The 72,089-nt window shown below is 43.9% G+C and overlaps 2 protein-coding genes and 1 pseudogene across 2 annotated transcripts; 1 reads left to right on the top strand and 2 right to left on the bottom strand.

Annotated features, from left to right (window-relative positions):
* The first annotated feature begins 19,385 nt into the window (after positions 1-19,385).
* LOC130359983 (U2 spliceosomal RNA) lies at positions 19,386-19,544 on the top strand (annotated as a pseudogene).
* Positions 19,545-22,258: 2,714 nt separating this feature from the next.
* Positions 22,259-32,094, bottom strand: LOC130355329 (keratin, type II cytoskeletal cochleal-like). Its single transcript, XM_056555356.1, has 9 exons — positions 31,666-32,094; positions 30,223-30,431; positions 30,045-30,105; positions 29,073-29,168; positions 27,420-27,584; positions 25,261-25,386; positions 22,938-23,158; positions 22,762-22,796; positions 22,259-22,459 (listed from the first exon to the last, which is right to left on the bottom strand). Exons 1-9 carry the CDS (start codon positions 32,092-32,094, stop codon positions 22,359-22,361), a joined length of 1,443 nt encoding a protein of 480 aa, XP_056411331.1. The 3' UTR covers positions 22,259-22,358.
* A 9,558-nt stretch (positions 32,095-41,652) lies between these two features.
* LOC130357700 (keratin, type II cytoskeletal cochleal-like) lies at positions 41,653-45,539 on the bottom strand. Its single transcript, XM_056560425.1, has 9 exons — positions 45,084-45,539; positions 44,326-44,534; positions 44,167-44,227; positions 43,982-44,077; positions 43,290-43,454; positions 43,055-43,180; positions 42,251-42,471; positions 42,002-42,036; positions 41,653-41,897 (listed from the first exon to the last, which is right to left on the bottom strand). The coding sequence occupies exons 1-9, from the start codon at positions 45,537-45,539 to the stop codon at positions 41,653-41,655; spliced, it is 1,614 nt and encodes a 537-aa protein (XP_056416400.1).
* Between the last annotated feature and the right edge of the window lie 26,550 nt (positions 45,540-72,089).

Raw genomic sequence — 72,089 nt, 5'->3', positions numbered from 1 at the left:
AACTATATTGCCAACCAAATGTGGGGGAAACTATACTGCCAACCTAAAGTGTGTGTGGGGGGGGGGTGGAGTATACTGCCAACCTAATGTTGGGGAACTATCCTGCCAACCTAATGTGGGGGTACTACAACCTAATGTGGGGGAACTTTACTGCCAATCTACTGTGGGGGGAAACCATGGTGCCGATCCTAATGTGGGGGAAGTATACTGAAAACCTAATGTGGCGGGAACTATACTGGCAGCCTAATGTGGGGGGGAACTATACTGCTAGCCTTGTGTGGGGCGAACTATACTGACAACCTAATGTGGGGGAACCATACTACCCACCTAATGTGGGGAAACTATGCTGACAACCTAATGTGGGGAAACTATGCTGACAACCTAATGTGGGGGGGGGGGGGAACTATTCTGCCAGCCTAATGTTGGGGGAACTATACTGCCAGCCTAATGTGGGGGGAACTATACTGCCAGCCTAATGTGGGGGGAACTATACTGCCAGCCTAATGTGGGGGGAACTATACTGCCAGCCTAATGTGGGGGAAACTATACTGCCAGCCTAATGTGGGGGGAACTATACTGCTAACCTAATGTGGGAGAACTGTACTGCTAACCTAATGTGGGGGAACTATACTGCCAGCCTAATGTGGGGGGAACTATACTGCCAACCTAATGTGGGGGAACTACAACCTCATGTGGGGGAACTATACTGCCAACCTAACGTGGGGGAACTATTCTGCCAGGCTAATGTGGGAGGAACTATACTGCCAAACTAATGTGGGGGAACTGTACTGCTAAGCTAATGTGGGGGAACTATACTGCCATCCTAATGTGGGGGAACTACAAACTAATGTGGGTGAACTATACTGCCAGCGTAATGTGGGAGAAACTATACTGCCAGCTTAATGTGGCGGGAACTATATTGCCAGCCTAATGTGGGGGAATTATACTGCCAGCGTAATGTGGGAGAAACTATACTGCCAACTTAATGTGGTGGGAAATATATTGCCAACCTAATGTGGGGGGGGGAACTATACTGCCAACCTAATGTGGGTGGAACTATGCTGCCAACCTAATGTGGGGGAACTATACTGCTAACCTAATGTGGGGGAACTATACTGCCAGCCTAATATAGGGGGGACTATACTGCCAACCTACTGTGGGGGAACTATACTGCCAGCCAAATATAGGGGGAACCATACTGCCAACCTAATGTGGGGGAACTATACTGTCAACCTAACATGGAGGAACTATACTGCGAGCCTAATGTGGGGGAATTATACTGCCAGCGTAATGTGGGAGAAGCTATACTGCCAACTTAATTTGGCGGGAACAATATTGCCAACCTAATGTGTGGTGAACTATACTGCCAACCTAATGTGGGGGGAACTATACAGCCAACCTAATGTGGGGGAACTATACTGACAACCAAATGAATGTGGGGAACACTATATTGCCAACCTAATGTTGGGGAACTATACTGCCAACCTAATTTGGGGGAAACTATATTGCCAACCAAATGTGGGGGGAACTATACTGCCAACCTAAAGTGTGTGTGTGTGTGGGGGGGGGGGGGAGTATACTGCCAACCTAATGTTGGGGAACTATCCTGCCAACCTAATGTGAGGGTACAACAACCTAATGTGGGGGAACTTTACTGTCAATCTACTGTGGGGGGAAACCATAGTGCCAACCTAATGTGGCGGGAACTATACTGGCAGCCTAATGTGTGGGGAACTATACTGCTAGCCTTGTGTGGGGCGAACTATACTGACAACCTAATGTGGTGGGAACCATACTACCAACCTAATGTGGGGAAACTATGCTGACAACCTAATGTGGGTGGGGGGGGGGACTATTCTGCCAGCCTAATGGTGGGGGGGGAACTATACTGCCAGCCTAATGTTGGGGGAACTAAACTGCCAACCTAATGTTGGGGAACTATACTGCCAACCTAATTTGGGGGAAACTATATTGCCAACCAAATGTGGGGGGAACTATACTGCCAACCTAAAGTGTGTGTGTGTGTGGGGGGGGGGAGTATACTGCCAACCTAATGTGGGGGAACTTTACTGTCAATCTACTGTGGGGGGAAACCATAGTGCCAACCTAATGTGGCGGGAACTATACTGGCAGCCTAATGTGTGGGGAACTATACTGCTAGCCTTGTGTGGGGCGAACTATACTGACAACCTAATGTGGGGGGAACCATACTACCAACCTAATGTGGGGAAACTATGCTGACAACCTAATGTGGGTGGGGGGGGGCTATTCTGCCAGCCTAATGGTGGGGGGAACTATACTGCCAGCCTAATGTTGGGGGAACTAAACTGCCAACCTAATGTTGGGGAACTATACTGACAACCAAATGTGGGGGACACTATATTGCCAACCTAATGTTGGGGAACTATACTGCCAACCTAATTTAGGGGAAACTATATTGCCAACCAAATGTGGGGGAAACTATACTGCCAACCTAAAGTGTGTGTGGGGGGGGGGTGGAGTATACTGCCAACCTAATGTTGGGGAACTATCCTGCCAAACTAATGTGGGGGTACTACAACCTAATGTGGGGGAACTTTACTGCCAATCTACTGTGGGGGGAAACCATGGTGCCGATCCTAATGTGGGGGAAGTATACTGAAAACCTAATGTGGCGGGAACTATACTGGCAGCCTAATGTGGGGGGGAATTATACTGCTAGCCTTGTGTGGGGCGAACTATACTGACAACCTAATGTGGGGGGAACCATACTACCCACCTAATGTGGGGAAACTATGCTGACAACCTAATGTGGGGAAACTATGCTGACAACCTAATGTGGGGGGGGGGAACTATTCTGCCAGCCTAATGTTGGGGGAACTATACTGCCAGCCTAATGTGGGGGGAACTATACTGCCAGCCTAATGTGGGGGGAACTATACTGCCAGCCTAATGTGGGGGGAACTATACTGCCAGCCTAATGTGGGGGAAACTATACTGCCAGCCTAATGTGGGGGGAACTATACTGCTAACCTAATGTGGGAGAACTGTACTGCTAACCTAATGTGGGGGAACTATACTGCCAGCCTAATGTGGGGGGAACTATACTGCCAACCTAATGTGGGGGAACTACAACCTCATGTGGGGGAACTATACTGCCAACCTAACGTGGGGGAACTATTCTGCCAGGCTAATGTGGGAGGAACTATACTGCCAAACTAATGTGGGGGAACTGTACTGCTAAGCTAATGTGGGGGAACTATACTGCCATCCTAATGTGGGGGAACTACAAACTAATGTGGGAGAAACTATACTGCCAGCTTAATGTGGCGGGAACTATATTGCCAGCCTAATGTGGGGGAATTATACTGCCAGCGTAATGTGGGAGAAACTATACTGCCAACTTAATGTGGTGGGAAATATATTGCCAACCTAATGTGGGGGGGGGGGGGGGGGAACTATACTGCCAACCTAATGTGGGTGGAACTATGCTGCCAACCTAATGTGGGGGAACTATACTGCTAACCTAATGTGGGGGAACTATACTGCCAGCCTAATATAGGGGGGACTATACTGCCAACCTACTGTGGGGGAACTATACTGCCAGCCAAATATAGGGGGAACCATACTGCCAACCTAATGTGGGGGAACTATACTGTCAACCTAACATGGAGGAACTATACTGCCAGCCTAATGTGGGGGAATTATACTGCCAGCGTAATGTGGGAGAAGCTATACTGCCAACTTAATGTGGCGGGAACAATATTGCCAACCTAATGTGTGGTGAACTATACTGCCAACCTAATGTGGGGGGAACTATACAGCCAACCTAATGTGGGGGAACTATACTGACAACCAAATGAATGTGGGGAACACTATATTGCCAACTTATGTTGGGGAACTATACTGCCAACCTAATTTGGGGGAAACTATATTGCCAACCAAATGTGGGGGGAACTATACTGCCAACCTAAAGTGTGTGTGTGTGTGTGTGTGTGTGGGGGGGGGAGTATACTGGCAACCTAATGTTGGGGAACTATCCTGCCAACCTAATGTGAGGGTACTACAACCTAATGTGGGGGAACTTTACTGTCAATCTACTGTGGGGGGAAACCATAGTGCCAACCTAATGTGGTGGGAACTATACTGGCAGCCTAATGTGTGGGGAACTATACTGCTAGCCTTGTGTGGGGCGAACTATACTGACAACCTAATGTGGTGGGAACCATACTACCAACCTAATGTGGGGAAACTATGCTGACAACCTAATGTGGGTGGGGGGGGGGGGACTATTCTGCCAGCCTAATGGTGGGGGGAACTATACTGCCAGCCTAATGTTGGGGGAACTAAACTGCCAACCTAATGTGGGGGAACTATACTGACAACCAAATGTGGGGGACACTATATTGCCAACCTAATGTTGGGGAACTTTACTGCCAATCTAATTTGGGGGAAACTATATTGCCAACCAAATGTGGGGGGAACTATACTGCCAACCTAAAGTGTGTGTGTGTGTGTGGGGGGGGGTGGAGTATACTGCCACCCTTATGTTGGGGAACTATCCTAATGTGGGGGTACTACAACCTAATGTGGGGAAACTTTACTGTCAATCTACTGTGGGGGGAAACCATGGTGCCAACCTAAAGTGGGGGAAGTATACTGAAAACCTAATGTGGCGGGAACTATACTGGCAGCCTAATGTGTGGGGAACTATACTTACAACCTAATATGTGGCGAACCATAATACCAACCTAATGTGGGGAAACTATGCTGACAACCTAATGTGGGTGGGGGGGGGACTATTCTGCCAGCCTAATGGTGGGGGGAACTATACTGCCAGCCTAATGTGGGGGGAACTATACTGCCAGACTAATGTGGGGGGAACTATACTGCCAGACTAATGTGGGGGGAACTATACTGCTAACCTAATGTGGGAGAACTGTACTGCTAACCTAATGTGGGTGAACTATACTGACAGCCTAATGTGGGGGGAACTATGCTGCCAACCTCATGTGGGGGAACTACAACCTCATGTGGGGGAACTATACTGCCAACCTAACGTGGGGGAACTATACTGCCAGGCTAATGTGGGGGGAACTATACTGCCAAACTAATGTGGGGGAACTATACTGCTAAGCTAATGTGGGGGAACTATACTGCCAACCTAATGGGGGGGGAACTACAACCTAATGTGGGTGAACTATACTGCCAGCGTAATGTGGGAGAAACTATACTGCCAACTTAATGTGGCGGGAACTATATTGCCAGCCTAATGTAGGGGAATTATACTGCCAACGTAATGTGTGAGAAACTATACTGCCAACTTAATGTGGCGGGAACTATATTGCCAACCTAATGTGGGGGGAACTATACTGCCAACCTAATGTGGGGGGAACTATACTGCCAACCTAATGTGGGGGAACTATACTGACAACTTAATGTGGGGGGAACTATATTGCCAACCTAATGTGGGGGAACTATACTGCTAACCTAATGTGGGGGAACTATACTGCCAGCCTAATATAGGGGGGACTATACTGACAACCTACTGTGGGTGAACTATACTGCCAGCCAAATACAGGGGGAACCATACTGCCAACCTAATGTAGGGGAACTATACTGTCAACCTAACATGGAGAAACTATACTGCCAGCCTGATGTGGGGGGAATTAGACTGCCAGCCTAATGTGAGGGGAACTATACTGGCAACCTAATGTGGAGGGAACAAAGCTGACAACCTAAAGTGGGGGGAACTATGCTGACAACCTAATGTTGGGGGAACCATGCTTCCAACCTAGTGTAGGGGAACTATGCTGCCTGCCTAGTGTGGGGGAACTATGCTGCCCACCTAGTGTAGGGGAACTATGCTGCATACTTAAAGGAGTACTCCACTGCCCCAGCATTCAGAACACTTTGTTCCGAACTCAGGGTGCGGGCTGCGCAAGTTGGGACTAGAGATGAGCAAATCGAAGCTGATGAACCCAAATTCGTTCCGAATTTCATGAAAAGTTCGATTTGCAACAAAGGCAAATATCGCCACAATTCTATTGCCTGAATCGCTTTATTAAACTTCATTTACTGCGATCCAGGCTCCAGGACATCTGAAATGGCAGATCCACCTGTCAGTACATGGGGCAAGGAACGCTGGGAAGGCGGGAAGGCAAGGCTGGTAGGGAAGTAGGCGGGATGACCCTGAATCACATGCAGGATGCAGCCTATCAGCAGCCAGTCACCCCTGTGATGTCACAGCCTTATATATTCGGCAGCCATATCATTCATTACACTGCATACAGATAGGATGTACATCGCTGTGTGTGTGTGTGTGTTACACAGAAAAACTCATTCCAACAGCGTTTCACATAAGCCCCACCCCCAGTGCAGCCATAGCCAATAGCCTGCAGCATCTTGCTGCAGGCATCCAATGAGCTGCTGGCTGCCCTCCCCTTCCTTTCCTATAGAGCTGTAGTCGGCAGGATCGTAATGGAGGACATTCTGTCCCCCCTGAAGGTATTTAAAGAACTGTACAGTACTGTATGCGATGTCACACATCACATACAATACATAGACACACTATACACCCCATACATCAATGTTTCCCTATCAGTGTGCCTCCAGCTGTTGCAAAACTATAACTCCCAGGATGACCAGACAGTCAATGGCTGTACATGCATGCTGGGAGTTGTAGTTTTGCAACAGCTGGAGGCATCCTGGTTTGTTAAACACTCCCCATACACTCCACATACAATGGTCATCCCAGAACCAATTAGCAGTTTCCCATAGAGATATGTATTCAACATACAATGGTTCTGAGGCCCCAGAATTACCATTTTTCCATAGACATATGTACTCGACATATGATGGTTTCAACATATTATGGTTCTCCTGGAACCAATTAATATCATATGTTGAGGGACCACTGTATTACGGAGAGGGGCAGACAGCTGTATGTTGCCTCATACGTTTCATCAAGCTGCCTCAACTTATTAAACCTTAGCAGAGGAGGCAGGAATAATTTTTCAGCGCAATTCTGTGTCTTTGTTCCACAACAAATCATCTGCTGGTTATACTAGTCTGTAGACGGTATAATAACCAGCAGTCCATTCCTAATAGTCTTTGAAAGAGTGAAATTGTGTGTTTGGTACACAGCTTTTTTTGTGCTGCAGCACTGTTGTGTACTGCTGGTGTTGTGCACATTTTTTTTAAGCATACTGTACCACATTTTTCTGCACTCATAAGTGCATGCCACATCTAAGTAGTGCACTATTTTGTACCTGTTAATCTATCAAGGGCCTAGATGCTGTGAAAGTCCAGGCAAAAATAATCACCGGCTGGTGTTTTACTAAAATACATTCTTTTAAGCGTAATGTACCGCTTTTTTCTGCCCTCATAAGTGCATACTACATACCTACTGTTACGCCGAGCGCTCCGGGTTCCCGCTCCTCCCCGGAGCGCTCGCTTCTCCCCCTCCGCTGCAGCGCTCCGGTCACGTCCTCTGACCCGGGGCGCTGCGATCCTGCTGCCAGCCGGGATGCGATTCGCGATGCGGGTAGCGCCCGCTCGCGATGCGCACCCCGGCTCCCCTACCTGACTCGCTCCCCGTCTGTTCTGTCCCGGCGCGCGCGGCCCCGCTCCCTAGGGCGCGCGCGCGCCGGGTCTCTGCGATTTAAAGGGCCACTGCGCCGCTGATTGGCGCAGTGGTTCCAATTAGGGTTATCACCTGTGCACTTCCCTATATTACCTCACTTCCCTTGCACTCCCTTGCCGGATCTTGTTGCCTTAGTGCCAGTGAAAGCGTTCCTTGTGTGTCCCTTGCCAGTGTTTCCAGACCTTCTGCCGTTGCCCCTGACTACGATCCTTGCTGCCTGCCCCGACCTTCTGCTACGTCCGACCTTGCTTCTGCCTACTCCCTTGTACCGCGCCTATCTTCAGCAGCCAGAGAGGTGAGCCGTTGCTAGTGGATACGACCTGGTCACTACCGCCGCAGCAAGACCATCCCGCTTTGCGGCGGGCTCTGGTGAAAACCAGTAGTGGCTTAGAACCGGTCCACTAGCACGGTCCACGCCAATCCCTCTCTGGCACAGAGGGTCCACTACCTGCCAGCCGGCATCGTGACAGTAGATCCGGCCATGGATCCCGCTGAAGTTCCTCTGCCAGTTGTCGCTGACCTCACCACGGTGGTCGCCCAGCAGTCACAACAGATTGCGCAACAAGGCCAACAGCTGTCTCAACTGACCGTTATGCTACAACAGTTGCTACCACAGCTTCAGCAGTCATCTCCTCCGCCAGCTCCTGCACCTCCTCCGCAGCGAGTGGCCGCTCCTGGGATACGCTTATCCTTGCCGGATAAATTTGATGGGGACTCTAAGTTTTGCCGTGGCTTCCTTTCCCAGTGTTCCCTGCATCTGGAGATGATGTCGGACCTGTTTCCCACTGAAAGGTCTAAGGTGGCTTTCGTAGTCAGTCTTCTGTCCGGAAAAGCCCTGTCATGGGCCACACCGCTCTGGGACCGCAATGACCCCGTCACTGCCTCTGTACACTCCTTCTTCTCGGAAATCCGAAGTGTCTTTGAGGAACCTGCCCGAGCCTCTTCTGCTGAGACTGCCCTGTTGAACCTGGTCCAGGGTAATTCTTCCGTTGGCGAGTATGCCGTACAATTCCGTACACTTGCTTCAGAATTGTCCTGGAATAATGAGGCCCTCTGCGCGACCTTCAAAAAAGGCCTATCCAGCAACATTAAAGATGTTCTGGCCGCACGAGAAATTCCTGCTAATCTACATGAACTTATTCACCTAGCCACTCGCATTGACATGCGTTTTTCTGAAAGGCGTCAGGAACTCCGTCAAGATATGGACTCTGTTCGCACGAGGCGTTTCGTCTCCTCGGCTCCTCTCTCCTCTGGTACCCTGCAATCTGTTCCTGTGCCTCCCGCCGTGGAGGCTATGCAGGTCGACCGGTCTCGCCTGACACCTCAAGAGAGGACACGACGCCGTATGGAGAACCTCTGCCTGTACTGTGCTAGTACCGAACACTTCCTGAGGGATTGTCCTATCCGTCCTCCCCGCCTGGAAAGACGTACGCTGACTCCGCACAAAGGTGAGACAGTCCTTGATGTCTACTCTGCTTCTCCACGTCTTACTGTGCCTGTGCGGATGTCTGCCTCTGCCTTCTCCTTCTCTACAGTGGCCTTCTTGGACTCTGGATCTGCAGGAAATTTTATTTTGGCCTCTCTCGTCAACAGGTTCAACATCCCAGTGACCAGTCTCGCCAGACCCCTCTACATCAATTGTGTAAATAATGAAAGATTGGACTGTGCCATACGTTTCCGCACGGAGCCCCTTCTTATGAGCATCGGATCTCATCATGAGAGGATTGAACTTTTGGTCCTCCCCAATTGCACCTCGGAGATTCTCCTTGGACTTCCCTGGCTTCAACTTCATTCCCCAACCCTGGATTGGTCCACTGGGGAGATCAAGAGTTGGGGGTCCTCTTGTTCTAAGAACTGTCTAAAACCGGTTCCCAATAACCCTTGCCGTAACTCTGTGGTTCCTCCAGTAACCGGTCTCCCTAAGGCCTATATGGACTTCGCGGATGTTTTCTGCAAAAAACAAGCTGAGACTCTACCTCCTCACAGGCCTTATGATTGCCCTATCGACCTCCTCCCGGGTACTACTCCACCCCGGGGCAGAATTTATCCTCTCTCTGCCCCAGAGACTCTTGCCATGTCCGAATACGTCCAGGAGAATCTAAAAAAGGGCTTTATCCGTAAATCCTCCTCTCCTGCCGGAGCCGGATTTTTCTTTGTGTCCAAAAAAGATGGCTCCCTACGTCCTTGCATTGACTACCGCGGTCTTAATAAAATCACGGTTAAGAACCGCTACCCCTTACCCCTCATCTCTGAACTCTTTGATCGCCTCCAAGGTGCCCACATCTTCACTAAATTGGACTTAAGAGGCGCCTATAACCTCATCCGCATCAGAGAGGGGGACGAGTGGAAAACGGCATTTAACACCAGAGATGGACACTTTGAGTATCTGGTCATGCCCTTTGGACTGTGCAATGCCCCTGCCGTCTTCCAAGACTTTGTCAATGAAATTTTTCGTGATCTGTTATACTCCTGTGTTGTGGTATATCTGGACGATATCCTAATTTTTTCTGCCAATCTAGAAGAACACCGCCAGCATGTCCGTATGGTTCTTCAGAGACTTCGTGACAACCAACTCTATGCCAAAATTGAGAAATGTCTGTTTGAATGCCAATCTCTTCCTTTTCTAGGATATTTGGTCTCTGGCCAGGGACTACAGATGGATCCCGACAAACTCTCTGCCGTCTTAAATTGGCCACGCCCCTCCGGACTCCGTGCTATCCAACGCTTTTTGGGGTTCGCCAATTATTACAGGCAATTTATTCCACATTTTTCTACCATTGTGGCTCCTATCGTGGCTTTAACCAAGAAAAATGCTGATCCCAAGTCTTGGCCTCCTCAAGCAGAGGACTCCTTTAAACGACTCAAGTCTGCCTTTTCTTCGGCTCCCGTGCTCTCCAGACCTGACCCTTCCAAACCCTTCCTATTGGAGGTTGATGCCTCCTCAGTAGGAGCTGGAGCTGTTCTTCTACAAAAAAATTCTTCCGGGCATGCTGTCACTTGTGGTTTTTTCTCTAGGACCTTCTCTCCAGCGGAGAGGAACTACTCCATCGGGGATCGAGAGCTTCTAGCCATTAAATTAGCACTTGAGGAATGGAGGCACCTGCTGGAGGGATCAAGATTTCCTGTTATTATCTACACCGACCACAAGAACCTCTCCTACCTCCAGTCGGCCCAACGGCTGAATCCTCGCCAGGCCCGGTGGTCTCTGTTCTTTGCCCGATTTAATTTTGAGATTCACTTTCGTCCTGCCGATAAGAACATTAGGGCCGATGCTCTCTCTCGTTCCTCGGATGCCTCAGAAGTTGATCTCCCTCCGCAACACATCATTCCACCTGACTGCCTGATCTCCACTTCTCCTGCCTCCATCAGGCAGACTCCTCCAGGAAAGACCTTTGTTTCTCCACGCCAACGCCTCGGAATCCTCAAATGGGGCCACTCCTCCCATCTCGCAGGTCATGCGGGCATCAAGAAATCTGTGCAACTCATCTCCCGCTTCTATTGGTGGCCGACTCTGGAGACGGATGTTGGGGACTTTGTGCGAGCCTGCACTATCTGTGCCCGGGATAAGACTCCTCGCCAGAAGCCCGCTGGTTTTCTTCATCCTCTGCCTGTCCCCGAACAGCCTTGGTCTCTGATTGGTATGGATTTTATTACGGATTTACCCCCTTCCCGTGGCAACACCGTTATTTGGGTGGTCGTTGATCGATTCTCCAAAATGGCACATTTCATCCCTCTTCCTGGTCTTCCTTCTGCGCCTCAGTTGGCTAAACAATTTTTTGTACACATTTTTCGTCTTCACGGGTTGCCTACGCAGATTGTTTCGGATAGAGGGGTCCAATTCGTGTCTAAATTCTGGAGAGCTCTCTGTAAACAACTCAAGATTAAATTAAATTTTTCCTCTGCATATCATCCCCAGTCCAATGGACAAGTAGAAAGAATTAACCAGATCCTGGGTGATTATTTGCGACATTTTGTTTCCTCCCGCCAGGATGACTGGGCAGATCTCCTTCCATGGGCCGAATTCTCGTATAACTTCAGGGTCTCTGAATCTTCCTCCAAATCCCCATTTTTCGTGGTGTACGGCCGTCACCCTCTTCCCCCCCTCCCTACCCCCTTGCCCTCTGGTCTGCCCGCTGTGGATGAAATTTCTCGTGACCTTTCCATTATATGGAGAGAGACCCAAAATTCTCTCTTACAGGCTTCTTCACGCATGAAGAGATTCGCAGATAAGAAAAGAAGAGCTCCCCCCGTTTTTTCCCCTGGAGACAAGGTATGGCTCTCCGCTAAATATGTCCGCTTCCGTGTCCCTAGCTACAAGTTGGGACCACGCTATCTTGGTCCTTTCAAAATTTTGTGTCAAATTAATCCTGTCTCTTATAAACTTCTTCTTCCTCCTTCTCTTCGTATCCCTAATGCCTTTCACGTCTCTCTTCTCAAACCACTCATCCTCAACCGTTTTTCTCCCAAATCTGTTCCTCCCACTCCTGTTTCCGGCTCCTCGGACGTCTTCTCGGTCAAGGAGATTTTGGCTGCCAAAAAGGTCAGAGGGAAAAATTTTTTTTTAGTAGACTGGGAGGGTTGTGGTCCTGAAGAGAGATCCTGGGAACCTGAGGACAACATCCTTGACAAAAGTCTGCTCCTCAGGTTCTCAGGCTCCAAGAAGAGGGGGAGACCCAAGGGGGGGGGTACTGTTACGCCGAGCGCTCCGGGTTCCCGCTCCTCCCCGGAGCGCTCGCTTCTCCCCCTCCGCTGCAGCGCTCCGGTCACGTCCTCTGACCCGGGGCGCTGCGATCCTGCTGCCAGCCGGGATGCGATTCGCGATGCGGGTAGCGCCCGCTCGCGATGCGCACCCCGGCTCCCCTACCTGACTCGCTCCCCGTCTGTTCTGTCCCGGCGCGCGCGGCCCCGCTCCCTAGGGCGCGCGCGCGCCGGGTCTCTGCGATTTAAAGGGCCACTGCGCCGCTGATTGGCGCAGTGGTTCCAATTAGGGTTATCACCTGTGCACTTCCCTATATTACCTCACTTCCCTTGCACTCCCTTGCCGGATCTTGTTGCCTTAGTGCCAGTGAAAGCGTTCCTTGTGTGTCCCTTGCCAGTGTTTCCAGACCTTCTGCCGTTGCCCCTGACTACGATCCTTGCTGCCTGCCCCGACCTTCTGCTACGTCCGACCTTGCTTCTGCCTACTCCCTTGTACCGCGCCTATCTTCAGCAGCCAGAGAGGTGAGCCGTTGCTAGTGGATACGACCTGGTCACTACCGCCGCAGCAAGACCATCCCGCTTTGCGGCGGGCTCTGGTGAAAACCAGTAGTGGCTTAGAACCGGTCCACTAGCACGGTCCACGCCAATCCCTCTCTGGCACAGAGGGTCCACTACCTGCCAGCCGGCATCGTGACACCTACATCTCTAAGTAGTGTACTATTTTTTACCTTTTCTTCTGTCGTGGGCATAAATACTGTGAAAGTCCAGACAAAAGTAATCACTGGCTGGTGTTTTACAAAAATATGTATTTTAAGCGTACTGTAGCGCATTTTTCTCCCTCATAAGTGCATACCACATACCAACATATCTAAGTAGTGTACAGGGTGGGCCGTTTATATGGATACACCTTAATAAAATGGGAATGGTTGGTGATATTATCTTCCTGTTTGTGGCACATTAGTATATATGAGGAGGGAAACTTTTCAAGATGTGTGGTGACCATGGCGGCCATTTTAAGTCGGCCATTTTGAATCCAACTTTTGTTTTTTCAATAGGAAGAGGGTCATGTGACACATCAAACTTATTGGGAATTTCACAAGAAAAACAATGATGTGCTTGGTTTTAACATAACTTTATTCTTTCATGAGTTATGTACAAGTTTCTCTTTGTTTACAGCCATTGACATGTCGTCGAGGTTAACACGTGAGGAGCGGATAGAAATTGTGTTGATGTCTGGTGAACGCAGTAACCGAGTCATTGCAGCAGATTTCAATGCGAGACACCCTACGAGACCACCCATCTCCCATGCTACAGTTAGCAAACTGCTTGCCAAGTTTCGTGAAACTGGTTCAGTGTTGGATTTGCCAAAATGTGGACGCATGAAATCTGTCACTAATGAAGAAACATCAGTGGCTGTCCTAGCTTCATTCAGCAAGAGCCCACAGCGTAGCACTCGCCGCATGTCAGTGGAGAGTGGCATTAGTCGAACATCCCGGATATTAGCTACTCACAAATGGCACCCTTACAAACTCCAGCTACTGCAGCATCTCAACGAGGATGACCCAGATCGGCGCACTGAATTTGCAAAATGGGCAAAACAAAAATTGGAACAGGACCCTCAGTTTACGCAAAAGATTTTGTTCAGAGATGAGGCAAACTTTTATGTGAATGGTGAAGTTAACAAACAAAACCACCGCTATTGGTCTGACACTAACCCACATTGGATAGATACCTCCAAGACTGTTGGAATACAAAAATTGATGGTATGGTGTGGTATATGGGGTACAAAGATAGTGGGGCCATTCTTCATCAATGGAAACCTCAAGGCCACTGGATATGTTAATTTGCTACATGATGATGTGTTTCCCTCTTTATGCACTGAAGCTGGCACGTTCCTTGAGTTTTTCCAGCAAGATGGTGCACCACCACATTATGGGTGTCAGGTCCGAGCATTCCTAGATGAACAGTTTCCCGGAAAGTGGAATGGTCATCGTGGGCCAGTTGAATGGCCCCCAAGGTCTCCCAATCTGACCCCCTTAGTCTTTTATCTTTGGGGTCATCTGAAGGCAATTGTCTATGCTGTGAAGATACGAGCACCTGAAACTATGGATACTGCAAGCCTTTGCTAGCATTTCTCTTGTGGTGTTGCTATCAGTGTGTGAAGAGTGGGAGAAGAGGGTTGCATTAACAATCCAACACAATGGGCAGCACATTGAACACATTTTATAAGTGGTCAGAAACTTGTAAATAACTCATGAAAGAATACAGTTACATTAGAACCAAGCACATCATTGTTTTTCTTGTGAAATTCACAATAAGTTTGATGTGTCACATGACCCTCTTCCTATTGAAAAAACAAAAGTTGGATTCAAAATGGCCAACTTCAAAATGGCCGCCATGGTCACCACCCATCTTGAAAAGTTTCCCCCCTCACATATACTAATGTGCCACAAACAGGAAGTTAATATCAGCAACCATTCCCATTTTATTAAGGTGTATCCATATAAATGGTCCACCCTGTACTATTTTTTACCTGCTAATCTGTCTTGGGCTTACATACTGTTAAAGTCCTGGCAAAAGTAATCACCGGCTAGTGTTTTACTAAAATAAATTTTTAAAGCGTACTGTAGCACATTTTTCTGCCCTCATAAGTGCATACCACATACCTACATCTAAGTAGTGTACTATTTTGTACCTGTTAATCTGTCAAGGGCCTATATACTGTGAAAGTCCAGGCAAAAGTACTCACCGGCTGGTGTTGTACTCAGATTCTTTTTAAGTGTACTGTAGCACATTTTTCTGCCCTCATAAGTGCATACCACATAGGTACATCTAAGTAGTGTACTATTTTGTACCTGTTAATCTGTTGTGGGCTTACATACTGTGAAGGTGCAGGCAAAAGTAATCACTGGCTGGTGTTTTTCTAAAATACGTTTTTTAAGAGTACTGTACCGCATTTTTCTGCCCTCATAAGTGCATACCTGATACCACAGACCTACATCTAAGTAGTGTACTATTTTGTACCTGTTAATCTGTCAAGGGCCTATATACTGTGAAAGGACAGCTAATAGTGCACACCTACTGTTGTTCTAGACAAATACTGTTTTAAGCCTAGTGAAGTGTATTGTACTCTAATGATATACGTAATAAATATGTCAGGCAGAGTAGTGCCAGGATGTGCACAGTGGAGTGGCAGAAGCCTAAATTCATCAGGCGCAGGCAGAGGTTGCAGCAGAGTACGGGCGTGTGGCAGGAGGAGTCGCAGCGAGAGGTCTGAGCTCCTGGTGTCAGCTAGCAGTCGTGTCTCGACCAGCAACCCAGCAGCCGTGATTGATCGGTTCATTCAATCATCCACTTCATTCCAAGTGACATCCGACACCCCCAGTCAACAGTCAGTGGGTTCTTCAGACTCAACCCTCACTTGGCATGGCCCTCATGCTGCTACTGCCACCTCAAAGCTCTGTCATGGTGCTGCTCTATGGTCTCCTCATTCTAATGCTACCACCTCCAGGCTCTGGCATTGTGCCACCATATGGTCTCCTCATGCTGATGCTACCATCTCCAGGCTCTGTCATTATGCCGCCATATGGTCTCCTCATGCTGATGCTACCACCTCCAGGCATTGTCATTGTGCTGCCATATGGTCTCCTAATGCTGATGTTGCAACCTCCAAGCTCTCTCATTGTGCTGCTCCATGGTCTCTTTATGCTGATGCTACCGCCTCCATGCTCTGTCATTGTGCCACAATATGGTCTCCTCATGCTGATGCTACCACCTCCAGGCACTGTCATTGTGCTGCCATATGGTCTCCTCATGCTGATGTTGCCACCTCCAGGCTCTCTCATTGTGCTGCTCCATGGTCTCTTTATGCTGATGCTGCCGCCTCCATGCTCTGTCATTGTGCCACCATATGGTCTCCTCATGCTGATGCTGCCACCTCCAGGCTCTCCAATTAGGCTGTTCTATTGTCTATTCATGCTGATGGTCTCCTCCTGCTTCAGCCAACTCCAGGCTTTGCCAATTAGGTACTATATGGTCTCTTCATGCTGCCACAAACTCCAGGCAGTCATTCAGCCACTATATGGTCTAATCATTCTGATGCCACCTCCAGGCTCTGTTATTACGCTGCCATGTGACATGTGACTCCTTGTCAAATTTGGTCCTTTGTACCCACACACCGTGGCCCGGGACGCTAAAACTTGGGAGTTAAACTTTCAAAATCCTCAATTTCAATTTCAAAATCTTACATTTAAATTTCAAAATCTTAAATTTCAATGGTTTCCTCATGCTTCTGTCAACTCCAGGCTGTGCCATTCAGACACTATATGGTCTCCTCATGATTCAGCCACCTCCAGGCTGTGTCATTCAGCCAATATATGGTTTACTGATGCTACTGGGCCTAAAAATGTTTTATGGTAGCACTAGCTACCCTAAATCTTCAATTTAAATTTCAAAATTCATCTTTTAATCTTAGGGATTGTGAAGCCCCAGTGTCTACTCATGCTGCTGCCAGCTCCAGGCTGTGTAATTCAGCAACTCTATGGTCTCCTCATGCTTCAGCCACACCCAAGCTGTTTCATTCAGCCACTATATGGTCTATATGGTGTCCTCATGCTGCCAACACCTCCATGCTGTGTCATTCAGCCACTATATGGTCTCCTCATGCTGCCAACACCTCCACGCTGTGTCATTCAGGCACTATATGGTCTCCTCATAGTGATGCCACCTCCAGGCTCAGTTATTGTGTCGCTCTGCAGCAGTGTTTCTAAAAGCGTTGCCTGTAATCTGCATGTCATTCTGAATAACAGTATTATTTCACTACCCCAGCACACCCCATATGCGTGTTAGAACAAAGCAAAGTGTTCTACACCCCTATTGAGGCTCTCTGTAGTCCAGAAATAGCAATTTTTAATATAGATTCACCGCGAATAAATTCGGATTTAACCAAATATTTTCGAAACATTTGTCCGAATTGCATTTTTCAAAAGTTCGCTCATCTCTGGTTAAAATGTCACAGCCACACGCCTTGTGACGTCATGCCACACCCCCTCAATGAAAGTCTATGGGAGGGGGCGTGTCAACCACTGCACGATATTCTGATTGTGCCCCTCCTAAGACTAGACTCTGGATCAGCCCCTGATGCCAAATAGAAAAATGAAGACGACTAGCAGGAATCACACTCACCAAGCCAAATAATCCATGATAGAAAACTTTATTCCAGATGATGGATGGTGCAGCATACATAAAAATGGGAATGGCTTTCAGGGAATGGCTTTCAGTGGTGTGCCCCCGCGTCCTGAGAACGGCTGCTCTCCCTCCCCGCAGTTGGAACTCACGTTTCTCTGTATGCTGCACCATCCATCATCTGGAATAAAGTTTTCTATCATGGATTCTTCGGCTTGGTTAGTATGATTCCTGTTATTCCTTTTCATTTTTTCTATTTGTCTTAAAATTTCTGATGGCAGCCCTGAACTAGTCATCTTTTCCTCTGCACAGGTTTTGATAAATCTCCCCCAGTGTCTCAGAAACAACCCTACTGAATTATAGTTTAAATGCAACAGACAGAAACAGCTATGACAAAGAAGGTGACTCTCATCTGGCTTAGCTAATGTACAGAGCCATACATCCAGCCACCTTCTTTACATCACATGCTGATACAGGGAATCGGAGGGGGACTTTATTTTTAGTGTACATTTACATTAGGACAAGTAGATACAGACAGAGTGGCGTGTTTCGGACCTTAGTCGTACTAACCAACAGTCAATACTGACTATTGGTTAGTACGATTAACATCAGTATCTTTGACTAAAGCTTGTCACTGTGTCTGTATCTACTTGTCCTGATGTGAATATATACTACAAATAAAGTCCCAAGTTTTTAAACATGCAGCTGCACTTGACAACATTCCTTCTTTTGAGGCAAGGGACTACTACTCCCAGCTAGCCTGCACTACAACACCTACCATCCCCTTTAAGGGGTACTCTGCCCCTAGACATCTTATCCCCTATGCAAAGGACAGGGGATAAGATGTCTGATCGCGGGGGTCCCGCCGCTGTGGACCCCCGCGATCTCCCTGTTGCACCCGGCATTCGTTTAGAGCATCGAATGCAGTGTCGGAGGCTCGTGCCCTGCTCGTGATGCCACGCTCCCTCCCATAGACTTGCATTGAGGGGGCATGACCGTGACGTCACGAGCCTCTGCCCCGCATCTCCAGTCATCCAGCACTGAGCGAAATTCACTCTGTGCACTGGATGTCTGGGGTGCCACAGCCGAGACCCTAGTGGAGGGACCCCCGCGATCAGACATCTTATTTCCTATCCTTTGGATAGAGGATAAGATGTCTAGGGGCAGAGTACCCATTTAAGTACCACACCATGTGTGGCAGTTATAAATATATAATATAATCATGAGGATTACATTCAGGGGGCACAGTGTGTGGCAGTATTCGGAGTTAGTATAGAGGGTGAAAACCAAAGATGTCTGGGCAAACTTTTAAGAGTCAAAATATAGCTGAATAATTCATCGTGGTGGTCTGTGCCAAACGGAGAAGATGAGAAAAAATGTCCCCTGTCAGAGAAGACATCACCTGTGAGTCATTAGATGTCATTGTTGTGTGACTACATCTAATCAGTCCTATAGCCACTGTATGATGACGCAATGATGTCTGGCACCTTTCTAGCTTGTGAAACAAGTCTGAGCATTTCTCTACCATTGTTCAGGTCATACTGAGAACTGTAGTTTCACATATAAAAAAAGTATGTTATGCTCTTTATCCTCACTTCATAATCAGCATGAAATCCTGACAGAACATTACTAACAACTAAGTTTACTTCAGAAACACTGAAAGGTTTGGTTCTCACAAGCATAAAGTGCATGTGTGTGACGCACCATGGGCAGGAAAGCCCTGAAGATCTTTGACTTCAATGGGAGCTTTAGCACTGTACCACACTGCAAAGAAGTACAGCGTTAACTGTTTTCCTCCAGCAGGGTTTTGGACAGTGACACAATGCTGGTTTCTTTACTTTACTAACAAGGGGAAAAACTCTGGAACAGCTGTCTACAGAGCACTTCTTGGCCTTTTGGCTAAGATCAAGTGTAGTATCAGTTCTTATGAGGCAGTCCACTGGTAAGGATGGATGCTGCATGGAGAAACAGGTGTACCAGGGCGTTCCGGGGCTGATGTTACATAACCAGCTCAACGGCTGTCTTGATGTGACCTGTTTCCGCATCCGGCTCTGGTCATTGGGCCGGGTGGTGTAGAGCCGAGGTACTTTTGTGCCTCGGGGGAGTGGTGACCCTGAGGTGCCTAAACTCACTCGATGGACACCCCACTGAGTTGAAGCACTGCACCATTAACTGTTCACCTTTGGCACTCACCCTTGGTATCTCAGCCTTCTGGCTAGGATCAGGGACATTTTTATAGATCCGGCCGGATGACCGGGCAGTATATCTGCACTCATCCACTTATTTTCTTTGTTTGTCACTGTGCCACTATGCGTGTTGTTTGTACAGGTGTGTGTGGTCATCAGGTTCCTCACCTCCCTGTAACCCCTCTGGCATCTCGGCTTCGGCTGAGATGCCATCAGTATACGACTCCTTAGCTGATATATTGGATAATTCCTAGGATGATGCCAGGTGTATTTGTGGCCCCTTAGTGGCTTCGGTGAAAAGGGACATCAAGCCTGGACCATTGAAGGTGCCTTTTGGCCCAGAGGTGAAGGGTAGGTTTGTTGAAGAGGGGCTTTGCGATAGACTGCATCCTTTGTGCATTTTGTTTAGTTTGCACTTTTTCTTGCACTTTGGGTGATAGAGAGCATGTACCTCGGCTCTTCAGAAAGACACTCTGCTGTTTTGGATGCGGAAATTGGCAAATTTTTGCCAGTGTGAATGCACCCTAAAGTTTCAAAGCAAAACATATTTTAGAACTAAGCTGTCAGAAATGTTTGGGAGGCTGTCTTCCTTCTCCCATCTCTGCTTGATTGACAGGACTCCCACTACGGAAATAGGAAGAGACCTGTCAATCAAGCTAAGCCAGCAGGGGACATTTCCTGATGCCAAGGCTTGGTTTTAAACTATATTTTTCTCTGAAACGCTGTAGCGTTTTAGAGTAAAAGTTAGATGTTAGTAATAAGGGTGTCTGTCGGGTAATGAGGGAGTCTTTCATGCTGTACCCGGTTCAGGCAGCATAAATCTACTGACATACTACCTTTGACCCCTATAAAAACTCAGCCCATTTTGGCCTTAAGGAATCATAATTTTTTTTTTCACACCATACAATTTACGGTAAAAATGACGTGTTCTTTATTCTTTGGGTCAAGACGATTAAAATGATACCCATGGTTACATACTGTATTACAGTTGTGCTTAAAAAAAAACTGCTAACTTTTTAACCAAATTAAACCACTTTTTACGCCATGATCTGTACTTTTTATTGATAACATATTTGCATTAATGAAACTTTTAATACATTTTTTGTCAATTTTTTTGGAATAAAATGTTATAAAAAAGCAGCAATTTTGGATCTTTTTATTTTTCTGTATCATTAACATTATATTTTAAGAGTTCAGATATTTACGCAAACGGTGATACCAAATATGTTTATTAAATTATTTTTTTTACACTTTTTGGGGAAAATGGGACAATTTAAATTTTTATTGGGGGAGGGGATTTTTCACATTTTTTTAAACTATTTTTTACTTTTATTTTTACACTTTAATAGTCTCCATAGGGGGCTATTTATAGCAATCATTCGATTGCTAATACTGTTCAGTGCTATGCAGAGGGCATAACACTAATCAGTGTTATCGGTCATCTCCTGCTCTGGTCTGCTCGATCTCAGGCCAGAGCAGAAGACCCGTGGAAGGCAGCGGAGGCACATGAGGGGACCTCTGTCTGCCGTTCTGGATGATCGGATCTCCGCGGCACCGCTGGGGGCGATCGGATCATCCATTTTAGTGACCGCACTGCCGCAGATGCTGTGATCTGTATTGATCACAGCATCTGAGGGGTTAATGGTGGACATCTGCATGATCGTATCAGCAGCCGGGACCTACCGCGCATGAACCAAGCAATGCTCCGATGCTCGTGGTTATGTATAGGACGTAAATGTATGTCCTGGTGCGTTAAGTACCACCTCACCAGGACGTACATTTACGTCAAGGGGTTAAATTTGCAATTTCAATATTTTACTGTTGGAAAAAAGATCAAAAGCAGCACTGTCACTATACAAAAAAAGAAAAGTAGATTTCAGTTCCATAGCAACTGAACGTTTATTAATGTCATCCTACTGTATATGGTCTACTAACTGACTTAGGCTGGGTTCACATCACGTTTTATGCAATACAAGGCCGCATATGGCTGGGGAGAGCTAAAGCTGGGTGCTCCCGTACTTCCCACGGTTTTAGGTCCGGTGAGAAAACCGCATATGGGACAAAAATTAGCCGACCGGAGTCAGCGCATCACTCCGGTCGGCTCATTGAAATACATTACATACGGGCCACTTACAACAGGTATATGTTCGCAGCCAGTCTAAAAGAGCCATTGCTGCAGGGGATGCATGTAAACGACAGCATGAACCAACAATAGAACATTATGTGTGTTTCAGACTACCTTATACCACCTGTAATACTATAGATAAGCTGTGGATGTAGATCAGCAAGAGCCAAATAAAAAAATAGTCAATTACCATTTTCAAGCTTACAACTGGACAGGTTTATGGAGCCACTGATGTCAGGTTATGAATTTATTAACTGACAGTATAATGTAAATTATAAAAGGAAGACATGCAAGACAATATTGCTGTTCATCATTTTAATATGGGAGTTGGGTATCAACGTAAATGCATATAGTTTAATACAATAGAGGACAAAACCCAATTTCAAAGACACAAACATAAAATTCGGGAGAACATATCATGTAGAGTTAGCATGGCGAACAGAGAAGTGATTGCATGTAAGCTAGATTTATAAAGCAGGACCAATGGGGTGTTGCTCAATACAGTGCAATATTCGTGAAGGCCGTCAAAGATGATCTAGGCTTAGCAGTGGTGACCATGCTTCCCCTTGGATAAACTGCCAGAGCTGAAGCTTCCTCCATGGTGATGTTGGCCACTATGTCCTGAGGAGTTGCTGACCACGGCTGAAATTTATGAAACACACATTAAGATATATATATATATATCTATATATATATATATATATATATATATATATATATTCACTCAGGTGTATGGAGTACAAGAGTATAACCACAAAACATGTCATCAAATTGTATTTTACTGGCAAGGGTGGTTGAAGCAGGGCAGTAGTATATTGATAAGACAGGCTTTGTGGAGCAAAAAATGTCTCACAGCTTCATAGGTTGCAGAAATAGTATGGAAAAGGGTCTTTATTGTACATTTTAGTCTTGGAAAAGTCGTGAATATCTCCTTCTATACTTACAGATGCTAACTGATCCATGCCCTTCGCCAACAAGTCTGGAAAAAAATAACAATTCTTAGAAACATTTTATAAAACAACCAAAAAAATATAAATATGAATTAATTAATATATTTGTTAAACGTATTGATAACAGACAATGTGCTTTTACATCTATGTATTCATAATAGAAAATTTACCTGCATTCCTCTCCTTCCAACAGTTTCCTATAGGTGGCGATCTCAATATCCAGAGCCAGTTTGACATTCATCAGCTCTTGGTATTCTCTCAGTTGGCGAGCCATGTCCTGCTTGGCCTTCTGCAGAGCAGCCTCCAGTTCTGCCAGTTTATTCTTGGCATCCTTGATAGCAGCTTCACCACGTTCCTCAGCCTCTGTGATGGCAGCTTCCAACTTAGCACGCTATGTTTAACAAAATATCATGGTTAAGTTTTATGATAGGTACATATTCTTAAAAAATGCATTACACTACATAGACAACCAATCAATGTCAATGAGCTCTGTGCAATACTTTATATCTCCTGTGGTGGCGCTGCAGGGAAACTAAACACTTGATGCTGTTACTCTCACTTGTTGGGTGTCTCAACAGTAGGGTCTCGCCTTAAACAGTATAGGTTACCCCTGTTCACAAAAGTGAACAACTTCTTTTATGTTAATCCCATGTATTTATAATGCTGTTTTATTTTAGTTTTTTTGCAAAATGATAAAGCACATAACCTGAAATTATAGAATTACAAGTATATTGATGATATGCTCATAATGCATATTGAAGGGGTACTCCGGCACTAAACATCTTATCTTATCAAAAGGATAGGGGATAAGATGTTAGATTGTGGGGATCCCTCTGCTGGGGACTCCTGTGATATCTCTTGCAGCACCCCGTTTTTCAGCTGCACAGAGCAAGGATCGCTCTGTGGCTGATGACAGGTGGTGCAGAGGATGGAGTATCTTGGCATCACAGCTCCGCCCCACCCCCTCAATGTAACTCTATGGGAGGGGGCAGAGCCATGACGTCATGATACTCCTTCCCCTGCACTGCCCGTCATTAGCCACAAAGTGATCCTCACTCTGTGCAGCTAAAAAACGGGGGTGCTGCAGGGGAAATTGCGGGGGTCCCCAGCGTTGGGATCCCCGCAATCTAACATCTTATTCCCTATCTTTTTGATAAAGGGATAACATGTTTAGAGCCAGAGTACCCCTTTAAAGTTACCAGGTACTGTAAATTGCAAAAAAATTAAGAACATATCAATATATAGAATAACTTTGTAAAACAAAGTACTGAATTTTACTCTTTTGTGAAACGTATACTATATATATATATATATATATATATATATATATATATATATATATATTTTTTTTTTTTTTTTTTGCTTTTTATTTAAATCCTAGATTTTTATTTTACAATAAACTGTTACTGACATATCTGCACACAATAATGTAGTCTTCATATACAAACCCATTGACAGGGAACCCATTTTAGTCATGGTTACTTGCTGTGAGACAATTGTCCATTATGTTATGCAATAGCGTTATAGTATCATCGTTTTATATGAATCATAGGCCTATGCATGACAAGCTAAATCATGGCAACATGGTGACTAATGTCAGTACATCCTCTTCAACAAGTTCTCCCACGCCTCACCTAGAATCTCAACGCCTTTCTCCTATTGCTTATTACTTTTTACATCATCCCAAGTTAAGAAGTTGTCTTACAGATTGACTTAAAATATAGATATGTAGTATTAGGACTGTAAAAACTAGATCAACTTTTTTTTATTAGATTTTTTATGACTGATATTGGGAAAGGATGAGAGACTAGAGAAGTTGTAAGTGCTTATACTAGAGGTCACTGTGTGATCACCAATAAAATTATAGTGGTCAGAAATCTGGTGGCCTGCTTCTAGGAAACCCTTAGATTGGGGTTTCTTGGGCCCACCATAGAAAAAGATTTCATACAAAACATGTTCTGTTTTAATGGCATTGTAAACTTTTGACACCAGTCTAAATGGAAAAGTGCACTGGAGCAAGATGTGCCAAATTTCTCACGAGGTGCAACTTTCTTACTACATGTGCCCCGCACTTTCAAATCTATGTCAGCTATAAACTGGTATAAGTTATGCCAATGTAAAGTATGCTGATGGAATAATTTAGTGACTTTTCTCTAAAGTTTAGAAAGTGATATCCTAATAAAGCAGCACCCAGCCAAAGAAAGAATTGAAAGTCAATAGATTGCTAATAGAAGACACAATCATACAAATGCAACCCATGTAGATCAGCACGTTGATGCTATAAAAGAGGCAGCATCTTAAGAAAATAAAGTAAAATAAAATCTTGATGCTCAAATACATATTCTATTGAATTAAGAACCCTATGAAATCACTATCTTTTAGTCTTATACACCATGACACAGTCTTATCTACTCCAATATTGCATTGACACATAATGAACAGTTGCACTCTTGGCTTAAAAAGCCCTAACTCAATTATTTTCACCTAACTTACCTGTGCCTTCACACTCTCTATTTCACCCTTCAGTCTCTGGATCAGACGAGTCAATTCAGTGATTTCATGCTTAGTGTTTCTCAGGTCATCACAATGTCTTCCAGCTGTTAAGCGCAGCTCCTCAAACTAAACAGGAGAAAGCAAGTTCACAAATCTTAAAAAATATGTTGACTTCCAGTTATAAGTTCCATTATATAGTCAAGTGCACTACTATACCTTGTAGAGTGCAATACAGCAGTTTTTTTCTTGCTAGACATTGTGTTTTTTTGGTGAGAAGTACAAACCCCTGAAGGACACGCGCTGTAAATGTACGGCGCTGCATAGCATTACTTCGCGTACAGCACCGTACAGTTACAGGGCGGCTGTGATGCTCCTGCGCTCGCTTCATTCACGGCGGGTCCCGGCGGCTGTCAGCAACCGCAGACCTACCGGTAATGGCGGACATGAGCGATCGCGCTGATGTCTGCCATTAACCCCTCAGATGCCGTGATCAATACAGATCATGGCATCTGCGGCAGTGTGCCACTTAAAATGGCTGATCTGATCACCTGCAGGACTGCTGCTGGGATCAGATCAGCCAAGATGGCGGATGGAGGTCCCCTCACATATTTCCAGCAGACAGGAGCAGAAGATCACCGATAATATTGATCAGTGCTATGCCCAATGCATAGCACTGAACAGAATTAGCAATCTAATGATTGCTATAAATAGTTCCCTATGGGGACTAAAGAAGTGTAAAATAAATGTAAAAACATTTTTTTTTAAAGTGAAAAAAAAATTGAAAAAGCCCCTCCCCAAGTAAAGTTTTAAATCACCCCTTTTCCCGATATTAATACAAAAAAAGCATTAAAAAATGCTAAATAATAAACATATTTGGTATTGTTGTGTGCATAAAAATGTCTGAACTATAAAAGTATTATATTAATGATCTCCTATGGCGGACGGCGTAAACGTAAAAAAAAATGTCTAAAATGTCAGCTTTTTTGTCACATCAAACTGCAAAAAAATTATATATACAAAAACATGGTACTAAAACAAACTACAGATCATTGATCCAGAGAATAAAGAAAACATGTAATCTTTACCGTAAAGTGCACAATGAAATCCTCCCAAATATGTATACATATGATTTTTGGTAAAACTATTTTTGGGGGTTTACCATACATTTTAGGGTAAAATGAGTGATGTCATTACAAAAGTACAACTGGTCCCGCAAAAAACAAGCCCCATATGGGTCTGTGAGTGGAAATATAAAAGATGGATTTTAGAAGGCGAAGAGGAAAAAACAAACACGCAAAAATAAAATTGGCTGTGTTCTTATGGTCAAAATGTGCTGTGTCCTTAAGGGGTTAAAGGGGTACTCCACTGGCCAGCATTCGGAACTAAATGTTCCAACGCTGTTTTCACTCTTTGGGGGTCGACCACACCCCTTGTAATGTCACAGTGCAAGTCTATGGGGGGGGGGGTGATGACCGTCACACCCCCTCCAATATACTTGCATTTAGGTGGCGCGGCCATGACGTCACGAGGGGCGTGGCTGACCCCCACAGCACAAAAACAGCGTTGGAACATTTAGCTCCAAATGCTGGCCCCCTTTAAGGAGACTGTCCCAGTACTACTGTAGATTAAAATATTAAAGGGTACTAGTTCTTGTGCATAGGATGTCTCAATTATTGCAGCTCAAGTAACCTGACCTTAGCTGCAGGCCACAGTCCTTGACAATGAGTGATACTGTTTCTATAAAAAAAAAAAAAAAATTTAGAGCCTTTTTTCTAATCTTAGAAAGCCCCCTAAGGACACTTCTGTAGATTATGTATTAATAAACCTTTACTAAACACTGTGGCACGCTTACTTATTCACCCAGTGTTTGACTTTTAGATACCTAACATGTTGGTCAAGGCTCCATAGTTTTAGAGAACACTGCATATTCTGTTATAAACCAAACCCTATAATACAGATAATTCATGAGAATCAGTATAATTGTTTTATATGGCAAGCATATTTGGAGGAGTAGGTATGGGTAGATTAAATTGTGGTTACTAAAACAAATACCTTTACATTGCTAAACCCTGTTAACATATTTTGTGGATTAGAAGGGATTTCTCAGAGCTCCACCAATAATTCAGAAATGAGTAACGAAGTCTATTAGTTTTACTCACCCTTGACTGGTACATGGCCTCAGCCTCAGCTCTGCTCCTGTTAGCAATCTCTTCATATTGAGCCTTCACCTCAGCAATGATACTGTCCATGTCTAAATCTCGGCTGTTGTCCATGGAGACAATGACAGAGACGTCTGAGATTTGAGCCTGGAGCTGAGCGATCTCCTAAGAAAAGGATAAGAAAATTGCATTGTTAACCATAAGTGTATGAATGGAAGTGAAGTATTCATGATGGTCAGAGGCATTGATTAGACATGTATCTATCTACCTAAAAGGAGAAAAGGCCGCAGCACACAAAAAATCTTCAGTGCAAAAAACTGGTGTTAATTCCAGAAATACAAAGAAGTTCAAATACAAAAAAGGTGGTGTGAGACTACCGAAACATTGCACTTTTTAGAATTTCTTGCTGAAAATGGAATAAACACCAGTTTTTTGCACTGAAGATTTTTTTTTTTTGTGTGCTGCGGTCTTTTCTCCTTTTATTGAAGTTGGGGTCCTTAACCAAGTCTCCTATGACTGCGTGCACCTTAATACTATTTAATGTGAACTGGCGGATGTGCTGCTTTTTTGGATTTCTGTCTATCTATCATCTATTTACCTATCTATCTATAGATATCATATCTTTCTATATATCCATCTATCTCATATCTATCTATCTATCATCTATTTATCTATCATCTATCTATCAATATATCATCTATTTATCTATCTTCTATCTATCTATCTATCTATCTATCATCTATCTATCTTTCTATCTATCTAGTATCTACCTACATTCTATCTATCTAATAGATAGAAGCGGTGGCACTCCTAATTAGTGAAAAAAAAGGGTCTTTATTGACCCCAATGTACAGCGATGTTTTGATGGTCTCACACCATAATTTTTTTCAAACGATGGTGTGAGACCATCGAAACGTCGCTGCACATTGGGGTGATTAAAGACCCTTTTTTCACTAATTTGAAGTGCCACGGCTTATTTCTATTGGACTGTTTGATGCAGATCTTGGACTTGAACCTGGGCAGGTGGGCACCCGTGGATTAACAGATTATGAGTGCTGCTTTCCTTTTTTGTATATCTATCTCCAAATACATATCTCCCTATCATTACTCTTCTATAAAATGAAAATGTATTAAGCTAAACAAAGTGAACATGGACTACAATCAAAGGGTACAGAAAGTACTACGTTAAGAGTAAAACCATGTGCTTTTTCCATGCTAGTGTTCTGTAAAGCAATGCTAGCTATCAAATAAATCTATACATATAGAAGGTTGATCTAGCACCACTTGGCTATTAATAATTCATCCACTTTAAGTGTTCATGCACAGCCCTGTATGGTTTGGCCTACTTGAACAGCTGTATAGTTCCCTAGAAGAAATGCTTTTTGCACGGAAAATACCTCCATTACAAAATCTTTTCACTTGCATGAAGCCCCACTTGTCTGAGATGAAGCTATGCTGAGGGTCCAGAGGCTGCAGTTACCCCTGGTGCCTGAGGATAGCCTAAATGCCTCTTTATCACAAATACCACCATGCCATGCATTTAGTAAAAAAAATACATGTAATGTCCATAGACTTAACTATTTAACTGCTTGGTAAGTAACAGATAAATCAAAATGCTTTCTGGTTGGTGGAGACCTAAAAACAGTCACTTACTGCATCAAAGAGGGCGCGCAGGAAGTTGATCTCATCAGTCAGTGAGTCCACTTTAGCTTGTAGTTCAGATTTATTGATGAAAGCGGCATCAACATCCTGTAAGGTAAATAACATTAATTTACTAACATATTTAAAGGGGTACTCCACAGGAAAAAAAAATTTCTAAATCAACTGGTGCCAGAAAGTTAAAGAGATTTGTAAGTTATTTCTATTTAAAATTCTTAATCCTTCCAATACTTATCAGCTTCTGTATGCTCCACGGAAATTATTTTCTTTTTAAATCTCTTTTCTGTCTGACCATAGTGCTCTCTGCTGACACCTCTGTCCATTTTGGAAACTGTCCAGAGCAGGATAGGTTTGCTATGGGGATTTGCATCTACTTGGGATAGTTCCTAAAATGGACAGAGATGTCAGCAGAGAGTACTGTAATCAGACAGAAAGGACATTTCAAAAGAAAATAACTTCCTGTGGAGCATACAGAAGCTTATAAGTACTGGATTCGTCTCACACAACAATGACACTGGAATAAAACTCAGGAAATGTCCAGCATGATGCGTTTCAAGTCATTTGACCCTTCATCAGATGCATTATGGGTAGTGGGGAGGTGGAAAAGTACATGGGGCTGAATGGAACAGGTGTGATGACCAAAACTAAGGGTTGAACCCCATAAGTTCCGAGTCCCAAATACCTCGCCACTACAAATCATGATATCAACCATGACATATAGTTTTCGAACAAAATCGAACAATACAAATTGTACTTGTGACAAAACCTTCATATATAATGCAAGAAAAAAAAAAAAAACATTTAATAATGCAAAATAACATCAGACCTTAAATTAAGACCATATGGCTATAACTTTGCTGTTTAACTTTCTGGCACAAGTTGATTTAGAAAAAAAATGTTCCCAGTGGAATACCCCTTTAATACCCAATACAAGAGCATAATCCCTTCTTAATGTTCAGTACATACTCTCTTAAGTCCTACAAATTCATTCTCTGCCGCAGTACGCCTGTTGATCTCATCCTCATACCTGTTGGGTTACACATGAAATGATTATTTGTAGGACATTAATGCAATACCCACTATGCATGATATAATTTGCATTTAGCAATTTTTTGGTTTGGAAACCATGCATTGTTTAATTTACTTTTTCTTGAATTCCTCAACTGCATCTTCCATATTCCTTCTTTCTGCCTCCAGACGAACTTTTTCAGCCCCAAGGCTTTCCAGCTGTTTCCTGAGGTTGCTGATGTAGGCCTCAAAGAGAGGTTCAATGTGGCTCTTTGCAGGCTTTTTCTCTTGCAGAAGAGACCATTTTGTTTCTAGCATCTTGTTCTGTTGCTCCAGAAATCTCACCTACAATAAATGTGAGGAAATTAGAATTGCAAGTGAAACAGAGGAATGAGAACATTGGGATTATATTGCGATGTTAAAAATATCCTTAAAAAGTATTTATAGCAATCAACTTTAAAAGGACTTTAAAAGGACATGTAAGTGAATGTATTACTTATATTTTTTTACTTATTAGAGTCAGAACTGAAACATGTTTTTTTTGTTATTTAATCTGTTTCTTTTTTTTTTCTTTTTTTAATTTCATTGTATTTAATTCAAACAGTATTTAGATATATACTTTACATCAAGCCCCATGGACATAAGCCCAGAAGACTAGAGGGGACCCTATTAAATTCTATGATAGAGTTTTTAGGCATGGTCTGTGACCTCTACGGAGATTTATATGCAGAAGGGGGGGAGGGGGTGCTCTGAGAATGGACAAGAAGTGTCAGCTTAATATAATGCTTAGTGGTCAGAAGAAAAACTGCAAGATTTTAGGATTATTTCAAAACATATATGGGGAGTTTCAACAAAACTGTAATGAAAAGTTGACCAGTTGCCCATAGCAACCAATCAGATTGCTTCTTTAATTTTTCTGAGGCCTTTCAAAAAAGAAAGAAGCAGTCTGATTGGTTGCAATGAACAACTGGTCAACTTTTCCTCTGCACAAGTTTTGCTAAATCTCCCTCATAGAGTCAAATGAAAAAGTAGACAGCTTTGATCACAGACAAATCATGTGGAATGATCATGACCAGGTTACTATATAGAATGGTGTCTGGCCATGTGTTGAGTATACACAAGTGCTGTCACTTTATTGAAAGCTTTTAAATAAGGTTTAAACACACTAGACCAATTCATCCTATAGCTTCAAAATTCTGCTGTTCTGTTCTGATGTTTTATGGCCTGATATGTTAAGTTCTGCTGTAGATGGGAACCATACATGTTGTCTATAAATATGTTACTAGGCCTAAACTGGACCAATTAGATCAATAATAATTTATACACAAAGGCCTCTTTAAAAATGAAGGAAGTTATCTGATTGGTTGCTTTGGGCAATTCAGCAACTTTTCCTCTAGACAGGTTTTGGTAAATCTGCCCCGTGTGTAAAAAAGGAATGCCCAGTCATTTTGCCATGATGGATGTTGTATGGAGAGTTCTTTTTGGACTATAGTTGTCAGTTGTTTGACCATTATACATGGTCTATTGTCCATTAGTTTTTTGTATCACAGTCCTGATGAGATGTATAACTTTTACATACCTTGTCTATGAAGGAGGCAAACTTGTTGTTCAGACCTTTAATCTGGTCCTTTTCATCAGTTCTGACTCTCTGGATATTGGGGTCAATCTCCAAATTCAGAGGAGCCAGGAGACTTTGGTTAACGGTGACATGGGTAATACCAGGAGAGCAAAATGATCCACCAAATCCATACCCAGCATGACTCAATCCATGTCCAATTCCAGACAAACTATAGGCATGTCCACTCTTCAATCCACTTGATATCTTATGTCCAGACCCAACACTGTAGACACTTTTGCTGCTAAATGATGGGTGCACTTTGTGGCCAATGGATATCTTCTTGGAAGTGATGGAACCAATGGAGCTATGTTTGTTTATAGATGGTAAGCATGCTGAGGATGAGCTGAAGCTCTTGAATCCATGGCTGCTATGGGTAGACTGGTGAGACATCTTTGTGAAATGTCTTGAAATCTGTGGTGCTTGGATCGGAATATGCTTCAGATGGATGCCTCTGAACCCAGTGCTAAAATTTGTCCCTTTTATATATCTGGAGTAGTGGGCTTGGTGACTTTAAAGAGCACTAACACCTTGTAATTTAATCTTGTGAGCTTCCTCTTTGACATTTTTACATCCCCATCATCCTAGTTTAATGAAATTTAATAGAACAGTTAAATAAAACCCATAGTGGAAACACACCTAGAATATTAGTAAAGATGAAAAGCACTTAATGCTCATGACTTTTCCCAGTCAGCAAGCACACCTCATCTAGTGCACATTATGCTTATGAGTGTTACTTTGGTAAATAGGGTCAGCTTGTAAAGTGCTCTTCATTACACTTTATAGTACTCACTTTGTCATACAATGTCACATAAACTCAGATTTATTCCTGTTTAGTAGGATTTTTTTAATTTTATATCTTATAAAATGTTAGAGTGATAGACAGACTATTAAGGGCAAATTAATTGGACATTAACTTAACATGATCCCCTTCTCAAACAGCCTGTAATAACCATGCTAATAAATTCTAAGATACCGTATTTTTCGCCATATAAGACGCTCCGGCATATAAGACCAAATTTTAAAGGATGAAAATCTAGAAAAAAAAGATTCTGAACTTAGCCGTTGGCTATCCGGGCATGCCAGGAGTTGTAGTTTTGCAACATCTGGAGGTCCGCAGGTTGAAGACCACTGGTATAGGAGGTAATACTCACGTGTCCCTGCCGCTCCGGACCCGTCACCGCTGCCCTGGATGTCGCCCTCCATCGCTGTCGCCGCGTCCCCGCGGTGTCCCCGTCGCTTCGGAACGTCTCTGCTGCCAGGTATCCTCGCTCTCCGTCGCCACCATCACCTCGCTACGTATGCCGCTCCTATTGGATGACGGGACGGCGTGCGCAACAACGTGATGCAGGGGATCTCAGCAAGGAGGCAGGTAAGGTCCCTCCCGGTGTCCTGTACGCTGTTCGGGACGCCACAATTTCACCGCAGCGGTCCCGAACAGCCCGACTGAGCAGCCGGGTTAGTGTCACTTTCGCTTCAGACGCGGCGGTAAGCTTTGATCACCGCGTCGGAAGGGTTAATACAGGGCATCACCGTGATCGGTGATGTCCTCTATTAGCCGCGAGTCCCGGCCGTTGATGGCCGCAGGGACCGCAGGGACCTCATCTAGTGCACATTATGCTTATGAGTGTTACTTTGGTAAATAGGGTCAGCTTGTAAAGTGCTCTTCATTACACTTTATAGTACTCACTTTGTCATACAGTGTCACATAAACTCAGATTTATTCCTGTTTAGTAGGATTTTTTAATTTTATATCTTATAAAATGTTAGGGAGATAGACAGACTATTAAGGGCAAATTAATTGGACATTAACTTAACATGATCCCCTTCTAAAACAGCCTGTAATAACCATGCTAATAAATTCTAAGATACCGTATCTTTCGCCATATAAAAGGCTCCGGCATATAAGACCCCATTTTAAAGGATGAAAATCTAGAAAAAAAAGATTCTGAACTTTCAACCTGCGGACCTCCAGATGTTACAAAACTACAACTCCCAGCATGCCCGGACAGCCGTTGGCTATCCGGGCATGCCAGGAGTTGTAGTTTTGCAACATCTGGAGGTCCGCAGGTTGAAGACCACTGGTATAGGAGGTAATACTCACGTATCCCTGCCGCTCCGGACCCGTCACCGCTGCCCTGGATGTCGCCCTCCATCGCTGTCGCCGCGTCCCCGGGTTGTCCCCGTCGCTCCGGAACGTCTCTGCTGCCAGGTATTCTCGCTCTCCGTCGCCACCATCACGTCGCTACGTATGCTGCTCCTATTGGATGATGGGACAGCGTGCGCGACAACGTGATGCAGGGGATCCCGGCAAGGAGGCAGGTAAGGTCCCTCCCGGTGTCCTGTACACTGTTCGGGACGCCACACTTTCACCGCAGCGGTCCCGAACAGCCCCACTGAGCAGCCGGGTTAGTGTCACTTTCGCTTCAGACGCGGCGGTCAGATTTGATCACCGCGTCTGAAGGGTTAATACAGGGCATCACCGTGATCGGTGATGTCCTCTATTAGCCGCGAGTCCCGGCCGTTGATGGCCGCAGGGACCGCAGGGACCTCATCTAGTGCACATTATGCTTATGAGCGTTACTTTGGTAAATAGGGTCAGCTTGTAAAGTGCTCTTCATTACACTTTATAGTACTCACTTTGTCATACAGTGTCACATAAACTCAGATTTATTCCTGTTTAGTAGGATTTTTTAATTTTATATCTTATAAAATGTTAGGGAGATAGACAGACTATTAAGGGCAAATTAATTGGACATTAACTTAACATGATCCCCTTCTAAAACAGCCTGTAATAACCATGCTAATAAATTCTAAGATACCGTATCTTTCGCCATATAAAAGGCTCCGGCATATAAGACCCAATTTTAAAGGATGAAAATCTAGAAAAAAAAGATTCTGAACTTTCAACCTGCGGACCTCCAGATGTTACAAAACTACAACTCCCAGCATGCCCGGACAGCCGTTGGCTATCCAGGCATGCCAGGAGTTGTAGTTTTGCAACATCTGGAGGTCCGCAGGTTGAAGACCACTGGTATAGGAGGTAATACTCACGTATCCCTGCCGCTCCGGACCCGTCACCGCTGCCCTGGATGTCGCCCTCCATCGCTGTCGCCGCGTCCCCGGGTTGTCCCCGTCGCTCCGGAACGTCTCTGCTGCCAGGTATCCTCGCTCTCCGTCGCCACCATCACGTCGCTACGTATGCCGCTCCTATTGGATGACGGGACAGCGTGCGCGACAACGTGATGCAGGGGATCCCGGCAAGGAGGCAGGTAAGGTCCCTCCCGGTGTCCTGTACACTGTTCGGGACGCCACACTTTCACCGCAGCGGTCCCGAACAGCCCGACTGAGCAGCCGGGTTAGTGTCACTTTCGCTTCAGACGCGGCGGTCAGATTTGATCACCGCGTCTGAAGGGTTAATACAGGGCATCACCGTGATCGGTGATGTCCTCTATTAGCCGCGAGTCCCGCCCGTTGATGGCCGCAGGGACCGCCGCGAAAGGACAGGTTTTAATGTATATTTGCCGTATAAGACTCACCAACTTTTCCCCAACAGTTTTAGGGAAGAAAAAGTGCGTCTCATACGGTAAAAAATACGGTAATTGTTTTATTTTATTAAAGTCTAGCTAAACATTCACATGACTTCCAACATGTCATAGACACATGCCAGAAGATGTGATCGATTGCTAGAACAAAGTGACAGATGTTCCCCTGATTTATGTGTGCCTTCGGTTCTGCTCCGCTTCCCTTAAAAAGCCAAGCCTAAAAGTGCAGACCCAGAAAAGGTCACATAGAATGAGCAGAGAGGTGAGTATATTTTTTCATTTGTTCTGACATTGCCCACCCGGGATAAATTTTGTCAAAAAACAAAACTTTAAAGAAAATATATCATTTCATAAACAGTCAATGTGAACTAAGGCCAAACATTCTGAAACACTCCTGAAGGAAAGCTGGGCAAATTGTGAACTGTAAAGTGTAGAAACTGAGCAAGTACGAGAAATCGCAAGAAGCCATGTTATGGCCACTTTTGGATTCATTTTCTACATGATTGGATCTAAGAGTTGATTGATTTAGAGCTCCAGAAATTTGGAAGTTTGCTCCTTATTGATTAAAGCAATATTATATATTGTATTTCTCATTTACATTACATAGGCCAAGCTCTACCTTTGGAGAAAATGATATAACCAGTGGTGTACCTTCAACGGATGCAGGACATGCAATGTGGACTAGGAGCTCTTCCCATCTCATCAGTTGCCCAATATCCACTGCAATTTTCAACTGGATTTGTGTTATTAGGACACAGGTTCACCTGAAAGCTGTGTCAGAGCAAAAAAACATTAGTTTTTTCCTCCATCACTAGCACTAGTAGGCCACAGGCTAATTTATGCCACTTCCTGGCGTAAGTGCAATGCAATGACAGAGCAAAACACCTCTCTACAGAAAGAGGACCCAACATTTGTTGTAGGAGTGGGGAAAAGGTGGGTTACACATTACATATTACTTAGTAGATGTTACGCCGAGCGCTCCAGGTCCCCCTCCTCCTCGGGAGCGCTTGCGGCGTCTTCTACCCTGCAGCGCTCCGGTCCGCGGATCGCATCCTGTCCCACTCACCTGTCCCGGTCACCTGCTGGGTCCCGGTGCTCGCGGCCGCGCTCTCTAGGGCGCGCGCGCCGAGGCACTCAGATTTAAAGGGCCAGTGCACCGCTAATTGGTGCCTGGCCCAATCACTCTAATCAGCTTCCATCTGTTCCATGTGCATAAAAGTCTGCTTCCCCTTCCGTTCCCTGCCGGATCTTGTTGCCTTGTGCCCTGAGAAAGCGTTATTGTGTGTTCCCAAGCCTGTGTACCCAGACCTTCTGCTGTTGCCCCTGACTACGAACCTCGCTGCCTGCCCTGACCTTCTGCTACGTCTGACCTTGCCTCTGTCTAGTCCTTGTGTACCGTGCCTGTCTCAGCTGTCAGTGAGGTTGAGTCGCTATCGGGTGGAACGACCTGGGGGTTACCTGCCGCTGCAAGTCCATCCCGCTTTGCGGCGGGCTCTGGTGAAAACCAGTAACCCCTTAGATTCCGTTCCCCTGGTACGGCCCACGCCATCACCTCACTGACTCAGAGGATTCACCACCAGTGTCCTCTCCACATACCAGTCCGGATCCTGACAGTAGAAGCACATGGAGGGCCCATGCTACTAAGTGATGGTACAAAGTGGAAACCCAGGGGGAACAAAGGAGGACATATTACTGAATGGGGCAAAAAAAGGGGCATAATACTGTGTTGGGGCACAAATGAGGCCTCATTACTGAGTAGGGGCATAAAGGGAAATGGGGGGGGGGGGCACAAAAATAGCACTAATAATGTAGGGGGAGGGGTGTGCAGCATGATAATGGAAGCACTATTACTGTGTAGGACACCCAGGGGGAGATATCTTTTGAGATAATACTAGGGGTGGGAAATGGATGCTGAAAAACAAGGAAACTACAATCTGTGTCTGGCATTATGGAGAAATGAGTCATGGCTGAAAGAAGTCATCATTGTGGCGAAAAACAGAGGAAAAGGGAAGGAGAAGGACTCCAAGAAGATGTCACCCACTTATTAATGATATTAAATATTTTGGGGGAAAATGTCTTTCTATATATCATGGTAGCAATGCTGTAATGGGCAAAGACCAACATCCAAGACTTTCCTTGGGGCTCATGGGACTCAAATTACTCACCTGGATATAAAAAGTATATATATATATATATATATATATATATATATATATATATATATATATATATATATATATAAAATCCAAATAGAAGCAGCACATCAAGTAGTATTGGCTAATAATAGATGCGGGGTGCTCGCATACTTGGAGCCTGGGTCCACCGGTTCCTTAATCCAGAAATACAAAATAGGATGCAGCACACCACGGATGCAATCAAAGTTGATGGTTTATTCCATAACGTGCAAAAGACAACGTTTCGCCAGCCTCACACTGGCTTTCTCAAGTGAGAAAGCCAGTGTGAGGCTGGCGAAACGTTGTCTTTTGCACGTTATGGAATAAACCATCAACTTTGATTGCATCCGTGGTGTGCTGCATCCTATTTTGCATATATGTATATATAAAGGATATAAACAGGATATAAAAATATCTTCATCAATATTCTGCAGTATAATTAAATTTATCCTAGCTCAGCTGCATCCATACATATGTGTAAGCAGTAATAAGGGAAGTGCCTAAAACTAACATTTATTGATATGCATTAAAATACACCAAAATAAATGGTGTACATTATAACTTGTCCAATTTACCACGTTTAGCATAGGATTATGCAGAACTTATATAGCTAAATGCTATCATGCAATATATATGTTTTACATACGGTCATGTAGAACCTATATAACTGGATTCTATCATACAGTGATATCTCATGCCAACATCAATTATTGTCAGTATACCCTGCAGTATGAAGATATAACACTACGGCAATATTAACTATTTCATTCCCAACGTACGTTTCTGTCCACCTGCACAAGACTTGCACCAAGGGGACGTCCTCAGGGCATCTTGTAACATTAGAAGACAGGTGTCTAGGGGTGGAGTACAAACACTATGCATGGGTAAACTGATAAAGTGCTGTCATAATGAAATGAGATGTTAGTGTCAATCTATAATGCACAAACAGCAGCTGTAATATAACAGTATAGACTGTAAATTGAAAAAAAAAATTATTCCGCTTTGTTAATCTGTCATTACCATTATACAGATTTTTCCCAATTTGAAAAAAGATTAAAGATGTGAAATACAAGAGAATTGGTTAACCCCCTAAGGACCAAGCCCATTTTGGCCTTAAAGGGATACTCTACCCCTAGACATCTTATCCCCTTTCCAAAGCATAGGGGATAAGATGTCGGATTGAGGGGGTCCTGCCGCTGGGAACCCCGTGATATTTCCTGCAGCACCCCATGTCATCTGCTCCACAGAGTGAACTTCGCTCTGTGTCTGATGACGGGCGATACAGGGGTAGGAGTATCGTGACATCACCGCCCCAATAATTATTTCATATACAGGGCGGTATGAGGGCTAATTTTTTGTACCATTATCTGTAGTTTTTATCGGTACCACTTTTGCTTATATTTAACTTTTGAATCACTTTTTATAAAAAAAAAATATATACAAAAATTTGGAATAAAATGTGACAAAAAAGTAGCAATTTTGGACTTTTTTTTACATTTATGCTGTTCACGATACGGAATAAAGAACATTATATTTTGATTACACTTTTATAGTCCCCTTAGGGGACTATTTATAGTAATCATTGGATTGCATATACTGAACAGTGCTATACATATGCATAGCACTGATCAGTATTATCAACGATCTTCTGCTCACGTTTGTTCAATCTCAGACCAGAGCAGAAGACCCCTGGAGACGGCCGGAGGCAGGTAGGGCAACCTGCGGCTGCCATGTTGAATGATTGGATCCGATCATCCATTTAAATGCTCGCATTGCTACAGATGCTGTGATCTGTATTGATCACAGCATCTGAGGGGTTAATGGCAGACATCAGTGAGATCACTGATGTCCGCCATTACCGGTGGGTCCCTGGCTGCTGACATGCATGATGACCTGCCATGCATGATGCGAGCACCAGTCCGGTGCTCATGTCATGCGCATGACATAAATGTATGTCATGGTGCATTAAGTCCCAACGCATCATGATGTACATTTACATCCATTGTCGTTAAGGATTTAACCCCTTAAGGACACATGACGTACTGGAACGTCATGTGTCCACTCCCGATCTATAACGCGGGGCCACGGCGTGGCCCCGCGTCATAGCGGTTCGGGCCCGGCCTCTAACAACGGCCGGGACCCGTGGCTAATAGCGCGCGGCATTGATCGCAGTGCCGCGCGCTATTAACCCTTTAGACGCGGCGTTCAAAGTTGAACGCCGCGTCTAAAGTGAAACCGAAAGCATGCCGGCTAGCTCAGTGGGCTGTTCGGGATAGCCGTGGTGAAATCGCGGCATCCCGAACAGCTGACAGGACAGCGGAAGGGCCCCTACCTGCCTCCTCGCTGTCCGATCGCCGAATGACTGCTCAGTGCCTGAGATCCAGGCATGAGCAGTCATGCGGCAGAATCATCGATCACTGGTTTCTTATGAGAAACCAGTGATCAATGTAAAAGATCAGTGTGTGCAGTGTGATAGGTCCCTATGGGACCTATAACATTGCAAAAAAAAAGTGCAAAAAAAAAGTGAATAAACATCATTTAACCCCTTCCCTATTAAAAGTTTGAATCACCCCCCTTTTCCCATAAAAGAAAAAACACAGTGTAAATAAAAATAAAAATAAACATAAATGGTATCGCCGCGTGCGGAAATGTCCGAATTATAAAAATATATCATTAATTAAACCGCACGGTCAATGGCGTGCGCGCAAAAAAATTCCAAAGTCCAAAATAGTGCATTTTTGGTCACTTTTTATATCATGAAAAAATGAATAAAAAGCGATCAATAAGTCCTATCAATGCAAAAATGATACCGTTAAAAACTTCAGATCACGGCGCAAAAAATGAGCCCTCATACCGTCCCATACACGGAAAAATAAAAAAGTTATAGGGGTCAGAAGATGACAATTTTAAACGTATACATTTTTCTGCATAAAGTTATGATTTTTTCCAGAAGTGCGACAAATTCAAACCTGTATAAGTAGGGTATCATTTTAATCATATGGACCTACAGAATAAAGGTAAGGTGTCATTTTTACCGAAAAATGTACTACGTAGAAACGGAAGCCCCCAAAAGTTACAAAATGGCGTTTTTTTTTTCAATTTTGTCTCACAATGATTTTTTTTCCCGTTTCACCGTAGATTTTTGGGCACAATGACTGACGTCATTACAAAGTAAAATTGGTGGTGCAAAAAATAAGCCATCATATGGATTTTTAGGTGCAAAATTGAAAGAGTTATGATTTTTTAAAGGCAAGGAGCAAAAAACGAAAATGCAAAAACGGAAAAACCCCCGGTCCTTAAGGGGTTAAAAAACATTTACTTTACATGGGCCAGTATTAAAAAAAAAAAAACTAGGTCTTAGCATTGATGTTAAAAATTATCTTAAATAACAAGTCTGACTTGAGAGAGAGGTGTGAATGTTCATGTTTTATGTATAAACCATTAAATATGCCTTGAAATATCAGCTTTTTCCAATTTTTTGGAAAACATACTTGATAATTGGTAACAACTCACATGTCTAAAAACTGCAATATACTATGAGTTATCCACTTTGTTAGAAGAATTCTCTGATAATAAAATTACCCAAATGGATCAAATGTAATATTTGGAAGTGTCCAGTTTTCCTGCAGCACACCAACAGGAGAAAATAAGCATTACACTGTTCTAAATAAAGCTAACAGTAATGCACACACATAAGAGGCAATTCACAATATAGGTAGCCATACAATTTCAAAAACTGTCAGTGCACTAAATGCACTTACCTCAAACCACACACGTGAACCCCTTTCAGGAAATACTGTAATCTCTCTTTGAACGCAAATTATGACAATTCAAGGAATATATTCATTAAGTGAAGTTTATTTAACTGAGATAGGTAAGGAAAATTGTACAGAAAGTAGAAAGTAATTGTTAAAGCAAAAAACAATGTCACATAAAAATGTATAGCAGGGACAAGATATTAGATATTTTTTAATATACTTTACATTTTTACATAGTGTCCCTAACCAATGCATTTTTTATGTGTACAGAATCAACACGTGGCAAAATGAACATATAAATGTAGATTGTCATCAACCATTGACTGTTATGCTTGCAATATGCATTATTTAGTCATGCCATGTACTGATTATGCTAAAACAGGCAGGCAGGCAAAAGGTAGCAAGATATGCGAAAAAGCCAGTGTAAGCCGGTCAGAAATACTTTTCATTCAATCATCAGAAGACAACATAGGGTTACATTTTTCTGGTAGTTGATGAGGTTGTTCTAGTTGTGGTCATAGTTGAGTTGCTGTTATATCCTGACCCAGAGCTGTATCCTCTGCTGGTATTTCCACTGACAGAACTAGCAGTATTTCCGCCACTGTAGCGGCCGCCACTCATTCCTCCACTGATGCTGGCTCCACCACTAGAGCTCATTCCTCCTTCATGGTGCATGCCACCTGCACTGGCTGAACTTCCAATGGTAGATGAAACAACAGCTGTATAAAAAAGAAAATGGAGACGTTTAACATATCAAGCATTGATGATGACAGCGATAATGCCTATTGTAGCCATAAAAATGGCAAATCATGATAATACTCACATATTTTAACAGGGCCAGCACATTCTCCAGAAATCCTACAAAATAAAATTGGTTTAGTGTATTTGCCATACACAAACAATGATTATCATCAAAAACTTGCTTCCTACAATTTTCTGCCAGCTATCTTGAAATAATATGTAGAATTTAAATTAAATGTTTTCATTTTCTAAAAGGAAGAAGGGCAGGTTAAGAAATGTTGAGATATTGATTTTTTAGATCTTCTTAAACTTATATTAGTTATATAGTTACCAGCACTCTTCTCCTTCCAACAGTTTCCTGTAGGTGGCGATCTCAAGATCCAGAGCCAGTTTAACATTCATCAGTTCTTGGTACTCTCTTAGTTGACGGGCCATATCCTGCTTGGCCTTCTGTAGAGCATCCTCAAGTTCGGAGAGTTTTTCTTTGGCATCCTTGACAGCCATCTCTCCACGCTCCTCAGCCTCAGCTATGGCAGCCTCAAGTTTGGCTTTCTGAAGACATAAATGTAAATGTTGCTGTTAAATCATAAACATATTTCTGTGTCTTTTGGCATCATTGCATTTAAATGCAGTATTTTCTATAAGAGTATTTGTGCTTTGCCATGACCATATTTATTGCTCAAGCCACAGAGCTCTAAAAAGCATATAGATCATCTGAATATAAATTGCTAAATTTTTGAAATATAACAATTGTAGAAATAATCTTAACTAAATGTATTTTATTTGTTGTGTAAGATCAACCTTTTTTGGCCCGAGTACCCCTTGGCAGCCCATTTCTAAATTTTGTACCCTCTTCATGTAATTAATATAGTTTCTGTTGTTTCAAATATGCTTTTCTTTATGCTTCTCCACTGCTGTCCTCCCGCCCTGCTCCTGGGGGTAGGAATCTCAGCTAGTACCAGCAACCACTACTCACTTCTTCTCTGCTGTTGAAGCAATAACCAGTGGCTGCAGCCACCATTACAGATTTTTTTCCGAGTACACCCAGGAAAGCTGCTAAGTACCCCTGGGGGTACATGTACCCCAGGTTGGGAACCACTGTGTTAGATGAACAAGCTATATCATATTAATTTACCTGAGCCTTTGCATTTTCGATCTCTCCTTTGAGTCTGTTAATAAGTCTGTTGAGATCGGCAATTTCGTTTTTGGTGTTTCTCAGATCATCTCCATGCTTTCCTGCTGCATTCTTTAGCTCTTCATACTAAAGAAAATAAAAAGATATAGCAAGATGTCATAGGCTCTAATTATGCCAGCTATATACTTTGTACAGTCTCATAGATTGAGATGGTAGATTTTTAGCTTGCACTTACTTTTGATTGATACCAGGATTCAGCCTCAGCTCTGCTGTTCTTGGCAATCTCTTCATATTGGGCCTTGACTTCATTGATGATACAATCCATATCAAGGTCTCTGCTGTTATCCATCGACACAATAACTGAAGTGTCAGATATTTGAGATTCCAGTTGGCAAATTTCCTAAAATTTTTAAAGAAAACAAAGCCAAATGTAAAAGTAGTACTGCAGTAATATTCAGTCGAAGCTCTTCAAGATGACTTCCTAAAGTAGCATTGAAACATGGCCTTCAAGGGGTGGTTGAAAGGAAATTTAATCTAGATAAACAACTAGTTTTCTCAAAGATGTGGTATATGGAGTGGTCTCACTGTGAAAAACCTATGTAAAAATGCACTTTTGTTGTGAAACATTGTCTTAAAGAATGTATATTAAAGTATATTTACAACATCTGGTCTAGAAATAGCCATAGCCACAAGTCAGTGGTCTTTTAGAGTGGTTTCATGGTTGATGTTGAAAATTATTGTAGTATAATGTTGAATCCCTTATAAGGCTACAAAAAAACAATGTGTCAAGCCAAGTCATGTTCCAAATAACCTTTTTTAAATCCACAAACATAATGACATGATATGAGTGGTTTACACAAGTGACTAGAGCTCTGTATACAAAAACAGTCAATATGTAGTTTGGTTTCAGCTCAGATCACAACTTACCATCTCATAAATGGCCCTTGTGAAGTTGATCTCATCAGTCAAGGAATCAACCTTTGATTGTAAGTCAGTTTTGCTCATAAATGCTGCATCAACATCCTGTGAACAAACATAAGATAAGCTTTTTTTTTAAACCCAAGCTAAGAATTAGCCGTTTGTTGCTTGCAGAAATAATGCATATCCATTACCCGTTTCAGTACTACAAATTGATTTTCTGCTGTTGTACGCTTGTTGAGTTCATCTTCGTACCTATGGAAAAAGTGACAATAATTTATTGGGAATAAGTTACTTGATTAATACAATATGCTAATATCTACTGCGTAATTTTTTTAAAAATATAATCATACTTTCTCTTGAAATCTTCAACTAACTCTTCCATAGTCCTCTTTTCTCCTTCAAGTCGTGACTTCTCACATACGAAAGAATCCAACTGGCGTCTGAGGTTGGTTATGTAGTTCTCAAAAAGTGGTTCAATATTGCTTTTCACATTTTTGTGCTCTTGTAGGAAAGCCCATTTTGTCTCCAACATCTTATTCTGCTGTTCTAAAAATCGCACCTATAAAATCAAATTTGTATAAAGATGTTATGCAATATATTGTAGGAAAATTCATAACATTGGTACTTTACAAAAGATAACTGGATTGTAAGAATACGGGTCATTCATATTAGTACTAGATTTCTTTGCAAACTAATATATTTATAAGAAACTTTGTAAGAAAAAAGAACAATAATTAAGTATAGAAAAACATTAGTGAAAAATGTAAGTGAAAAAAGGATGCCCAGCAACAAGATGTACACAGTTAAAGAACTCATGAGCATATCATTGAGAATCATGTAGACCCAAACATCATAGGACATTCTAGAGAAGCACTATTCTTAGTTGCTAGAATGCATATTTGACTTGATAGCATATTTGATAATCTACAAAATAAGTTTGCTTTACTGCTAGCTCAAACTGAGTAGGTATAGGTCTAGGTTAGCAATTTCTAATTCCACATATTAACAGTTCTACAATTTAGCTGTTCCTAAATAAATAGTAACAATGATAATAATAATAATACTTCTCAATCCTGTCATGGTTGTTTCCATTTGTTATAAGTCATACCTTGTCAATAAAAGAAGCAAATTTGTTGTTCAGTGACTTGATCTGTTCCTTCTCCTCTTTCCGTACTTTCTGGATATTTGGATCAATCTCCAAATTCAAGGGGGTCAGAAGACTTTGGTTGACAGTTACGTTTGTAATGGTTCCATATCCACTTGGTCCAAAGGAAGATCCACCAAAACCAGCACCTCCAAAAACAGATCTGCCCAAGCCAGAACCCATACCACTACCATATCCACCACCCATACCAGCTCCCCCATATGCACTCATTCCTGTATTACAACCTGCAACAGAAATTTTTCTTGTTCCTCCAACATTATAGGCACTTCTGCTGCTGTACTGGGCCTGCATCCTTGAGCCACTGTGGCTTCTTGAAGAGCCCACAGTAGGCCTACACACATTCCTTGGCATAGAGGAAGAACTAAAATTTTTGAAGCTAGAACTACTGCGGTGAGCCATAGCAAGAAAAGAAAGAGGAGGCTAACTGCAGTGAAAGCTTGGGTGAGCAGTTCTGAAGTGAAGACAGCATCTCCTTTTATATATGGTAAGTGGGTTTGGCAGCATTCTAGAATGCAAAAAAAAAAACCTATAATTGCATTTTTATTGGTATAAAGTGCTGGCATGGCATTCCATGGTTCTGCCATTTGCAGAAAAGGAAATTACACACCTTCTGAATTACAAAAAAATAACAGCTGGTTTTTCTCCTACCAATAAACAAGATTTTATTTCTTTGCAGGTTACAAGAACGATTAAACCATAATAATAAGATGGTGTCTTTTAACAGTGTCATAAATATTGCTATGTGTTGAGCTACTATGTTATTCTCATGTTTCCTGTTTGTCTCACATAACTCATGTTAAATATCTTCCAAAAGTCTATTTTTAGAATTTTATTTTAGAATAGATTTAATGGTCAGTGCTGTGCTTGATTCCGGAGTGTAATCATTCACTTCAGCCCTCATGTACTTTTACGTTGGCTCAGGTGCCTAAAGAAAGAAACTTAAGGTTATATTCACATATATTGTGTTCAGATTTGATGCTGCAGATTTGATTAGCACAGCCTTAAATCTGCGTCATATTCACAGCATCAAATCCAGACCCAACATAGTACATATGAATGTACCCTGGAGATAGAAAAGTTACAAGGTTTGAGATTCACAGCATTACAGAATTTACAATTATATTACATATTTTTTGTTTACATCTGGCAGTTGGAGACTCCACTGATCTAAACAATGGACTAGTCATGGTCATCAGTGTACCCGCTACTAAGAAATGAAGACTAGAAATATTGGAAATCTGTTTCTTGTTAAGATTTATAATACATACATATATATATATATATATATATATATATATATATATATATATATATAAATATACAGACCAAAAGTTTGGACACACCTTCTCATTCAGAGTTTTCTTTATTTTCATGACTATGAAAATTGTAGATTCACACTGAAGGCATCAAAACTATGAATTAACACATGTGGAATTATATACATAAAAAAAAAAGTGTGAAAATATGTAATATTCTAGGTTCTAGCCTCCTTTTGCTTTGATTGCTGCATTGCACACTCTTGGCATTCTCTTGATGAGCTTCAAGAGGTAGTCACCTGAAATGGTCTTCCAACAGTCTTGAAGGAGTTTCCAGAGATGCTTAGCACTTGTTGGCCCTTTTTGCCTTCACTCTGCGGTCCAGCTCATCCCAAACCATCTCGATTGGGTTCAGGTCCGGTGACTGTGGAGGCCAGGGCATCTGGTGCAGCACCTCATCACTCTCCTTCTTGGTCAAATAGCCCTTACACAGCCTGGAGGTGTCTTTGGGGTCATTGTCCTGTTAAAAAATAAATGATGGTCCAATTAAACGCAAACCGGATGGAAAAGCATGCCGCTGCAAGATGCTGTGGTAGCCATGCTGGTTCAGTATGCCTTCAATTTTGAATAAATCCCCAACAGTGTCCCCAGCAAAGCACCCCCACACCATCACACCTCCTCCTCCACACCAGCACACCCGTGACGTGAAAACCATTTCAGGTGGCCTGCAAAATCCTGTTAATTAATTTGATCATCTGTATGTCTGCAACCTAAAAACAGCAAAAAAAAAAAAAAAAAAAGAAGAAAGAATCCTGAACAACAACAAAAATGAGAATGAAAAATTGGTTTGCAAGACAGAAACAAAAATGTATTGTATTTGAGCGGTATTGCCATATGCAAGTGTGAAAGAGCCCCTTGCTTATTTGTACAAAATACATGCACTTGTTACAGAAACAACTCCATTTAGATATATGAATGGGATTACCAGTCGGGACCCCCAACCAATCGCAAAACAGGGGTTGTGTCCCCCAGACCATCAGCACACATGTTCAGCCACCATTCCATTCAATTGTTATGGGACTTCCGAACAATGCTGAACTCACTTATGTTCAAAAGTGAATGGAGCTGTGGCTGAACATGCACAATGCCACTTCACTTGGGGGACATTTGACCTCTGTCCACATGATTGGTGGAAATCCCAATGGAAGGACCACCAACGATCAGCTAATTTACCCCGATTTTGTAGATAGGGGATAAATTTGAATCTTTGGACTACCCCTTTAAGCTTTAATTTATGACAACTGTAGCACCTTATATTTTGTGAGCATAATGAATATAAGGTATAAATAGGAAGACCACCTGGTACATGTTACTCCGATACAGTTTGGAATCTTCCATCCATTACTCATACATTTACTGAATTGGAAAATTGCCACATAGTGTGTGTAAAACATAACCTATGTAATCAAGTAGTAGTTTGTTGGGTTGGGCATAGACATTTTACTGACATACAGTAATAGTTATATCATCATGATAAAAAGCTTGCTATACTTTACTCACAAATAATGAATATAATTATTCTACTGAAAAAAAATTGGCTCTTATAAATCACACATAAAAGGACTGGCAAGGCCAGAAGGAGTTCATTACCATCTGGACCAGTCTCGATATTACTAGTCATAGTCTATATATACGAACAGATGCATAAATAAGATGGTACTTACATAAATTCGAACAGTTATATTAAAATAAGAAAAGCTAAGAAAAAGGCACTTTTCTATTCTAGTTCTTGAATATAATGTTTTAAATAAACTCTGGTGCCTTAGGATTACTCTAAGTGCATTTTAACCTCTTAGGCGTCCATAGCAACTTTTCAGAGGCCTGTTTAAAAATTAAAGATGCAATCTAATTGGTTGCTATGGGCAACTGGTCAACTTTTCCTCTGCACAGTAAATTTCCCCCTTAGTGATACAAATAATGTTATCTCTAATGACTAATAAATGTTTTTCTTCTGCGGTCTTCTAACAATCATAACTTTAAATTGTTTTCTTCCATAGTAATATAGTTCATAAGGTTGAAAAAAAGACCAGAGTCCATCAAGTTCAACCTATAATCCTAATGAGTCCCTACTGAGTTGATCCAGAGAAAGACAAAAAAAAAAAAAAAAAACATAAAATTTCCTTTCCGACTCCAAATATGGCAGTCAGAATAAATCCCTGGATCAACGTTCTGTCCCAATAAATCTAGTATACATAACCATCAATGTTATTATTCTCCAAAAATGGATCCAGACCCTTTTTGAAGTGTTTTACAGAGTTCACCATGACCAACTACTCAGGCAGAGAATTCCATAGTCTCACTGCTCTTACAGTAAAGAACCCCTGTCTGTGCTGGTGTAGAAACATTCTTTCCTCTAAACATAGAGGATGCCCCCTTGTTATAGATACAGTTCTTAGTATAAATAGATCATGGGAGAGATCTCTGTACTGTCCCCTGATATATTTATACATAGTTATTAGGTCTCCCCTAAGCTTTCTTTTTTTTTCAAACTTAATGACCACAATTCTGATAACCTTTCTGGGTACTGTGGGCCTCCCATTCCCCAAATTACCCTGGTTGCCCGCCTTTGAACCCTCTCCAGCTCCACTATATCTTTCTTGTACACTGGTGCCCAGTACTGTACACAGTATTCTATGTGTGGTCTGACTAGAGATTTGTACAGCGGTAGAATTATTTCCATGTCGTGGACATCTATGCCCCTATTGATGCACCCCATGATTTTATTTGCCTTGGCAGCAGCTGCCCGACACTGGTCACTACAGCTAAATTTACTGTTATCTAAGACTCCCAAGTCCTTTTCCACGTCAGTCGTCCAAGTGGGCTCCAATTTAATACATAATCCCAGCCTAGATTTTTCTTCCCCATGTGCATTACCTTACATTTATCAGTGTTGAACCTCATGTGCCACTTCTCAGCCCAAATCTCCAACCTATCCAGATCCATTTGTAACAGTGCACTGTCCTCTATAGTGTTTACCACTTTACAGAGTTTAGTATCATCTGCAAAGATTGTTACTTTACTATTCAACCCCTCAACAAGGTCATTAATGAATATATTAAATAGGACAGGACCCAAGACGGATCCCTGTGGTACCCCACTAATAACAGTCACCCAAGCAGAATAAGTACCATTAATAACCACCCTCTGTTTCCTATCACTGAGCCAGTTACTTACCCACTTACACACATTCTCCCCCAGCCCAATCCTACTCATTTTATGCACCAACCTTTTATGTGGAACCATATCAAATGCTTTGGAAAAATCCAGATATACGACATCCAGCGATTTCCCCTGGTCCAGTCTGGAGCTCACCTCCTCATAAAAGCTGATCAGGTTAGTTTGACAGGACCGAACCCTCATAAAGCCATGCCGATATGGAGTCATACATTTATTTTTTATCAAGATACTCCAAAATAGCATCTCTTAGAAAACCCTCAAACAATTTACATACAACAGAGGTTAACCTAACAGGCCTATAATTCCCAGGGTCACCTGTTGATCCCTTTTTAAATATTGGCACCACATTTGCCATGCGCCAGTCCTGGGGAACAATCCCTGTTACTGTAGAGTCCATGAATATAAAAAATAAGGGTCTGTCTATTACATTACTTATTTCCTTTAGAACACGGCGGTGAATGCCATCTGGACCTGGTGATTTGTCCATTTTGATTTTTTGTAGGCGTCACAGTACTTCTTCCTGGGTTAGACAGGAGACCTGTACTGGGGAATTTACCTTATCTCACTGTATTTCACCTGGCATTTCATTTTTCACGTTGAATACAGTGGAGAAGAATTTGTTTAATATATTTGCTTTTTCCTGATCCCCGTTTATAATTTCTTCCTCATAATTTTTTAAAGGGCCTACACTTTCATTTATGACATTTTTGCTATTTATATAGTTAAATAACATTTTGGGGTTAGTTTTACTCTCTTTGGCAATGAGCCTTTCTGTCTATTTTTGTGGCTTTTATCAGTTTTTTTTACATATTTTACATTTTTCTCTATAGCTTTTTTAATGCTTCTTAACTGCCATCCTGTTTTAGTAGTAAAATGCTTTATTTTTGTCATTTATTGCCCCCTTAACGTTCTTATTCATCCATATTGGTTTTCTTTTATTTCTGACCCTTTTATTCACATAAAGTATATACATCTTACAGTGAGAATTTAAGATATTTTTAAAAGTCTCCCATTTAGTAGTGATGTTGCAAACATAAAATTTTCAGTTTGCGAACCGCGAACGCGAACTTCCGCAGAGATGTCAGCAGAGAGTACCAGAAAAATTAGGCATGGACACATGCCTGAAAAATTTGGTATTGTTGCAGCCGCTTCTGTAGCAGCGGCCAGAAAAATTGCAGCACCATAACAAGTGCAGCAGCAGAGGCCAGAAAAATTAGGCATGTACACATGGATGAAAAATTTGGTATTGTCGCAGCCGCATCTGTAGCAGCAGCCAGAAAAATTGCAGCACCAGAAAAAGTGAAGCAGCAGAGGCCAGAAAAATTAGGCATGTACACCTTGCTGGAAAATTTGGTATTGTCGCAGCTGTAGCAGCGGCCATAAAAATTGCAGCACCATAACAGGTGCAGCAGCAGAGGCCAGAAAAATTAGGCATGTACACATGGATGAAAAATTGGGTATTGTCGCAGCCGCAGCTGTAGCAGCGGCCACAAAAATTGCAGCACCATAACCAGTGCAGCAGCAGTTGAGAGGGCAGATAAGTCACACAAGTTATACGGCATTCAGAGTTCCAATACAGCAGCGTGTGGACCATTTTTAGCCCAAGGCAGCTCATCTGATCAGGCCTTGTTCAGTCAAATGTATCGCCCAGTGTCAGTCCCTTCGGTATCCATCCCTCATTCATCTTAAGAAAGGTGAGGTAATCCAGACTTTTTTGACCAAGGCGACTCCTCTTCTCAGTGACAATACCTCCTGCTGTACTGAAGGTCCTTTCTGACAGGACACTTGAAGCGGGGCAGGCCAGAAGTTTGAGCGCAAATTGGGATAGCTCAGGCCACAGGTTAAGCCGGCACACCCAGTAGTCAAGTGGTTCATCGCTCCTCAGAGTGTCGATATCTGCGGTTAAGGCCAGGTAGTCTGCTACATGTCGGTCAAGTCGTTCTCTGATGGTGGACCCCGAAGGACTGTGGCAATGCGTAGGACTTAAAAAGCTCTGCATGTCCTCCATCAACAGCATGTCTGTACAGCATCCTGTCCTTGCCGGCCTGTTCGTGGGAGGAGGAGGAGGAGGAGGATTACTTTCACCTCTTCCCCTGTTAGATCCCTGTTGTGCTGTGACATGACCCTTATACGCTGTGTACAGCATACTTCTTAATTTATTTTGGACCTGCTGAATCCTTTCCACCTTGCTGTAATGCGGTAATATGTCAGGCACTTTATGTTTATACCGGGGGTCTAGTAGCGTGGACACCCAGTACAGGTCGTTCTCCTTCATCCTTTTTATACGAGGGTCCCTCAACAGGCACGACAGCATGAAAGACCCCATTTGCACAAGGACGGATGCCGAGCTACTCATGTCCTGTTCCTCGTCCTCAGTGATGTCAGGGAAGGTATAATCTTCTTCCCCCCAGCCACGTACAACACCACGGGAACCAGATAGGTGACAAGGAGCACCCTGGGATGCCTGCTGTGGTTGGTCTTCCTCCTCCTCTTCAAAGCCACATACCTCCTCTGACTCCTCTTCCTCACAATCCTCTTCCAGCATTGCCGCAGGTCCAGCAGGCGATGCTGATAAGGCTGTTTCTGGTGGTGATTGTGTCCACAATTCTTCCTCTTCACGCTCATCTATTGCCTGATCCAGCACTCTTCTCGGGGCACAGCTTTTTCTTGTTGGAGCAGGCGGTCGAACATTAGGAGTGTTGAATTCCAATGTGTCGGGCTGTCGCAAATCAAGCACCTCACTGGCATGTTGTTTCGCCGCTGGATATCTGACAAGTGTGCCATGGCCGTGTAGGAACACCTGAAATGGCCACACACCTTCCTGGACTGCTTCAGGACATCCTGTAAGCGTGGGTACTTGAGCACAAAGCGTTGTACAATCAGATTACACACAAGTGCAATGAACGGCACATATGTCAACTTGCCCAACCTCAATGCCGCCAACAAATTAGTTCCGTTGTCACAAACAACCTTGCTGAACTCCAGTTGGTGCGGAGTCAGCCACTGGTCCACCTGTGCGTTCAGGGCCGACAGGAGCGCTGGTGCGGTGTGACTCTCCGCTTTGAGGCAAGTCAACCCCAAGATGGCGTGACACTGCCGTATCCGGGATGTGGTATAGCACTTAGGGAGCTGGGGGGGGGGCGGGGTGCCGGTGATGTGGAGCAAGACGCAGCAGTGGAAGAGGACTCGGCCGAGGATGTTATGGAAGAGGATGGAGTAGGAGGAGTAGAGGAGGTGGCAGCAGGCCTGCCTGCAAGTCGTGGCGGTGTCACCAACTCCTCTGCAGAGCCACGCATTGCATGCTTGACAGCCGTCACCAGGTTTACCCAATGCGCAGTGTAGGTGATATACCTGCCCTGACCATGCTTTGCGGACCAGGTATCAGTGGTCAGATGGACCCTTGCCCCTACACTGTGTGCCAGACATGCCATAATTTCCTTTTGCACAATGGAGTAAAGGTTGGGGATTGCCTTTTGTGCAAAAAAATTTCAGCCGGGTACCTTCCACTGCGGTGTCCCAATGGCTACAATTTTAAAGTCCTCAGACTCCACCAGCTTGTATGGTAAAAGCTGGCGTGCTAGCAGTTCCGACAAGCAAGCTGTCAGACGACGGGCTAGGGGGTGACTTTGAGACATTGTCTTCTTGCACTCAAACATCTCCTTGACAGACACCTGACTGTGGGCAGATGAGCAGGAACTGCTCAAGGCGAGAGACGGAGAGGCGGATGGTTGAGAGGGGGCAAGGAGGGCAGCAGTGGTTGACCTGGCTGAAGATGCTGGACCAGGAGGAAGATGGCGGCTTTGACTTTGTGTGCTGCTTGTACTGACGTGTTGATCCCATAGGCGTTTGTGATGTGACATCATGTGCCTTCGCAAAGCAGTTGTGCCTAGGTGGGTGCTGGACTTCCCACGACTCAGTTTCTTCTGGCACAGGTTGCAAATGGCCTCACTGTTGTCAGAGGCAGACACACAAAAACAATGCCACACTGCTGAGCTTTGCGATGATGGCATTCTGGTGGTGGCAACAGCATGCATTGATTGGCGTCCCGTCTGGCTGACCCCAGGTGCCGATGCATGTTGTCTGACTGTGCCACTAGCTCCTTGCAATGACCTCCCCCTGCTTCCAACTCGTCTCCTCCTCCTCTCTGTCTCTCCATCTGAACTTTCCCCCTCTTCTTCTCTTCTAGCGGGCACCCACGTGGCATCCACAGACACATCGTCATCATCAACACCTTCACCGCTATCTGACACCTCAAGAAAGGAAGCAGCAGCGGGTACAACATCATCATCACACCGTACGTCCATGTGTGTAATGCTGCCTGACTGAGACATATCCTTGTTAACTACATCCTCTGGCAATAATGGTTGCGCATCACTCATGTCTTCAAACTGATGTGTAAATAACTTCACTGACGGATCAAGTAAAGCTGCTGTGGTACTAGTGTTGGTGGTGGCGGCAGGCGGGCAAGTGGTAGCATGAGAGGTTCCCAAAGCTAAGCTAGAGGAGGAGGACGGTGCGTCAAGGTTCCGAGCGGAAGCGGAAGTAGATTGGGTGTCTTGTGATAGACAGTCAACTAAGTCCTCAGAACTTCGGGGGTTCAGGGTACGTGGCCTCTGAACACTGGCCATTCTAGGGCCAAAGGGAATCCCAACACCACGACGGCCCCTGCGGGGTGGTCTTCCTCTGCCAGTCATTTTTTTGGTTAAATTTGCACAAGTGTCACACCAAATGTGATTTGCACTAGGGTGACACAATTTGCCCTGCAGGCAAAAAAAATGGCAACTGTGACGTGAACTGACAGTGACGACTGATTTTATTTAACAGCCCAAAAAGTTTTTTGTTTTTTTTAATTTGCACAAATGTCACACCTAATGTGATTTGCACTAGGGTGATAAAATTTGCCCTGCAGGAGAAAAAAATTGCAACTGTGACGTGAACTGACAGTGACAACTGATTTTATTTAGCAGCCAAAAAAGGTATTTTTTTTTATTTGCACAACTGTCACACCAATTGGGATTTGCACTAGTGTGAGAATGAGCAAAAAAACTTGCCAGCGGAGTTCCCCTTTTAAGCAGTGGTCCCCAACCAGGGTGCCTCCAGCTGTTACAAAACACACGGACTAATGCATTTCAGCCCTTTGAATACTGTAGTAGTTAGTTGCTTTAAAGAAAAAAAGCTTGCAAGCGGAGTTCCCCTTTAAGCAGTGGTCCCCAACCAGGGTGCCTCCAGCTGTTGCAAAACACACGGACTGATATCTTTCCGCCCTTTGAATACTGTAGTAATTAGTTGCTTGAAGGAACTTAAATTTGATTCTGGAGTACCCCTTTTAACCAACGGTTCCCTCCCAACCAGGGTGCCTCCAGCTGTTGCAAGACTCCCAGACTGATATCTTTTAGCCCTTTGAATACTGTAGTAGTTAGTTGCTTGAAGGAACTTAAGTTTGATTCTGGAGTACCCCTTTTAACCAGCGGTTCCCTCCCAACCAGGGTGCCTCCAGCTGTTGCAAGACACACGGACTGATATTTTCAGCCCTAAAAAGGGCTTTTTTGGGTGCTGTCCTGAAAGCAGATGTTACACTAGTGCTTTAGAAGTAAACTGGACCCTGAATACACCACCTAGCAGCAACCTAGCTATAGCTTTCCCTATACAGCAGGAGCAGCTTCTCTGACCCTCCACTTCCTAGGCATGCAGCATGCTGAATGAGGGTAAAATAGCGTCCGTGCAAGAGGTAGGAGGGTCTGGAAGGGAGGGACTGCTGCTGATTTGCTGTAATTTGTCTGTTGACTCTGACTCACAGGGTCAAAGTTTACTGCAATGTTTAACCCCTTCCCGCAGAATGTCATATATAAACGCCGGGTTGTGCAGTGCGTTCGCGCATCCCGGCGTTTATAAATGACATTCAGTTAACCCGGCGATGCGCAGCATCGCACGGGTTAACTGGCAGAAGTCCCGCTGTTTCCAGCAGGGGACAACTTCTGCTTCACCCCCAGGACCATCCATTGATGGTCCTGGTCAGCGATCACTGTGATTGGTCCCTGTGGACCAATCACAGTGATCTGGGGTGAAAGTTCAGATCCCCCGCACTGCCCGCCCCTGGAAGTCGGGCAGAACGGGGGACGAAGGCTGCAGGGGCTCGCGGGGACCTGCGGCATTCGGGGGGAACACGTGGGGACCGGCGGACTTACCTGACCCAGCGGCGGGACCGAGGAGCAGCGCGGGACCGGCCACGTGGACGAGCAGCGACGGGTAAGTATGTAGTCCTCAGAGGCAGCAGTGAAGATCTTCACTGCTGCTTCTAGGAGTCTGAAAACTACAACTCCCAGCATGCCTAGACAGCCTTTGGCTGCCTGGGCATGCTGGGAGTTGTAGTTTTGCAACATCTGGAGGGCCCCCGTTTGGAGACCATTGTATAATGGTCTCCAATCTGTGCTCTTCAGCTGTTGCAAAACTACAACTCCCAGCATGCACTGACTGTCCAGGCATGCTGGGAGTTTTAGTTCAGCAACATCTGGCCCTTCAGATGTTGCCGAACTACAACTCCCAGCATGCCCTTCAGCTGTCTGGGCATGCTGGGAGTTGTAGTTTTGCAACAACTGGAGACCCACTGGTTGGGAAACATTGTTTCTAACTCAGTGTTTCCTAACCTGTGTGCCTCCAGCTGTTGCAAAACTATAACTCCCAGCATGCACTAACAGACCATGCATGCTGAGAGTTGTAGTTTTGCAACATCTGGAGGGCCCCAGTTTGGAGACCATTGTATAATGGTCTCCAATCTGTGCTCTTCCAGCTGTTGCAAAACTACAACTCCCAGCATGCACCGACTGTCCAGGCATGCTGGGAGTTTTAGTTCAGCAACATCTGGCCCTTCAGATGTTGCCGAACTACAACTCCCAGCATGCCCTTCAGCTGTCTGGGCATGCTGGGAGTTGTAGTTTTGCAACAACTGGAGACACACTGGTTGGGAAACATTGTCTGTTTCTAACTCAGTGTTTCCTTACCTGTGTGCCTCCAGCTGTTGCAAAACTATAACTCCAAGCATGCACTAACAGACCATGCATGCTGGGAGTTGTGGTTTTGCAACAGCTGGTGCACCCCCCCCCCCCCACCCCCTGTGAATGTACAGGGTACATTCACATGGGCGAGGCTTTTACAGTGGGTTTCTCGCATCTTGAGATGCAGCAAATTTTGCGCTGGGAAACTCGCTGTAATCCCCCGCCCATGTGACTGTACCCTAAAAACACTACACTACACTAACACAAAATAAAATAAAAAGTTAAAAACACTACATATACACATACCCCTACACAGCCCCCCTCCCCCAATAAGAACGTCCGGTACACCACTGTTTCCAAAGCAGAGCCTCCAGCTGTTGAAAAACAACAACTCCCAGTATTGCCGGACAGCCGTTGACTGTCCACGCATGCTGGGAGTTTTGCAACAGCTGGAGGCACCCTGTTTGGGAATCACTGGCGTAGAATACCCCTATGTCCACCCCTATGCAAATCCCTAATTTAGGCCTCAAATGCGCACGGCGCTCTCACTTTGGAGCCCTGTCGTATTTCAAGGCAACAGTTTAGGGCGACATATGGGGTATCGCCGTACTCGGGAGAAATTGCGTTACAAGGTTTGGGGGGCTTTTTCTTCTTTAACCCTTCATGAAAAGGAAATGTTGGGGTCTACACCAGAATGTAATTAAATTTTTTACACTAACATGCTGATGTTGCCCTATACTTTACATTTTCACAAGAGGTAAAAGGGAAAAAAGCCCCCCAAAATTTGTAACGCAATTTCTCCCGACTACGGAGATACCCCATATGTGAGCGCAAAGTGCTCTGGGGGCGCACAACAAGGCCCAGAAGGGAGAGTGCGCCATGTACATTTGAGGTGATTTGCACAGGGGTGGCTGATTGTTACAGCGGTTTTGACAAACGCAAAAAAAACAAAACCCCACATGTGACCCCATTTCGGAAACGACACCCCTCACAGAATGTAATGAGGGGTGCAGTGAGAATTTACCCCCCACAGGTGTCTGACGGATCTTTGGAACAGTGGTCCGTGAAAATGAAAACTTGTACAGCCCACTGTTCCAAAGATCTGTCAGACACCAGTGGGGGGCAAATGCTCACTGTATCCCTTGTTACGTTCCTCAAGGGGTCTCGTTTCCAAAATGGTATGCCATGTGGGTTTTTTTTGCTGTTCTGGCACCATAGGGGCTTCCTAAATGCGATATGCCCCCCGAGCAAAATTTGCTCTCAAAAAGCCAAATATGACTCCTTCTCTTCTGAGCATTGTAGTTCGCCCATAGTGCACTTCAGGTCCACTTATGGGGTACCTTCATACTCAGAAGAGAAGGGGTTACAAATATTGGGGAGTATTTCCTGCTATTAACCCTTGCAAAAATGTGAAATTTGGGGGGAAACACACATTTTAGTGGAAATTTTTTATTTTTTTTTACATATGCAAAAGTCGTGAAACACCTGTGGGGTAATAAGGCTCACTTTATTCCTTGTTACATTCCTCAAGGGGTCTAGTTTCCAAAATGGTATGCCATGTGTTTTTTTTTTTGCTGTTCTGGCACCATAGGGGCTTCCTAAATGCGACATGCCCCCCGAGCAAAATTTGCTCTCAAAAAGCCAAATATGACTCCTTCTCTTCTGAGCATTGTAGTTCGCCCATAGTGCACTTCAGGTCAACTTATGGGGTACCTCCATACTCAGAAGAGAAGGGGTTACAAATATTGGGGGGTATTTCCTGCTATTAACCCTTGGAAAAATGTGAAATTTGGGGGGAAACACACATTTTAGTGAAAAAAAATAAAAAAATTTTTTACATATGCCAAAGTCGTGAAACACCTGTAGGGTATTAAGGCTCACTTTATTCCTTGTTATGTTCCTCAAGGGGTCTAGTTTCCAAAATGGTATGCCATGTGAGGGGTTTTTGCTGTTCTGGCACCATAGGGGCTTCCTAAATGCAACATGCCCCCCAAAAACCATTTCAGAAAAACGTACTCTCCAAAATCCCCTTGTCGCTCTTTCCCTTCTGAGCCCTCTACTGCGCCCGCCGAACAATTTACATAGACATATGAGGTATGTGCTTACTCGAGAGAAATTGGGCTACAAATATAAGTATACATTTTCTCCTTTTACCCCTTGTAAAAATTCAAAAATTGGGTCTACAAGAACATGCGCGTGTAAAAAATGAAGATTGTGAATTTTCTCCTTCACTTTGCTTCTATTCCTGTGAAACACCTAAAGGGTTAAAATGATGACTGAATGTCATTTTGAATACTTTGGGGGGTGCAGTTTTTATAATGGGGTCTTTTGTGGGGTATTTCTAATATGAAGACCCTTCAAATCCACTTCAAACCTGAACTGGTCCCTGAAAAATAGTGAGTTTGAAAATTTTGTGAAAAATTGGAAAATTGCTGCTGAACTTTGAAGCCCTCTGGTGTCTTCCAAAAGTAAAAACTCGTCAATTTTATGATGCAGACATAAAGTAGACATATTGTATATGTGAATAAAAATTTTTTTTATTTGTAATATACATTTTCCTTACAAGCAGAGAGCTTCAAAGTTAGAAAAATGCAAAATTTTCTAATTTTTCATCAAATTTTAGGATTTTTCACAAGGAAAGGATGCAAGTTACCACAAAAATTTACCACCATGTTAAAGTAGAATATGTCACGAAAAAACATTCTCGGAATCAGAATGATAACTAAAAGCATTCCAGAGTTATTAATGTTTAAAGTGACAGTGGTCAGATGTGCAAAAAACGCTCTGGTCCTTAAGGCCAAAATGGGCTTGGTCCTGAAGGGGTTAAGTATAGGGGGCGGATCGAACTGCACATATGTTCGCCCGGCGATGCGAACGCGAACATGCTAAATTCGCCGGGAACTGTTCGCTGGTGAACAATTCGCGACATCTCTACCATTTAGTGTCAGTATTCTATTTTTTGAGGACATTATCCCATTTTATATTGTTAAAGGGGCATTCCAGGAAAAAGGTTGTTCTTTTCTTTCTAAGTGCTCTCTGATGACACCTGTCTCGGGAACCGCCCAGTTTAGAAGAGGTTTTCTATGGGGATTTGCTTCTAAACTGGGTGTTTCCCGAGACAGGTGTCATCAGAGAGGACTTAGACAGAAAAGAACAACCTTAACTTCAGAAACTCATAAGTACTGAAAGGATTACGATTTTTTAATAGACGTAATTTACAAATCTGTTTAACTTTCTGGAGCCAGTTGATATATAAAAAAAAGTTTTTTTTACTGGATAACCCCTTTAAGGGCTTCTCTGACTATGCCTTCCTAAAGTTCATTGTTTTTGTGGCCCCTCGAGAGATTCCCTTATTGAAAAACAAGTTATAATGTATTATATTATGATCACTATTTCCTAGGTGTCCTTCTACTTGCACATTAGTTACTCTGTCAGGTCTGTGCACTGCATAAGCTGACAATAAAGTTGTATTGGATCCATGATGTTTGCCGCAGACACTTTATTCTTACACCTGTGTTATTGGAATTGTTCTGCTAATCTGCTCTGCTCACCGTCCGGACCCCTGGAGCGATCACCCGTGAGTCTGCTCACTCCATATAATACTGTCAATATTACGGTAGTGCCAGCTACTTTTTCTACATGCACGTGCAAATTTATTTATATATATATATATTTGTTTGACATTATTCACAATAAAAACACTGCATTTCAATGCTTAAAGGGGTACTCCACTGCCCAGCTTTCAGATCATTTTGTTCGAAACGCTGGGTGCCAGTGTGAGGTGCAAAATGGCGCCCCGTACAATTTAGCATCAGCCCCTCCCCTCAGCTGTCTGGAGATTTCCAAACAAACAAAGAGGGGAGGGGGAAGGTAGAGCTGTGCAGGACGCAATTCTGCCCCTCACTCTCCCGCTCCTGGATGTAGATTTTGATGGCTGTGAAAATCTATGTCCAGGGGGCTGTCTGAGGGGCTGTGTGAGAGGAATTCTCACAGCCCCGCACCTGGACATAAATTTTCATGCACCTCCCTCAGGAGGAGAGGGATTCCCACAGCTTCCTGGATGTAGATTTTCACAACTATCAAAATCTAAGTCCAGGAGCAGGGCAGTGGGAATCTACGTCCCTCCTCTCTTCCTGAGTGAGGGGTGAGGAGGGAACTGTGTACAGGGCTGGGGGAGGTGCAGAACTGTGTCCCCTCCCCTCACTGTAGGTTCGGAAATTTCTGGACATCTGAAGGGTGGGGCCGACGCAAAATTGCATGGGGCGCAGTTTTGCACCTCACAACGGCTGCAGGGGTCAAGACATCACGGCCATGCCCCTTGTGACATCACGTCACACACCCTCAATGCAAGTTTATGGGAGTGGGCGTGGTGGATGCTAGACATATTGTATGATAACATGGCCGCTGGCACCCCCCTGCAATCTACGGGCCACCATCCAGGCGTTCTGAACATTTATGTTCAGAAATCCAGCTTGAGGACTTCCGTGTTTGTGATGGCATGCCACAGCCATCATGCCCCCTTCATTTATGTCTATGGAAGGCGCGTGACGGCTATTAGCCGCCACAGACACACCGGTAATGGCGGACATCTGCAATGTCTGCCATTAATTCCTCAGATGCCGTGATTAATACAGATCACGGCACCTGCAGCAGTGCGGCACTTTAACCCCTTAACCCCTTAAGGACGCAGCCCTTTTTCACCTTAAGGACTGAGCCCTTTTTCGCAATTCTGACCACCGTCACTTTACAAATTAATAACTCTGGGATGCTTTTACCGAATATTCTGATTCTGAGATTGTTTTTTCGTGACATATTCTACTTTATTTTGGTGGTAAAATTTTCGGCGTTACTTGCATCCTTTTTTGGTGAAAAATCCCCAAATTTCATGAAAATTTTGAAAATTTTGCATTTTTCTAACTTTGAAGCTCTCTAGTTGTAAGGAAAATGGATATTCCAAATAAATTTTATTTTTCTTCACAAACACAATATGTCCACTTTATGTTGGCATCATAAAATGGACATATTTTTGCTTTTTGAAAAAATTAGAGGGCTTCAAAGTAGAGCAGCAATTTTCAAAAATTTCATGAAAATTGCTAAATCTGAAGGGACAGATGTTACAGAACTACAACTCCCAGCATGCCTGGGCAGTCGAGGCATGCTGAGAGTTGTAGTTTGGCAACATCTGGAGGGCTACTGTTTGGGCACCACTGTAACAGTGGTCTCCAAACTGTGACCCTCCAGATGTTGCAAAACTACAACTCCCAGCATGCCCAGACAGCCTTTGGCTCTCTGGGCATGCTGGGAGTTGCAGTTTGGCCCCCCTAGTGGTTGCCACAGTAAAGATCGATTTACTTTCACTTTCAATTCCCCCCCCCACTGTCGATTCCCTACCTGATCAGGATCCTGCAGGCTCCAGCGAAGATCCCAGGTCCCCAGGCATCTTCTCCTGCAGGTACAGCCTCCATCTTCTTCCCAGAGCCCCTCGACATCCAGGGGCGGGCAGAACGGGGGGTTGCCATGGCAACCCCCTGTCCTGCGCTGCCATTGGTCAGAACTCCGTTCTGAGTAATGGCAGGGGATAGGAGTAGATCGCAGCTTTGCGATCTCACTCCAATCCTTTAGGCTGATCGGGGTTGTTGCTGACAGCTCCGATCAGCCCTATTTTCCGGGTGATCGGGTCACCAGAGACCCGATCAGCCCGGAATTGGAGAAAATCGCATGTCTGAATTGACATGCGATTTTCTCCGATCGCCAACATGGGGGGGTCTCAGGACCCCCTTGAGCGATGTGCCAGGGTGCCTGCTAAATGATTTCAGCAGGCATCCGGCTCCGGTCCCCAACCGGCTAGCGGTGGGGACCGGAATTCCCACGGGCGTATGGATACGCCCTGCGTCCTTAAGGACTCGGAATGCAGGGCGTATCCATACACCCTGCGTCCTTAAGAGGTTAAGGACCAGGCCATTTTACACCTTAAGGACCAGAGCATGTTTTGCAATTCTGATCACTGTCACTTTAAACATTAATAACTATGGAATGCTTTTACTTATCATTCTGATTCTGAGAATATTTTTTCATGATATATTCTACTTTAACATAGTGGTAAATTTTTGCGGTACCTTGCATCCTTTCTTGGTGAAAAATCCCTAAATTTGATGACAAAAATGAAAATTTTGCCTTTTTCTAACTTTGAAGCTCTCTGCTTGTAAGGAAAATGGATATTCAAAATACATTATTTTTGGTCCACATATACAATATGTCTACTTTATGTTTGCATCATAAAATTGATGAGTTTTTACTTTTGGAAGACACCAGAGGGCTTCAAAGTTCTGCAGCAATTTTTACATTTTTCACAAAATTTTCAAACTCACTATTTTTCAGTGACCAGTTCAGTTTTGAAGTGGATTTGAAGGGTCTTCATCTTAGAAATACCCCACAAATGACCCAATTATAAAAACTGCACCCCCGAAAGTATTCAAAATGACATTCAGTAAGTGTTTTAACCCTTTAGGTGTTTCACAGGAATAGCAGCAAAGTGAAGGAGAAAATTCAAAATCTTCATTTTTTACACTCGCATGTTCTTGTAGACCCAATCTTTGAATTTTTACAAGGGGTAAAAAGTAGAAAATTTTTACTTGTATTTTAAACCCAATTTCTCTCGAGTAAGGACATACCTCATATGTCTATGTAAATTGTTCGGCGGGCGCAGTAGAGGGCTCAGAAGGGAAGAAGCGACAAATTGTTTTTGGGGGGTATGTCACCTTTAGGAAGCCCCTATGGTGCCAGAACAGCAAAAAAAAAAAAAACATATGGCATACCATTTTGGAAACTAGACCCCTCGGGGAACATAACAAGGGGTAATGTGAACCTTAATAACCCACAGGTGTTTCACGACTTTAGCATATGTAAAAAATAAATAAAAAATAGCAGAAAATACCCCCCAAAATTTGAAGCCCAATTTCTGCCGATTCAGAAAACACCCCATATGGGGGTGAAAAGTGCTCTGCTGGTGCACTACAGGTCTCAGAAGAGAAGGAGTCACATTTGGCTTTTTGAAAGCAAATTTTGCTCTGGGGGCATGCCGCATTTAGGAAGCCCCTATGGTGCCAGAACAGCAAAAAAAAAAAAAAAAAATGGCATACCATTTAAAAAAATATATATAAAATATAAAAAAATATGAAAAAGCTCCTCCCCCAATGAAAATTTAAATAACCCTTTTCCCCATTTTAATCAAGAAAGTGAAAAAAATGATAAATAATAAACATATGGGGTATCAACACGTGCGTAAATGTCCACAGTATAAAAATATAATGTTAATGATCCTGTGCATTGAACAGCGTAAATGCTAAAAAAAAAAAAAAAGTAGAAAATTTCTGCTTTTTGGTCACATCACATTGCAAACAAAATTAATAAAAAGCAATCAAAAAGTCACATATACGCAAAAATTTAAAAAAATAAAAAAAATTACAGATCATGGAACACATCCCAATATACGTAAAAATGAGAAAGTTAGAGGTAGTTAAAATAGGGCAATTTTAAATGTACTGATTTTGTAAAAAAAAGTTTGCGATTTTTTAACAGCAGTACAATAATAGAAAAGTTTGTAACAATGGGTATAATTTTTCTTGCATTGACCCACAAAATAAAGAAAACACATAATTTGTACCGTAAAGTGTACAGCTTGAAAACAAATTCCCCCCCCCCCTCAATTTAGCAAAATGGTGATTTTTGTTTACATTTCCTTACACAAATTTGGGTTTACCATACATTTTAGAGTGATGTCATTACAAATTACAACGAGTAAAGAGATTCAGAAGATTTCACTCACCACTGTAGCTCAAGTCCTTTATTGGGGCATGTGGAGCAGGTACAGAAGATACAGATGCGGGGGCGCCTCCATGGGACGGTCTCCGTTTCATGCACTTCGTCAAGCCAACGCTCACTGAATGAGCAAGGATGCGGAAGTTATCAACACATCACCACAGGTGTTGCAATTTGCATGGTCTCACCTTAGTGGAGGAAAGAGGTTAGTAAAGCATAAAAATAGCAAAAAGCATACAAAACTTTATAAGAATGAGCTGTAATCATTCCTATCATTTAGTTCAAGTGGTCCCAGTGCTTCTAGTTTGGTTATCCACTTTGCTTCGCACTGTAAAAGATTCCTTTGTCTGTCACCTCTGTTCCTGGGAGGGTTAACCACTAGAAGTCCAGCAAACTTCATGGTACTGCAATCATTGTTGTGTTTTTCTTGTATATGACTTATTAATCACGATTTATTAACCACGATTAATAAGGCATATACAGGAAAAACACAACAATGATTGCAGTACCATAAAGTTTGCTGGACTTCAAGTGCTTAACCCTCCCCGGAACGGAGGTGACAGACAAAGGAATCTTTTACAGTGTGAAAGTGGATAACCAAACTAGAAGCACTGGGACCACTTGGACTAAATGATAGGAATGATTTCAGCTCATTCTTATAAAGTTTTGTATGCTTTTTGCTATTTTTATGTTTTACTAACCTCTTTCCTCAACTAAGGTGAGACCATGCTAATTGCAACACCTGTGATAGTGTGTTGATAACTTTCTGCCCTCATAAGTGCATACCACATACCTACATATAATTGGTGTACTATTTTGTACCTGCTAAACTCTCAAGGGCCTAGAAACTGTGAAAGGATGGGTAAAAGTACTCACCGGTACTGGTGTTGTACTCAAATACTTTTTTTTAAGCGTACTGTAGCACATTTTTATCCCCTCATAAGTGCATACCTACATCTAAGTAGTGTACTATTTTGTACTTGTTAAACTCTCAAGGGCCTAGATACTGTGAAAGGACAGCCAAAAGTACACACCTGCTGCTGTTCTAGGCAAATACTGTTAAGCGTAGTGGAGCGCATTCTACTGCCCTCATAAGTGCATACCACGTACACACATCTAAGTGTTGTACCATTTTGTTCCTGAAAAAGTCTCAAGGGCATAGTTACTGTAAAGGGCCATCCAAAAGTACACACCTGCTGCTGTTCTAGACAAATACTGTTTTAAGTGTAGTGAAGCGTATTGTACTCCTCTCATATACACACTAAGTATGTCAGGCAGAGAAGTGCCAGGACGTGCACAGAGGAGTGGCAGAGGCCTAAATTCATCAGGCAAAGGTAGAGGTCGCAGCAGACTAGGGGCGAGTGGCAGCAGGAGTCGCAGCGAGAGGCCTGATCTCCTGGTATCAGCTAGCGGTCGTGTCTCGACCAGCAACCCATCTGCCATCATCGATTGGTTAACTTCATCACAAGTGACATCTGATACCCCCAGTCAACAGTCGGTGGGTACCTCAGACACAACCCTCAGTTGGCATTGCCCGGGAGCAGTCCCAGTCCTCCCATTGCCTGTGTTCTATGCTGTTCCCTCCCCTACAGAAGTATCTTATGCTGTGGGTTCAGCTCCACTATTCAGTGAGGACGATCTAATTGAGGACAGTCAGCAGCTACTGCCCGCCAAGAAGTGGAGGAGACATCCGCAGCTTCCTCCGCTAGGTGGGTAAGTAGTGAAGAGGAGAGTGACATGGGAGGTGGTGTTGCCAGCGTTCAGGGTCCTGAAGCAGACACTGTTGAGGAACCTGAGGAGGACATCAGTGAAGTGCAGACACTTGTTAATGATGATGAAGCTGATTGCAATTGGGAGCCAGGTGCAGAAGGGGCTTCATCATCATCAGGAGAAGAGGGTTGCAGGTTGCCCGTGAGGCAGCAGCTGAGCCAGCAAAGTGGTAGCATGGTTGGTAGTCAGCTTGGTGGCAAAGCTGTTGGTGGGAAAATAAGCTACTCGGCGGTGTGGCAGTTCTTAATCAAGCATCCGGAGGAAGTTAACATAGCCACATGCAAGATATGTCGGCAGAAGGTGAAGAGTGGCCAGGGTCCCAATGTTTTCACCACGGCCCTGCGTCAACATATGCTGCTCCACCATAAAGAGAGAGAACAGTGGCCCCGATGTAGTGATCCAGCTTGCTGTATCACCCAGTGGCACGCCGCTCCCTGTTTTAGTCAGCCAAGGCTCCACCACCTCAGCCGAAGGAAGCTGTGGGTCACACCCTCCTTCTGTCGCTCCAGATGCTCCTGCTCCTCCTACTTTGAGTCAGTTATTCCGCCAGTAATCCATCAGCGAAGCCATGTCTAAGAGAGAACAGTATGCGCCCACTCATCCAACGGCGCAAAAGCTGAATGTGCTCCTGTTGAAGTTGCTGGTGCTACAGTCCCTCCCTTTTCAAGTAGTGGTGTCAGCACCAACAGGGTTAACAGGTGCTGACAAGGTGTTGTTGCCGGGTTACGCCCTGCTGTCTGAGTGGCTAGCTACTGATTGACCACATGTGCATCTCCCTATATTACCAGGCATCAGACACTGGGAAGATGCCTGTGAAACTGGTCATTACCTGAGTAGCTAGCATTTCCTTATTCCCTTGTATACCCGGAAACTTGACTTCTGGCTTCCTATCTGACACGCTTATCTATCTGACACTGTTATAGCGATTCGGCACCTCTTCCCACTCCTGGCTAGACTCGGTTTGACTGACATTGACTTTATGTGTGTATGTTTAGTTTATCTTTGTTAGTTGCTTGTTTCCCTGTTGCTCCTGACAACTGACAGGATTGTATTTTATTGTGTTGTAATTTGAGTCCCCTCACTTATTTGGGAAGGGATTGTCGACCAGTTACCGGCCTATCATTTAGGATAGGCGGACAAGTAGGCAGGGACAGGGGCGCGGGTGAGCTTAGTGAGCACTCCTTTCCTGCCCATACGGGACATTTTCATAGGCCCAAACTACTACCTCCATCTGCTATGATGGAAGCAATGACTGCTTTAGTAGAGCAAATGCAGGGATTAACCCAGTTAGTGCATTCTCTTGCTGAGAGGGTTCAGGCTCAGGAGACAGCTAATGGTCAGTCAGTGGTCTGTCCTCCAGCTGTTTCACGTGACCCTAAAATTAATCTTCCTGACCGTTTTTCAGGTGACCGAAAGAAATTTTTTGTCTTCAGAGAGAGCTGTAAGCTACATTTTTGCATGAGACCACAGTCTACTAGCACGGAGGATCAGAGAGTAGGACTTATATTGTCTTTATTGCAAGGAGACCCTCAAGAGTGGGCTTTCTCCTTACCTTCCTCAGCTCCTGAATTAAGTTCAGTGGAGGCTTTCTTTTCTGCTTTGGGCCTTCTTTATGATGAGCCAGACCGTGCAGCCTTTGCAGAATCGCAGCTAGTCAATCTTAAGCAGGGAAAGAGAACAGCAGAGGAGTACTGTGAGAATTTTCGGAAGTGGTGCACGGCTTCAGGTTGGAATGATCCTACCCTTAGGTGTCAGTTCAGACTAGGATTATCTGACGCTATTAAGGATGCTTTTGTAATTTATCCATCACCTGACTCATTAGAACAAGCCATGACATTAGCTATACGACTTGACAGACATATGAAAGAAAGAAATCGAGAGCGGACTTTTAATTCTGTTCCTCACCCTCCTTCTTCCATGTCCCTCATGTCTCTGCCGAGGAACCTATGCAGATAGGGAAATTTTCCCCTCAGCAGAGAAAATCCATTCGGAAGAAAAGCACATGTTTCTTTTGTGGAGACGAAGGACATGGGTTCCAGAATTGCGTCAAACGTCAGCGCCTAAATGACAATCAGGTAGGTCATTTAGGCGCACAGGTACCTCCGAATTTATCTTCAAAAATTTTGTTACCAGTGCAAATATGTTTTCAAAAGAAAAAAATATTTGGTAAAGCTTTTGTTGATTCTGGTTCTGCTGCTAATTTTTTGAACTAAAATTTATTAAGTCTTTAAATTTACCTTTGAGACGGTTGGAGGACCCAATTCCCATTTCTGGAGTGGATTATATACCCTTGTCAGGGGGATGTGTCTGTTTTTCTACTCCCGAAGTGGGATTATTGGTCGGTTCTATGCATTTTGAAAAAAATCACCTTTTTTGTTCTTAAAAATTTGTCTGTAGATGTGATTCTGGGTTTACCCTGGTTAAGAAATCATAACCCTGTTTTTGATTGGACCTCAGGGGAACTTGTCAAGAGCGGATCTGAGTGTTCTAACAAATGCATTACCGACTCTATTGCTACTCTTGGTGTGGGTAAAAGTATTCAACCCGAATTTATTTCAGATTTTTGTGACGTTTTTTCTGAGGAGGCCTCCTCTGCTTTGCCCCCACACCGAGATTATGTATGTGCTATTGAACTTTTACCTGATGCCTTGTCTCGAAGTTTCAGCGATTCTCAGCCTATAGACTCTAATCCTGAGACTATTCTTCCAAAAGGTGTGGTTATCTCTGCAGTATCTGCCGATTTAACATCGGAAATTTTGAGTAATCAAGGTTTGGTTCCTCCAGAGATTCCTAGAGGCAAAATCTTTGTACCTAATCAGTTTTGCCTCTGTATAATCGAGAAATCGCATTGTTTGCCATTAGCAGGTCATCCTGGTATCCATGATACAAGGAGATTGCTTCAAAAGAGATTTTGGTGGTCAACCCTGAACAAGGATGTTAAAGCTTTTGTTGCTTCTTGTGATTTGTGTGCCCGAGCTAAGACTCCTCGGATTCGTCCTGCAGGGGAGCTGTGTCCATTATCTATTCCTAAGAGACCCTGTACCTATACTGATAGGGATAACCTTGAGGTCAACACCACTATGAGTAAACTGTACACAGTTTGGGCTCAGGTTCAGAAGAACCTGGAAAACGCCCAAGTAATTGAAGTTATTAATCCTGTGAGTTACAGATTAAAATTACCATCTTCTTTTAAGATTCATAATGTGTTCCATTGCTCCTTGTTAAAATGTTCTGTTCCTACTCAGTCTCCAGTCCCGAGTCTGCCTCCTCCGGTTGAGGTTGACGGAGAGCTTGCGTATGAGGTCACTAGAATACTGGATAGCAGAAGGGTACAGAATTCTGTCCAGTACTTAGTTCATTGGAAAGGTTATGGTCCGGAGGAGAGATCATGGGTTCCGGCCTCTTTTGTCCATGCGGTCACTTTAATTAAGAAATTCCACAATTCTCACCCAGACAAACCTAGACCCAGTTTTAAGGGTCCGGTGGCCCCTCTTAAAAGGGGGGGGGGTACTGTCAGCACCAGCAGGGTTAATAGGTGCTGACAAGGTTTTTTTGCAAGGTTGCCGGGTTACGCCCTGCTGTCTGAGTGGCTAGCTACTGATTGACAACATGTGCATCTCCCTATATTACCAGGCATCAGACACTGGGAAGATGCCTGTGAAACTGGTCATTACCTGAGTAGCTAGCATTTCCATATTCCCTTGTATACCTGGCAACTTGACTTCTGGTTTCCTATCTGACTTCTCTTTTGTTATAGCGATTCGGCACTTCTTCCCACTCCTGGCTAGACTCGGTTTGACTGACATTGACTTTATGTGTGCATGTTTAGTTTGTCTTTGTTAGTTGCTTTTTTCCCTGTTGCTCATGACAACTGACAGGATTGTATTTTATTGTGTTGACATTTGACTACCCTCACTTATTTAGGAAGGGATTGTCGACCAGTTGCCGGCCTATCATTTAGGATAGGCGGACAAGTAGGCAGGGACAGGGGCGCGGGTGAGCTTAGCGAGCACTCCTTCCCTGCCCATACGTGACAGGTGGACTCTGCACCTTTTAGAGAACTAAAAGAAAAATAGCCAGCACAAACACCTAATACACGGGTGCGCTGCTGCTGTGGCAAATACAGAGTATACATAAAAAGAAGGTTGCAGCAGCACTTTTGGTAAAAAAAAAAATGGAGGCTCTTAGCGTACTTTTTGATCAAAACAAGTCCCCCCATCCACAACGCGGAGGTGGCCTCATTTCGGATGGGACCCTAACACACATTCTGAGCCTAACACCCATAACACTCACCTCTGCCTGGCATATAGCCTCTGACTGGGTGCCATTCCCCCTAAGTTGCACAAAAAAACTAAAAGAAAAATAGCCAGCACAACTACCTAATACAAGGGTGCACGCTGCTGTGGCAAATACAAAGTATACAAAAAAAGAAGGTTGTAGCAGCACTCTTGGTCAAGAAATGGAGGCTCTTAGCGCACTTTTTGATCAAAACGTGTCCCCCCATCCACCACGCGGAGGTGGTCTCATTTCGGATGGGACCTAACACACATTCTGAGCCTAACACTCAGAACACTCAACTCTGCTGGGCATATAGCCTCTGACTGGGTGACATGCTGGATCCATTATCAATTTACCCTCTTCAGGACGCAGGGTGTATGCATACGCATTGCATCCTGAGTCCTTAAGGATACAGGGCGTATCCATATGCCCGTGGGAATTCCAGTCCCCGCTGCTCGCTGGGCAGGGACCGGACGGGGTGACTGCTGATATCTATCAGCAGGCACCCCATGCAAACCCATGGGGGGGTCCTGAGACCCCCTATGTCGGCCGGTCAATTAAGACCTTTGATTTGCAGCTAGTGACCCGGTAAAAAAGGGTGAATGGGGCTGTCTGAGAAAGCCCCATTCCCCCTTACCCAGCAGGAGTGAGGTGGCATGGGTGCCGCCTTCCAATCACGTGATTGATCGGTCAGAACATCCGACCAATCACGACCCTGCTAGGCAGCGATCGTGACTTCGAAGATGGCGGCAATCTGGGCCGGCGGGGGTCTCCTACATTCCTCTGGTCTGGTGGGGGTCACCTCAGGATCGGTGGCGGCAGCAGGAGCAGTGGCAGCAGCGGCAATGGTCCCGGTGCAGGTGCAGGCGGCAGGATACAGCAGGAGGTGAGGCCTGTTCACCTCCTGCTGTTGCTTAGCAACAACTCATAGCATGCACAGCCAAAGGGCATGCTGGTAGTAGTAGTTTTGCAAAAGCTGGAGTTCCAACTACAACTCCCAGCATGCCTTTTGGTAGTCTGTGCATGCTTGGGGTTGTAGTTATGCAACAGCTGGAGGCACATTTTTCTATGAAAAAGTGTGCATCCAGCTGTTGCATAACTACAACTCCCAACATGCACAGACTACCAAAGATCATGCTGGGAGGTTTAGCAGTGTGCCTCCAGCTGTAGCAAAACTACAACTCTCAGCATGCCCTCCGACTGTCAATGCATGCTGATTGTTGCAGTTTTGCAACAGCCGGAGACACATTGCTTGTGAAACCGAGTTTGTTACCTAACTCAGTGTTTTGCAACCAGTGTGCCTCTAGCTGTTGCAAAACTAAAACTCCCAGCATGCACTGAGAGACTATACATGCTGGGAGTTCTAGTTTTGCAACAGCTGGAGGCACACTGGTTGCGAAACACTGAGTAAAGTAACAAACTCTGTGTTTCGCAACCAATGTGCCACCAGCTGTTGTATAACTACAACTCCCAGCATGTATGGTCTGTCAGTGCATGCTGGGAGTTGTAGATTTGCAACAGCTGGAGGTTTGCCCCCCCCCCCCCCCATGTGAATGTACAGGGTACATTCACACGGGCGGGTTTACAGCAAGTTATCT

The sequence above is a fragment of the Hyla sarda genome, chromosome 2 (genome assembly GCF_029499605.1).
Source record: "Hyla sarda isolate aHylSar1 chromosome 2, aHylSar1.hap1, whole genome shotgun sequence".
In the NCBI taxonomy this organism is placed as follows: Eukaryota; Metazoa; Chordata; class Amphibia; order Anura; family Hylidae; genus Hyla; species Hyla sarda.
The sequence above is the reverse complement of the archived record's forward strand: the minus strand, read 5'-3'. Positions and strand labels throughout refer to the sequence as shown.

Excerpts from the sequence above, each read along its gene's own strand:
- LOC130355329 (XM_056555356.1), bottom strand. The coding sequence starts at position 32,094 with ATGTCTCACCAGTCTACCCATAGCAGCCATGGATTCAAGAGCTTCAGC. Across the intron at positions 30,106-30,222 it reads GTTGAGGAATTCAAGAAAAA|GTATGAGGATGAGATCAACA; the intron begins GTAAATTAAACA and ends GTAACCCAACAG. Across the intron at positions 22,797-22,937 it reads TTGGAAGGAGAGGAATGCAG|ACTTGTTGGCGAAGGGCATG; the intron begins GTAAATTTTCTA and ends ATTTTTTTCCAG.
- LOC130357700 (XM_056560425.1), bottom strand. The coding sequence starts at position 45,539 with ATGGCTCACCGCAGTAGTTCTAGCTTCAAAAATTTTAGTTCTTCCTCT. Across the intron at positions 44,535-45,083 it reads TTGCTTCTTTTATTGACAAG|GTGCGATTTTTAGAACAGCA; the intron begins GTATGACTTATA and ends TTGATTTTATAG. Across the intron at positions 43,181-43,289 it reads AATCCTGGTATCAATCAAAA|TATGAAGAGCTAAAGAATGC; the intron begins GTAAGTGCAAGC and ends TATTTTCTTTAG.